The sequence below is a fragment of the Silurus aristotelis genome (assembly GCF_946808225.1).
Source record: "Silurus aristotelis genome assembly, chromosome: 1".
NCBI lineage: Eukaryota > Metazoa > Chordata > Actinopteri > Siluriformes > Siluridae > Silurus > Silurus aristotelis.
The window spans coordinates 30,668,283-30,740,371 of NC_139574.1; the positions used below are offsets into that span (position 1 = coordinate 30,668,283).

At 38.0% G+C, this 72,089-nt stretch overlaps 3 protein-coding genes across 3 annotated transcripts; all 3 read left to right on the plus strand.

Annotated features, from left to right (window-relative positions):
• Window positions 1-8,362: 8,362 nt before the first annotated feature.
• adamts16 (ADAM metallopeptidase with thrombospondin type 1 motif, 16) lies at window positions 8,363-34,079 on the plus strand. Its single transcript, XM_083520904.1, has 23 exons — window positions 8,363-8,906; window positions 11,829-11,886; window positions 15,613-15,947; window positions 18,528-18,771; window positions 18,895-19,091; window positions 21,248-21,331; window positions 21,430-21,589; window positions 22,356-22,461; window positions 22,552-22,689; window positions 24,138-24,291; window positions 24,924-25,019; window positions 25,824-25,972; window positions 26,183-26,355; window positions 26,443-26,573; window positions 26,916-27,039; window positions 27,992-28,236; window positions 28,316-28,454; window positions 29,215-29,341; window positions 30,786-30,990; window positions 31,166-31,360; window positions 32,039-32,248; window positions 32,330-32,474; window positions 33,454-34,079. Exons 1-23 carry the CDS (start codon window positions 8,829-8,831, stop codon window positions 33,567-33,569), a joined length of 3,609 nt encoding a protein of 1,202 aa, XP_083377030.1. The 5' UTR covers window positions 8,363-8,828; the 3' UTR covers window positions 33,570-34,079.
• Window positions 34,080-35,968: 1,889 nt separating this feature from the next.
• On the plus strand, window positions 35,969-44,004 carry rprd2b (regulation of nuclear pre-mRNA domain containing 2b; the record flags this gene model as incomplete). Its single annotated transcript, XM_083549323.1, has 8 exons — window positions 35,969-36,215; window positions 41,179-41,308; window positions 41,389-41,516; window positions 41,909-41,955; window positions 42,038-42,164; window positions 42,279-42,454; window positions 42,631-42,890; window positions 43,842-44,004. The coding sequence occupies exons 1-8, from the start codon at window positions 36,011-36,013 to the stop codon at window positions 44,002-44,004; spliced, it is 1,236 nt and encodes a 411-aa protein (XP_083405449.1). The 5' UTR covers window positions 35,969-36,010.
• Window positions 44,005-50,015: 6,011 nt separating this feature from the next.
• tars2 (threonyl-tRNA synthetase 2, mitochondrial) lies at window positions 50,016-60,209 on the plus strand. The gene is made up of 18 exons (XM_083523870.1): window positions 50,016-50,256; window positions 52,246-52,421; window positions 52,505-52,619; window positions 52,749-52,870; window positions 54,749-54,857; window positions 54,946-55,013; window positions 55,370-55,448; window positions 55,546-55,692; window positions 55,800-55,898; window positions 56,456-56,622; window positions 56,726-56,888; window positions 57,563-57,700; window positions 57,848-57,925; window positions 58,159-58,259; window positions 59,010-59,111; window positions 59,215-59,287; window positions 59,418-59,532; window positions 59,691-60,209. The coding sequence occupies exons 1-18, from the start codon at window positions 50,173-50,175 to the stop codon at window positions 59,831-59,833; spliced, it is 2,079 nt and encodes a 692-aa protein (XP_083379996.1). The 5' UTR covers window positions 50,016-50,172; the 3' UTR covers window positions 59,834-60,209.
• The last annotated feature ends 11,880 nt before the right edge of the window (window positions 60,210-72,089 follow it).

The window sequence follows — 72,089 nt, forward strand, 5'->3', positions numbered from 1 at the left end:
GCCAAGTTATATCGAGCTTGGCAACGGCACGCGTTACAACCTCTGTTAGCTCCTCGGCTTCCGTATCGCAAAGCGTAACCACCCACTCCTCAGAGCTGCATGCATTCGTTGCAGGAGGAAGAATCCGCCGTAAGGCGTGCTTCCAAAGCCTGCGAGCGAGCGCTGGACTGAGCAGGTGAGGTTGGAGATAGGGACATGCCCGTCTCGAAACCCTCTGCAAGGCTAGCTGCAAACCCCAGGAGCTAGCACAGCGCTCTGCCTCGGCAAGAGCGGGGCCAGACCCGGAAGGAGCTGCGGCACCCTCCTCGAAGAGTGCCCAGCGGGAGCAGAGCGAGCGCAAAGACATGCAAGCACAGTGATCACAGTCAGCTCCCTCGAGAACCAATTTCACATGCTCCGCTCCGAAAGTTATTTTTTCTTTTCTTTTTCTTTTTTGGCAAACAATCTGACAGACAACACAAACACACAGAGAGCTTTGTGAACTGACAGAAGCTGCCCTCACTCATATGCATTTTATACTCCTGGTCGTGACGTCACCCCACCGGTGACGTCCAGCGTCTAATTTTTGACTGATTACACACATTTTTTCAGAGCGTTTATCACTCGGGCGCGTTCCCAAAGCATTTCAACGCTGCTCAAGTTCCAGAAAAGAAACACTAACATTTACCAAACACTAAAAAGCTCTGCCCTAATATCCTCAATCAAAATACACTCCAAGAAAACCAAATATTTATTCTAAAGCACAATTCTATACTATCACCAGAATGTAACACCAACTCAACGGCATTCATCAGCAAACACCTACTTTTATCAACACACATTTCACTAAATACGTAACACCAACAAACACCAGTATGCTTTTGTCAAACACTGATATTCTTTACTAAACATTAAACACTGCCAATCATTATTCTCCCCACAACATTACTGTACCTCTAACCATTTCCCAAAAACACCAGTTTACCAAACACCACTATTGTCCAACAAAACGCAAAAAAATACTCCATATGAACATTTATAATTAATACAGATATTATGAATGGAACACTACCATCCAGCTAATGACTAAGAAACATTTTTCATTAATCAACAGTAAAACTTTTTTTGCAATAAATACCAGAATTGTCTTTAAAACACTAGCATTATTTACTGAACACCAGCACCAACATACTCCAAATAATAGTGTTTACCATTTAACAAAAATATACTCAATCAAACACTGACGTGCATTATTAAAAGCAATAATTTTTTACATTCTCCACTAAACACTAGCATTCCTATCAAAACCCTAGACACCAACATTTTCAATAAACGGCATCAAATAACCACTTGATTACATTTTCTTTTATCAGACGAACATTTAGTATTAGCCACCAGAATTTTCCAACTATAACCTCAAACTTCTATCAAACACCAAACTTCAATCTTTTAATAAATACAAACCATCTTTATTTATCAATGATATTTAGTTTTTTTGCAAAACACAAATATTTTCCATAAAAAAATAGCATTTAATATGTATTTATTACAAATGCTGATGTATAAACAATCATAAATAAATGCTATTCTAACACAAATATAAAGTGCTATACTGCTAAAATTAATAATAATAATACTGATGTAGAGGGATACATTTTGGAATAAATTTGAACACTGACTGACCTAGGAACTTACCTAGGAACCTAGGAACCTTTTCTATTGCCTTTGTGTCTGAAAAAACACAATTGTCCACAAGAAGAGTGGAGATTTAGTCCCCATTTGATGATATTATAACAAAACATGTAAAATGTGTTTATAAAAACACATTTATTATATGTTCATATGTTGCATATTTTCAAAAGACACATATGTATTTCATGGTTACATTCCCACAAAAGTTTGTTCATAAAGTGTATCTAAATTATTTTTAGTTTGTTTGTTATAATTTGTCACTGTTAAAATAGTCATACTATGCTGGATACTAATAATGATTCAATATCTTCAAGAGATTCTTAATTAAAACACTAGTATTCATTCACTTCATTCTCCATCAATGCTCAACACACTGCAAATTACATTAGTGTGCGAGTTGGGATGTAGCCATAACTGTGACTTTCATTTAAATGGAAAGTGCTGATCGATGATCGTGTTGAACTTTTCTTAATCCCGAAAAACCACACCGTGCACCAAACACCAAGGTGGTAACTTATTCCTCCTGCTGAGAATCATGAGACTGAACTTGCCACGCTCGCTCTTTTAATCTGCCTCTCCAGGAGTGTGCTCTTTCTGCCCTGATGCTCACACAGATGTGAAGGAGGATAATTGGAGCCGTTTCTGCTGCACGGGTCACAGAAAGAGGCCACGATCCAGTATAAAGGTGCTGCTTTAGGAATGCGAGCATGACAAGAGAGTGTGATGTTTGATTCTTGTCTATATATATTTTTTTATGTAAAAGGGTACATTTTGTAAATAAAATAAAAAAAACAGCAGAAGATGAAAAGAGATATATGAGGGTGGGGTGTCTCTACATGGACCATACTACAATTTAAATAGAAATAGCTAACAATTGTTGTAATTAGCTTAATGTATAAAACACTCATAGTGTTGCAGGAAAATAGTTAACAGTGAGTGTGATTTAATGAAGTAGACCACTCTTCTATCCTGAAGGTGAATATTTTCCAATAACAGCATGTCCACAAAGTGTTTTATTCCTCATTATCCCACAAAGTTTTTCCAATGCTAGCAACAGTTATTTAAAGAACACCATATGGGCGTTTTATCATTATGGCAATTATTAACAAATTTTTTGTCTTAATGGAAATTACAATAAATGCCCGCAAAATGTGTCTCTATTCATTTATTTGTGCATCTTTCATTCTAAGAGAGCACCTACCAAGTTTTATGCCAGTGTAGTTTGCATGTGTTATACAGGACAAACCTACACATACTATACACAAACTTCTATGTATGGATGGAAATTGGAAAAGTTCAGCGCCTGTATTTTGGCAGCAAAAAGGATTTTCTCTTGTCTGAAAAGTGAAAAATCCACCTCAGGGATAAGCGTCTCGAATGCACACCATGCTGACTAAATGAAGTTTGTCGATGGTAAATCTAGCAGTAAGGGAGAAACTGGATGTGGACCAAATGTGAAGAGGAAAAAAATTCCCCTTCTATTCACCCGGACAGCACACACACACACACACACACACACACACACACACACACACACACACACACACACACATACACACATACACACACACAGTTACTTATCTTTGGTTCCACTCAGCAAACAGTGTGTGTAGTCTGTGAGAACTGTGAGTCTCTCGTTTCTATTAATGAAGGATGACAGGTGCAGAAATCTCAGACCACTTATTAACTTTTTTGGTAAATCAAAGTTTTTTACTTATATATATATATATATATGTATATACAGTGAGGAAAATAAGTATTTGAACACCCTGCTATTTTGCAAGTTCTCCCACCTAGAAATCATGGAGGGGTCTGAAATTGTCATCGTAGGTGCGTGTCCACTGTAAGACACATAATCTAAAAAAAAAAATCCAGAAATCACAATATATGATTTTTAAACTATTTATTTGTATGATACAGCTGCAAATAAGTATTTGAACACCTGTCTATCAGCTAGAATTCTGACCCTCAAAGACCTGTTAGTCTGCCTTTAAAATGTCCACCTCCACTACATTTATTATCCTAAATTAGATGCACCTGTTTGAGGTTGTTAGCTGCATAAAGACACCTGTCCACCCCATACAATTAGTAAGAATCCAACTACTAACGTGGCCAAGACCAAAGAGCTGTCCAAAGACACTAGAGACAAATTGTACACCTCCACAAGGCTGGAAAGGGCTACGGGGAAATTGCCAAGCAGCTTGGTGAAAAAAGGTCCACTGTTGGAGCAATCATTAGAAAATGGAAGAAGCTAAACATGACTGTCAATCTCCCTTGGACTGGGGCTCCATGCAAGATCTCACCTCGTGGGGTCTCAATTGATCCTAAGGAAGGTGAGAAATCAGCCCAGAACTACACGGGAGGAGCTGGTCAATGACCTGAAAAGAGCTGGGACCACCGTTTCCAAGGTTACTGTTGGTAATACACTAAGACGTCATGGTTTGAAATCATGCATGGCACGGAAGGTTCCCCTGCTTAAACCAGCACATGTCCAGGCACGTCTTATGTTTGCCAATGACCATTTGGATGATCCAGAGGAGTCATGGGAGAAAGTCATGTGGTCAGATGAGACCAAAAATAGAACTTTTGGGTCATAATTCCACTAAACGTGTTTGGAGGAAGAAGAATGATGAGTACCATCCCAAGAACACCATCCCTACTGTGAAGCATGGGGGTGGTAGCATAATGCTTTGGGGGTGTTTTTCTGCACATGGGACAGGGCGACTGCGCTGTATTAAGGAGAGAATGACCGGGGCCATGTATTGCGAGATTTTGGGGACCAAACCTCCTTCCCTCAGTTACAGCATTGAAGATGGGTCGAGGCTGGGTCTTCCAACATGACAATGACCCGAAGCACACAGCCAGGATAACCAAGGAGTGGCTCTGTAAGAAGCATATCAAGGTTCTGGCATGGCCTAGCCAGTCTCCAGACCTAAACCCAATTGAGAATCTTTGGAGGGAACTCAAACTCCGTGTTTCTCAGCGACTGGCCAGAAACCTGACTGATCTAGAGAAGATCTGTGTGGAGGAGTGGGCCAAAATCCCTCCTGCAGTGTGTGCAAACCTGGTGAAAAACTACAGGAAACGTTTGACCTCTGTAATTGCAAACAAAGACTACTGTACCAAATATTAACATTGACTTTCTCAGGTGTTCAAATACTTATTTGCAGCTGTATCATACAAATAAATAGTTTAAAAATCATACATTGTGATTTCTGGATATTTTTTTTAGATTATGTCTCTCACAGTGGACATGCACCTACGATGACAATTTCAGACCCCTCCATGATTTCTAAGTGGGAAAACTTGCAAAATAGCAGGGTGTTCAAATACTTATTTTCCTCACTGTATATATATATATATATATATATATATATATATATATATATATATATATATATATATATATATATATATATATTCTTGATAAGTGCAGAATGCAGATTTGTTAAGACAAGAATCTTTTATTGTCATTTTAGCCATAAATAGCTGACGCAGTACACAGTGAAATGAGAACGTTTCTTCAGAGCCCTGGTGCTACATCACACAACACAGAGCTACATCACACAGCATAGAGCTATATAACAGAACACAGAGCTAAGAATAGAGTAAGTTGTCCCAGTCAAATAAAGTGCATCGTGTGCAACGTCTCCAGGTTATGTATGTTACCTTGGTTCGCTGAAGGAACAAGACGCTGTGTCAAAAAGGCTTTGGGAACGCTTCCGAGTTGTCCACGCTCTACATCACGTGTGCAATCCGTCCAATGGAAAGCGTAGCGTCACCGGCAAGGTGACATCACGACCAGGAAGCTATAAAAAGGGCATTCAGTGAAGCCGGTGGCACTGCAGGGAGGCCGGAAGTGTGGCATGTTACATACGTAACCTGGAGATGTTACCTTTCAGGAATTTGACCTGTGTCAACAACACTTTGTAAACGAGAGTCCAATACCGCCAGACTGACCAATCCCTGCCTAGTGTGTGGGGGCACAGCTAGGCTGAAGGATAGATGGGCCAGGAGTGGCACAGAGGTCAAGGTTATAGAACCTGATGAAGGTCATGCAGATGTCATAGAGTGAGACTCCAAAGGGTCAAGCCTTAGCGGCTGCCACACTCCGGATTTGAATGCGCTCTGATCCAGAAAGGACGAGATGACTCATAAGAGGATGCAATTACATCGATAATCCACCTGCCTAGATTCTGCTTATTAGCAGGAAGGACTCTCCTTGAAAGGCCATAGCAGATGAACAACTGATCTGACTTCCTCCACGGACTCGACATGTGGATGTAAGTGTCCAGCGCTCGCACCGGACACAGCTGGTTGAGCTTTTCCTGGTCTGGGGCCTGAAAAGGAGGAGGATAGGATGCCTGGAAACTGATAGGTCGTGGGACAACCGAGGGCACCTAAGAAATGTAACCTGTTCTAGGGTACAGAAAGGCACTAGCCATGCCTGAAGTGAACTCCAGAAAAGAAGGGGCCACTGAGAGGGCCTGTAAATCCCCTACTCTCTTGAGAGAACAATGCATCACTAAAGGGTCTCTGCCCCATAATATGCCAAATTGTGTATTGTCGTACGAGACCACCGAGGTGTTGTCCAAACGGATCAACACATGGTGACCTCTGAGGTCCAGTAGAAAATGCTTCAATGCTAGAAGCATGGCCAGCATCTTTAGGCAATTGATGTGCCACAGCAGATGGGGCCCTTCCCATAGACCTTGGGCGGAGTGGCCAATAATTACCGCTACCCTTCCCCTGCATGAAAACCCTTGGGTCCTGAGCCACCACTGAAGGGGTCTCATGTGCAGGAGACCAAGTGCAATCACATTGGACACTGCTACCATAAGCCCGAGCAGGGCAAGACCAAAAGGAAGGACCCTATATTGGCACACTTCAGCCCCGAAAGCGAACCTCAGGAACTTCCTGTGAGAGGGGAGGATGGATACATCAAAGTATGCACACTTTATATCTACCGTGACAAATCAGTCATTGGATCTGATTTGAGACACGACCTCCTTGAGGGTCAGCATCTTGAACCTGAGCCTCAAAAGGTAGTGGTTCAGCTGATGTAGATCTAGGATAGGACGCAACCCACCTTACTTTTTGGGAACTTTTGTATGAAGTACTGGCTGTAGAATCCAGACTCTCTGTCTGATGGATAGACAACCTCAATGGTCTCTTTCCTCAGGAGAGTGTCTATTTCTTGTTCCATGACAAGAGCCTGCTCGGGTCCCACCAGGGTGGGACACACACCATCGAACCAGGGCAGACGAGACCCGAACTGAATCGTGTAGCCTTTGTCTACAGTGTGCAGGACCCATTATGACACTTCTGGCAGAGCTTCCCAGGCTACCAGGTAGTCCCTTAAGGGTGCAGATCTCCAAGTCTGTTATGATTCCGGGCGGAAATCAAGGAGTGTGCTCGCTGGAGCTGGCCATGCCCTGAATTACTGATCATGTCAGGGTTAACGGACCAGGTCCCTGGGGGTGCTGGGGCGGGGCGGGCAACGTGGACAACGCGGAAGCGTTTCCAAAGCGTTGTTGACGCAGCTTGAGTTCTTGAAAGGGAACCTAGTGCAAGCAGTGCAAGACAAATGACAGTGCAAACAGACAAAACAAGACAGTGTGGGACAGATACACAAAACTCAGCCCCACCAGTAGTGCCACCAGTAAACCTACTATATAATGATTTGAGCAATTTTTGTAATGATTAAACAATGTGGATAACATAATGTGATCTGTATGTTAAATATTAAACTGTTTTTTAGACTGCAATCTACACAGCTACAATTTTATACATGGTGGCCATTGTTAAATGTTGGAAACGGTAGCCCTGGGAACAGAGCCAGAGTTTAATGTTTACATTAAACCCCCCCAAAAAAGACACCTTTTTTTATACTCAGCATGGCTAATATTTAAATCCCAGTGTAACGCTGAAGGATAAATTCTACACTCTCACAGGCAGCTGAAGATTAGTCACAGCTACTTGTTGCTGAAACATACAGCAAATGGGATCATAAATATTTACATTTCAGCCTACTATAATATCCTAAGCTCCGATCTATCAACCTAAAGCGAATTCATACAACACACTCACAATTCAATCTTTTTACACATTTTTTTTCTTCTATGATTTTATGTGACTCGTATACATAACCTGTTTATTTATTTTCAAATGTGATTTTTGTACATAATTAATTTATTTTCAGAAATTACTTTCACAAAGGCTTGTTTCTTTTCACAGGTGACATTTTTTTAACTACATGTATCATTTATCTTAATAATACTTGAATTTTTTTTTTTATTGTGATTTTCTGTCACAATAATACTAATCCACAGTGTATTTGATTAAATGTACAGTGTATTTCTTTGTTTAATGTAAAAGAGAAATCACACCTGAAAATAAATTAATAGTGTTCAGAAAGCATGTATGCACACATTTGTATGCATACAAACATTTCAATTATGTGACATATTGTTATGAAAATTCATGTTTTAAAGCAACCACGAATAGTGTAAGAAAACCACGTGTGGAAAGCAGATGTAATGTTAGAGCCCTATAGTCTAACATAAACTGAACCTGAATTAAACACACACACACACACACACACACACACACACACACACACACACACAACACACTCAAAACGCTGATGTTGCACATTTTGTTATTAGGGAAACTTATTCTAATTTAGGATGAGTTTATTGTGGGTGCCCCCACCATAGAGAGCAAGAGAGAGAGAGAGAGAGAGAGAGAGAGAGAGAGAGACAGACAGATAATGAAAGCGAGAGAGACAGGCAGACAGAGAAAGAGAGAAAAAGACAAACTGAGAGAGAGAGAGAGAGAGAGAGAGAGAGAGAGAGAGAGAGAGAGAAGAAAGAATGGGATCAGTACCGGGGAAACTCTGAAGCAGGCTCGCGCTCCGGGATGCGTCACGAGCTTTGCACCAAAACGTAGTTTTATGGCATCCACGTGAATTTTGCGATTTGAGGCACTTGCAGTAACTCTGAACCGGTGATCATGCAAGACCGGAAATATCCTGCAGCGGACTTCTGAACCCGGAGTGGTGCCGGTGGTCCTGTTCCCGGTGCGTTCAGGGAGTAAAGCGGATCATAAATCAACTCTCTCTTCATTGACTAGTTTTAGTTTAATCCTTAGAGGAAATGGCTATAAATAATGGAGGGAGCTGGACTGGAAAGCACGTGCTGTTTGTGTTTATTCTCAATTTGCCATGTATACAGGTAAGCAAAAAAAAAAAAAAAAAGTAAACGTTAAAGAATCAATTAATTATGCATTTTGGTATTTATTTGTTTGTATTTATATTTTTCCACATGGACTTTTAAAATACATAGCAAATATAACCTGTTGTGTTACATTAAATGTAGCACATAATGGCATCATAATTTAGATTTTTGTAGCATTAAGTATGTTTTTAAAAGATATTCTGAAATCAAATATTCAACATTTTGACATTCATTACACATTTTTGGTTAAAATATTTAATCACGATTAATCGCAACTTAATCGCACATTTTTATCTGTTCTAAATGTACCTTAAATAAATAGAAAGTTTTAATACTCTAATCAACATGGGCATGAACAATATTTGTAAGATCATACGGACATGAAGACAAAATATCCTTGTAAATGTTTAAAAGTAATTATGGTGTTTTAAATGAGGTAAATCATCAGCACACCAAGTCGGAACTTTTGCTATGTTTCCACATGGACGGTTTTAATTGCTGGATGTGTGCATCATGACAGTCTATGGTACTTGATTTAAGACTTGGGCGCATCAGTAAAACAAATGTGTAGTGATTAAAAATGTGTAGTGATTTTTTAGTGGAGATAATTCTTTTTCTATATCTGAGTAAAGAAAGGATGCAACTTTTATATTTATTTACCTATAATTTTGATAAAATGTTCAAACAGAAATGCATGCTGTCAATATAATATAATAATAGTGTGTGTGTGTGTATATATATTTATATATATATATATATATATATATATATATATATATATATATATATATATGATAGTAGGGTATCTGCAAGAATGAAAGGGAAAGTTTATGTGGTGAGACCTGCGATGTTGTATGGATTAGAGACAGTGGCATTGAGTAAAAGACAGGAGGTGGAGCTGGAGGTAGCAGAGCTGAAGATGTTAAGGTTTTCGTTGGGAGTGACGAGGATGGACAAGATTAGAAATGAGTTTATTAGAGGGACAGCACATGTAGGATGTTTTGGTGACAAGGTGAGGGAGGCGAGATTGAGATGGTTTGGACATGTGCAGAGAAGGGACATGAATTATATTGGTAGAAAAATGCTGAAGATGAAGCCACCAGGTAGGAGGAAAAGAGGAAGGCCATGGAAGGAGGTTCATGGATGTGGTGAGGGAAGACATGCAGGTAGTTGGTGTAAAAGAGGCAGATGTAGAGGACAGGGTGGTATGGAGACGGATGATCCGCTGTGGCGACCCCTAATGGGAGCAGCCGAAAGAAGAAGAAGAAGAAGAAGAAGAAGAAGTGTATATATATATATATATATATATATATATATATATATATATATATATATATATATATATATATATATATATATATATATATATATACAGTGTGTGTATATATATATATATATATATATATATATATATATATATATATATATATATATATATATGTGTGTGTGTGTGTGTGTGTGTGTGTGTGTGTGTGTGTGTGTGTGTGTGTGTGTGTGGTAATGGTAGAAAGGTAAGTGTTTTATAAAACATTTAAAACATTTCAGAGTTCAAAATTATGCTAAACATTTTAGAGTTATACAGAAAGGCTTTTTTTTAGGGAAGAAAGAATAAATTGACAACTTACAGCAGCAATGAAACTAAATTAAGCTTTTAAAGATGATGCTAACATTTTTTACAGGTGTCTCAAACCCTCTTACTCTATAAAAAATGTGTTGGCACAGACTGCGTTTCTCCACCCATTTAAGCAATATTTAGACAGTATTGTACTGTAGGAAGTATACTGTATTATACTGCTCTCATAATTACATGATAACAGCAATTAACATGGGAAGACAGACAATTATAAATGTAGGTCTTTCCTTAAGAGAAATTAGTTATTAAGAGTCAACAGTTTATATGATAGGCAACTCACTGGATAACATCTTTAAGCACAGCTTAATACTGGTTAAAGTAAGCAAGTCTCAGTGTGAAGGGAAAAAAATCAAGCTGTATGTTTGACAGGTTGAGTGGCAGTAAGAAAGCCAATGTTAAGATAGAAAAATAAGGAAAATTGGCTTGCCTTAGGCATGAAGCATCACCAGTGGACTACTGAAGACTAGAAGAAGGCCTTATAGACTGACAAATAAAAATGTGGAATTTTCATCAGAACTTTTGACATGATTTGGTACATTTGCGGTGACGCTGCATTGAGTCTATGAGGTGTTTTAAGTCGCATGCGCACTTCAAGAGCGGAAGAACATCACTGGAAGACGACGAGAGAGCAACCCCTAAAAATGTCAAAACCATTCGGCAACTTGTACATGATGATCTTTGGAGAACAATCCAACTGCTGCCATACTTGAACACGAGATGTGTTACTGCCAAGTTTGTCCCAAGGCTGCTGACCCAAGAGCAGAAGAAACATCACGTCAAAGTCTTTCAAGGAATCCGTCAGTGTACAGTGGATGACCCGTCCTTAATGTCAAGGATTATTAGCGGTGATGACCCTGAGACAAAGCAACAGTCTTCACAGTGGAAGAGTCCATCATCTTCACGACTGAAAAAGGCAAGGCAGGTCCGCAGCTCGACCAAGTGCATGCTCTTCGTCTTTTTTGAAACTTGTGGCATTGTGCATCAAGAATTCCTCCCCAGGAGCCACACCATCAATAGCGAGTTCTATTGGCAGGTTTTAAGGCATCTGACAGAGGTCATTCAGCAAAAGTGACCGGATCTATGGTGCTTAGTAGCGAAACATTTGATCCCATCTCGTACGCATATACACATAACATAGAGAAATTGTTTCTTGTATATGGAATGCAACAATTAATGGATTATAATGTGTTGTTCTGTAATTAACAACAAATTGTACATTTTTACCACTTCATCATACTGCTCATCGATTTCCAACCCTGAATGTTTTATATATGTATTTTTTTAAGAGCACTGAATCCAGATCTCGGTCACTGCTGGAATCTCTCCAGTTACCTTCAAATGCAGGTGAGAACTTTTTGGAATTGTGAGTTTCTGAGCGACAACTATTGTAGTTTGATTTTAATTTTCCACTATAGGAAGTTCAGAAAATTACAGAAAACTTTGTAAAAAGTAAAACTGTAGTGTTTTAAATTATGGTTAAACTCCATCTGTTTAGTCATAGCTAATTTCATCAGCTAGTTTTCATTTATTTCTTTGAAAACTGTGTTCATGTGGAATGTCTGCCGAAAACACACGTTCATAGTGTAAATCTGACATAAAAAAAACAGGTTAAACAGATAAAGTGTGTGAAATATTGTAGTTGTGCTTCTTGGTGCAAGTTTCCATTTTTTTCTCAAGATGTAAAGTACTGTGAAATAATTTTAGGAGCTTGTGAAAAAATCTAAGTAAAGTAAGAATGCTTTGAAAAATAGAAGTGTTAATAGTTTATTTTTCTCAATTAACAAAATGTAAACTAAATTAATAGAAGAAAAATACAAATTAAATCAATATTTTGTATTTCTCAGCATTGGCGACACCATTAATCCTGAATAAATCTCCAACTCCATTTGCAGAAATGCATCCCCATGTTTCCCTGTTGCCTGCAGACACTCATTATTGTCCCGAGCTTGCCTATTTTAAAATATCCAAATATTTTAGATTTTTGCTCATCAGTCCAGAGCACATGCTGCCATTTGAATGCACCACAGTTCCTATGTTTTCGTGCAAAGTTAAGTCATTTAGCCTTGTTTCCACTTTGAAGGTTTGGATTTTTGGCTGCAATTCTTCTATGTAGACCACTTCTAGCCAGATTTCTTCAAACAGTAAATGAGTGTACCTGGGTCCCACTGGTTTCTGCCAGGTCTTTGCTGATGGCACTGCTGGACATCTACTGATGTTGAGGGGGAAGTAAGCGTGATGTGTCTTTAATCCACTACATTAAGTTTCCTTGGCCAACAACTGCACCTACTGTCCTCAACATTGCCTGTTGATTATGGGGTTTATTTCAAAATACAGTAGCTTTAACAGCACATATGAAAAGAACAGTCTGCATTGAACTCTTTGCCTGGAAGAGACCATGCTGATGCAGTATATATACAGTGAGGAAAATAAGTATTTGAACACCCTGCTATTTTGCAAGTTCTCCCACTTAGAAATCATGGAGGGGTCTGAAATTGTCATCGTAGGTGCAGGTCCACTGTGAGAGACATAATCTAAAAAAAAAATCCAGAAATTACAATGTATGATTTTTTAACTATTTATTTGTATGATACAGCTGCAAATAAGTATTTGAACACCTGAGAAAGTCAATGTTAATATTTGGTACGGTAGCCTTTGTTTGCAATTACAGAGGTCAAACGTTTCCTGTAGTTTTTCACCAGGTTTGCACACACTGCAGGAGGGATTTTGGCCCACTCCTCCACACAGATCTTTTCCAGATCAGTCAGGTTTCTGGCCTGACGCTGAGAAACACGGAGTTTGAACTCCCTCCAAAGATTCTCTATTGGGTTTAGGTCTGGAGACTGGCTAGGCCACACAAGAACCTTGATATGCTTCTTACAAAGCCACTCCTTGGTTATCCTGGCTGTGTGCTTCGGGTCATTGTCATGTTGGAAGACCCAGCCTCGACCCATCTTCAATGCTGTAACTGAGGGAAGGAGGTTGTTCCCCAAAATCTCGCAATACATGGCCCCGGTCATCCTCTCCTTAATACAGTGCAGTCGCCCTGTCCCATGTGCAGAAAAACACCCCCAAAGCATGATGCTACCACCCTCATGCTTCACAGTAGGGATGGTGTTCTTGGGATGGTACTCATCATTCTTCTTCCTCCAAACACGTTTAGTGGAATTATGACCCAAAAGTTCTATTTTGGTCTCAGCTGACCACATGACTTTCTCCCATGACTCCTCTGGATCATCCAAATGGTCATTGGCAAACTTAAGACGTGCCTGGACATGTGCTGGTTTAAGCAGGGGAACCTTCCTTGCCATGCATGATTTCAAACCATGACGTCTTAGTGTATTACCAACAGTAACCTTGAAAACGGTGGTCCCAGCTCTTTTCAGGTCATTGACCAGCTCCTCCCGTGTAGTTTTGGGCTAATTTCTTACCTTCCTTAGGATCATTGAGACCCCACGATGTGAGATCTTGCATGGAGCCCCAGTCCGAGGGAGATTGACAGTCATGTTTAGCTTCTTCCATTTTCTAATGATTGCTCCAACAGGTGACCTTTTTTCACCAAGCTGCTTGGCAATTTCCCCGTAGCCCTTTCCAGCCTTGTGGAGGTGTACAATTTTGTCTCTAGTGTCTTTGGACAGCTCTTTGGTCTTGGCCATGTTAGTAGTTGGATTCTTACTGATTGTATGGGGTGGACAGGTGTCTTTATGCAGCTAACGACCTCAAACAGGTGCATCTAATTTAGGATAATAAATGTAGTGGAGGTGGACATTTTAAAGGCAGACTAACAGGTCTTTGAGGGTCAGAATTCTAGCTGATAGACAGGTGTTCAAATACTTATTTGCAGCTGTATCATACAAATAAATAGTTTAAAAATCATATATAGTGATTTCTGGATTTATTTTTTTAGATTATGTCTCTCACAGTGGACATGCACCTACGATGACATTTTCAGACCCCTCCATGGTTTCTAAGTGGGAGAACTTGCAAAATAGCAGGGTGTTCAAATACTTATTTTCCTCACTGTATACCTTGTGACTTGTTGTTGTACTCAGTCTTGCCATGGTGTATGGCCTGTGACTTAATACTGTTTTTCACAACCTCACCTTAGTAGCAGAGTTTGTTTGTTCTTTAGCCAGTTTTAAGCCTCCTAAACAGCTGTTTCTGATTTGGTTAATGACTGTGTTTCATCCTACATATGCTCTTACCTGCTTGGTATAATTGGTTAATCATACACATGAGCCTACAAAATTCCTGACTTTATGCAAGTGTACAAACTGTGCAAAATTAGGAATTCAATGCCAAAGCGTAGTCACACAAAATGTATTGATTGGATCATGGATCAACCTATTCCTCTTACCATCTTTTTATCTCCTCACTCCTTCTTTTCCCACACATTCTTCTTTCTTTTCTCTTAATAAACACATATTCATAATCTTCGAATCTGTCAATCCAATCCTATGTATTCAATTCAATTCATTTTTATTTGTATAGCGCTTTAAACAATGAACATTGTCTCAAAACAGCTTTACACAGATAATGTGGTGATAAAAAAATGAATATGTTCTTTATAAGTAAGTTTGTCCTTCAAGGAAAACTTGTAAGTATTTCCCTTCCATCAGTACTCACACACACAGACCCAGACACAAACACCGGTAGGATGTTTACTCCTATTGGTGTAAGGTGGCTGTGCAGCTGAAAGCATGCAGAGGACAGAAAAGTGTTAACTTTCCTAAAGCATTTTCCTCTCACTCACGCTCTGACTGATTTGGCAACGAAGTAGTGAAACATGAAACTCATAACTGTTGCGTATATGTGAGATGAAAGGCCCGTGTCTCTTTGATTGACAGCGGGGACAGTAAGGAGGCCCCACCCATCTATATTCCGGGACCACCATCTTAATATTTTTAGGGTTTAGTGCACTCCTTCTGAACAGACTTCTTAAGTGTCCTTATAAAATAAAGAATAAAGTGGGATTGGAGTCTCACGTAAGTAGATTCTGTTCATATTTCACCACATAAACACTTGATTCATCTTTAAAGTAAATCTTTGACATGATGTCCATTCTGTTTACAGAGTATGAGATTGTGGCCCCATACGAGGTGGACCGTCATGGGCGATATGTTTCCCATGCCATTGCTCATCATCATCGCAGGAGGCGCTCACTGGAGGACCATGGGATAGACATTACCTCCACTGCGTATTTCCGGCTCCATGGTCTCGGACAAAACTTTCACATGGAGCTGCATCCCTCTGTTGGTCTTGTCGCTCCAGGATTTACCATCCAAACTCTGGGGGAAAATGGCACAGAGAAGCTGGAGACATTCCCTGGAGAGGACTTCTGCTTCTATCAGGGGTCACTAAGGTCAAAGTTGAACTCGACAGTTGCATTGTCTACGTGCACTGGGATGGTGAGTTATATATAAATATATATTTGTAAATAATTAGCTTTTTGCACAGCATTTTATTTTTTGGCTATTGATGCAGATGAGGGATCGACATCTGCTAGTTGCACAATATTAATTGTGGCTATAAACAGATAAACGTGTCAGCCTGTAATAAATAAGATCACAAGAAAAGATGATTATAGACAAATTGCTACAATATAAAGGAACAATAAGCACTTTGGCATGTGGTGGTGATGAAATATGTTTACTGTTGCCATGAAAATGTTGTTTTGTTTATTGAAACAGCACATAGTGGGTAATTCATACATTGTGTACTATCACAGTCTCTATTTCTTTGTATGAAGAGATGTAAAGCAACATACAAAGAGAAAAAGAAAAGAAACTATTAATGGACTAAGAGAGTGACAAAAATGTGCCATTGCATTTCTCATGACTTTTTCCTCAAATTCCTTTTAACCACACAAATTTAGGGTCAGCGAGTATTTACTGGAGGACAGAGAATCTTCTGTGAGTCCCAAAAGACACTGACTTTCCCTGACATTTTTTTTTCTTAGTCCTCAGCATGGAAATTTATCATTTTTTACACAGCAAAGAGTTTATCATGATGTCAGTCATTGAATTCTTTTAATCTTCAAGAATACCGTTTTAAGGTTGCAGTTTAGCATTTTCCTGTCACATGGATCTGTTACACGTATTATTATTTTTGTCATAATAATAATAATGTAATTGTCAAAACAAGTGTTTTACCTTGCTAGCGTTCCTTTTTTCAAAGATAGCATAAAAACCTGGACAGTTAAAAAAGGAAGTCATCATTTGTCACTACAAACTGACTTCATAAAATTTAGCAGGAAAAAAAATATATGGCATATATGGCCAAACGTTCTTCTAAAACCATAACTTGAGTAATTCCTCTCTGCATGCACTGATGTAGCTACAGTGTGAGCTAACCACAGGTTCTTATAAATGACATAGTAGTGTGTGGTTTATGACACAGCCACGTGAAGATTTGAACATTCATTCATTAATTTCCAACACATTTTCTTGTTATCTGTTGTAGCTGCTTCATTTTGCGTTCACGCTGATGTCAGGTGGAAGTGAATAAAAGTACAGTTGTTTAATTTCTGCAGATAAAATCATGCTGAATGAATGTAGGCATACCTTAAAATCACATAACAGACAATTTATATGCAGTATAAATCTATTTGTTTTTAGAAAAACAGGTGCTGCATTTGCTTCTCAACCTGTCAGTTGCACTGAAGGCGTTGTCACCTTAGTGTCTCAGCCTAAGCTTACATTTGATTGGTCAGAAAAGGCAGAACCTTGAACCTCTTTGTTTATTACATGCATACATTTAAAAAGGTGAGGGAAACTATATGGATGTCTCTATGTTTGTGTTTGGCTAACAATAGGCTAATCAGCTACCTTGATGACTGAGATTTTTTGGTATAAACGCTCTATTATAAATCTGTAGCCCTGAAGTATAAATTCTTTAGTTCTAGTGTCAAAACTTTAGAATAGCCAGTGTGTGTGTGTGTGTGTGTGTGTGTGTGTGTGAGAGAGAGAGAGAGAGAGAGAGAGAGAGAGAGAGTGTGCGCAATAAAACACCTCCCGACTAGCAAACGGCTTCACTGGAATGTTAATTGGGATTGTCATTGTGGATCCACTTTACACTCAAAAGCCCCCTGTGAAGTTTCTGCATTTCAGCCAACCTGTCTTCAATGTCACATGTTTTTGTGTCACATGAGAGAAATAGTAAAAAATTGTCACTGCCAAAAACAAAAAAATACACAGGGTATTGGCTTTGAGTGTGAAGAAAGCACATAAAGGTCTGAGAGGACACCAGACAATTACAGTAGGAAAATAAAAGAGCATAGGACAAAGACACACACATTCACAGAGGGATGGAGATACTAACAGACAGACTAAAAGTCGAGCGATATGAAATGAAATGTGATGTGATAACATTCTCACCCTTTATTTATTTTTTATTTTTTAAATAATAATAATAATAAGGAAAGCACAGTCAGAGTAAGCGGATATTGCTAATATTCACTGAGTTAATTCTGTGAAAACAGAAACATTGTCAATAATCATTGAAGTAGCATTTAACACACACAATGAACTGATATTCAACCTGAGACGAGTTATGCGGTTTTGTTCTTACGCATATTAGGCATTACCGTAGCAGTGTGTGGGGGTAACTTGAGAGAAAGTAGCATGAGAAGTTTGTTTGGAGCGGCCTGTGACAGAAGCTGCATGTGGGGCAGCACTGAGACGTGCTGTGTGTGTGTGTAGCATCCAGAGCTGTATTTACAACTACTATTTACACCAGTCTGTGTAATCTGATGATGGGTATGTATACACACACACACACACACACACACACACACACACACACACACACACAGATCATTATGCTGTGAATTGTATTAGCTAATGCTAACAATTTAAAATGATTTAATGATTGAATATTAATGATAAAAAGATTTTTTTTATTATTTTGACTGAAAATGCTGTGTGTGTGTGTGTGTGTGTGTGTGTGTGTGTGTGTGTGTGTGTGTGTGTGTGTGTGTGTGTGTGTAGTCGGGTTTGATTCGAACCCAGGAGGTTGATTACTTCCTGAAGCCGCTCCTCCTTCATCAGTTAAAGAATGAAAACTACACCACAGCACCTGAACACCATCCACACATCCTCTACAGGATACACACACACATGCTGGAACACTCGGGCAGGGCCAAACACCGTCATCGGCGTCACAGTCACAGTGACGATGACTATACACATGGAGTACATCAGAAACAACATTACTGCGGAAAAAAGAAAAAATGTATGTAAGAACATTATGTAGCATGTTATGTTGATCTGTATGGTAAAGAGAAATGCTTGGAAATGATTGGATGGCTGGTGTGCATATTTTATTGTTTCTGATTCGGTTTTTCCTGTCTCTCAGATATGCCACAGCCTCCTGCTGAAGATCTTTACGTTTTTCCTGACGAGTATAAATCAACATTTAGAGGAAGACGAGCTGTGAGGCCAAACACTAATCCCAGACTTAACGTAGAGACATTGGTGGTCGTGGATCAGAAGATGATGGAGAATCATGGACGAGAGAACATCACCACATTCGTTCTCACCATCCTCAACATGGTGATTAAGTCTTTCCACCTATTCACCCATCCAGCCATCAACCTATTCATCTAATTATTCAATTCATTTTTTTCAATTCATTTTTATTTGTATAGCGCTTTTAACAATGAACATTGTCTCAAAACAGCTTTACACAGATAATGTGGTGATTAAAAGTAAATATGTTCTTTGTAAGTATGTTTGTCCCTGATGAGCAACTGTGGCAAGGAAAAACTCCCCGAGATGGCATAAGGAAGAAACCTTGAGAGGAACCAGACTCAAGAGGGAACCCATCCTCATCTGGGTTGCACCGAATGTCAATTTGAAGCAGATATACAATGTTGCGGGGTACAGTGATGACGATCAGAGGCAAACTGTATCCTGAGTCAGTGTAGCAGACTGTTGACATTAACTACAGTCCAATCCATCTTCAAACCGCCCGTTCTACTCCGTAATTTCATGGAACCACCCAAGGTGTTGATGAGAAACCGTCCCAAGCTGCACAGAGTGGCCTCCAGTCGAAGAGAACACTATCCAGAGGCAGACCTGGACGAAGTGGGAAGATCCACGGAGGGGAGAGGGGCAGGAACAGTGGTCACTGGAGCCTCAGGAGCATGTTTAACTCGACCGAGAGAGAGAGAGAGAGAGAGAGAGAGAGAGAGAGAGAGAGAGAGAGAGAAGAGGGTGACTGGAAGAGAAGGATATGGATTATTAAGTGTCCTTATTGTTGTATGAAAGTTAATATCACTGTGCAGTTTGGACTCTGGCAAGACTTGCTATGGCAGCATAACTAAAAGTGAGAACCAGAAGGTAACACAGACATGAGGGATCTCTGAGATAAGAGACGACCCACCACACCCCCGTCAACAAACCTGAGTGAACGTGTGAATGTGAGGGGACGACAGCATACAAATATACCAGTTCACCAAACACTCTATATCCATGTTCCCTCCAGATCTGAGCCTTTACCTAAGAAAAAAATCTACTGATCAAAGGTTTGACTAAATAAATAAGTTTTCAACCTCGACTTGAACACTGAGACTGTGTCTGAGTCCCGAACACTGGTTGGAAGGCTGTTCCATAACTGTGGGGCTTTATAAGAGAAAGATCTGCCCCCTGCTGTAGTCTTCATTATTTGAATTGGAGGATCATACTGGTACAGAAGTTCACTCAGATACTGCGGTGCAAAACCGTTAAGTGCTTTATACGTCAGTAGTAGTATTTTATAATCAATGCGAGATTTAATTGGGAGCCAGTGTAGACTGATTAAAACAGGGGTGATGTGGTCATATTTCCTAGATCTAGTGAGGACTCTTGCTGCTGCATTCTGAACTAACTAAAGCTTATCCACCGATTTTATCCATTCATTCAACTTATCCATTCACCTATTCATCTTTCCAAGTTTCCTTTTCATGCTTCCATTATTTCTTTTATCACCACATAAAACCTTACCATTCACAACATGCTGAAACTGTTTGTCTAGTATACCTAACAATGTCAATTTTCTCACTATTCATCACCATCCGTCACGTTTCTGTTTGTTTTTTCTATTAATACTTTTCTGAATTTTACCACTACATTTTGTTCAGCTACCCACCCATGTACTGTATATTTCCATTGCTTACATTCTGTATTTGCTACACACATCTTCATCTTCACACTTGCTGATATTGTCTCTTTCTTTTCCTTGGTCTAATTTATCTCACTCTAAACTAGCCCATCCATCCAACATCCTTGTATCCATCCATCCATCCATCCATCTATCCATCTATCCATCAATCTGATGGCCAGTTACTCAGTTCACTTTTTATTCGTTCCTATGGTAGCTAAGTGGTTAGGGCACTGGAATACTGACCAGAAGGTCGGTGGTTCGAGCCGAAGTATCGCCACTCTTGGGGCCCTTGAGCAAGGCTCCAGGGGCACTTTAAAATGGCTGACCTGCGCTCTGACCCCAGCTGGCTTACATTGCTGGGATATGCGAAAAAATTATTTCACTGTGTTATAAAGTACATGTGACAAGTAAAAAGCACATTTAATTTTCTGTTTTTTTCTTCATATACAGTCTTATACTCTCACTGTCAATTTTCCTTTCTTTCAGTCTTTTCCATCTTTTCTGTTTCATCTGTCTATTGCTAGCCTGATTTTCCCTTACTCTTTTTTTCTCTTTTGTGGTGCAGGTCTCCACCCTGTTCAAGGACAGAACGATAGGAGGAAACATTAATGTAGTGATTGTGGGACTGATTCTGCTGAGCGGAGAACAGGTAAGAAAAACATTTAACATTTTTATTTAAACTTTTTTACTTTCACTTTAACTCTGTATCTCCTTCTCTCTCTCTTTTATTCTTTCACCCGTGTTCAGGAGGGGTTGGTGATTAGTCATCACGCTGATCACACTCTCAGCAGTTTTTGTCAGTGGCAGTCAGCTCTGGCTGGTCGTGAAGGTCGCCGCCATGATCACGCCATCCTGCTCACAGGATTGGACATCTGCTCATGGAAGAATGAGCCATGTGACACTCTGGGTACAAACACGCAAACACAAACAGGCAATCACATAAACACAAACTCACAAACACAAAGTTTCACCAAACTTACCAAAACAGAATCACACACGCATACAATCACACAAACCTTTCTTTATTGTTTTTAGTTTATTTATTTCTCTTTCTCTCTTTTTTCTTTCTTTCTTTTTGGTTCTTTTCTAATTTTCTTGTTTCTTGTTTATTATTCTTTATTCTACCCTTTACTACTTTTTGATTACTTCTTTTGTTTATGTCTTTGCTTAGTTATATACATAAAATCAATATCTCTGTTGTTTTTAATTGTTTTGTGTTATCCTCCTATCCTTTTAGCTGTGCTCTTTAGCCATCAGGCAATGGTTCAAAGATACCTTGGAACGGGGTGATTGGGGGCCGTGGGCTGTGATTAAAACCTCTTTAAAGTCTGTAGTGCATGAGAGGAGAGAGCTAGTGAAGATCTCACGCCTTTGCCAGGTCAAAGAAGAGAAGATTAAAGACTAGTGTCACGCTTCATTTAGCTTCTAGCGAAAAATCACACATTTAATGCTTGTGAAACTGTGATCATTATTCCAGCAAAAAAACACAGTATGAGCAGAGAAAGTTACAAATACATAATGACTTTTGTGGTTCTCTTTTCATTCAAATTCACTGTCAGTACTTTGGAGCTGAAAAGTAAGCGATAATGCAGACTGACCTGCCTCAGGGATGCTCTACAACATGTAACCAGTCAAATATTGTTTTAATGAAATCGATCCTGATCTCCCAACAGGTTTTGCTCCAATTAGTGGGATGTGCAGTAAATACCGGAGCTGCACCATTAATGAGGACACTGGACTCGGACTTGCCTTCACCATCGCTCATGAGTCCGGACACAAGTAAGAAATATAATTCCTTCATTTAGTTATTAATTCAACGCAATTTATAAATTATTTTACAATGTGATTTTTTTTATTTGATGCTCCCAGTTTTGGAATGGTCCATGATGGTGACGGAAATGTGTGTAAAAAGTCCATTGGGAATATCATGTCCCCTACACTCGCAGGAGACAATGGACTTTTCTCCTGGTCATCCTGCAGCCGCCAGTATCTCACACGGTTTCTCAGGTGTGGATTTTTTAGTTTTCAAAACCGTTTTTTAACTTACAATTTTATGAGTGGTATATTTCATTAGTTGGCCATGAATTCCACGATATATATATATAATATATATATAGTAATATAGAGTCTAATACAAGGCAATTTATCCAACAGCTAAAGCTTGGCTGACATTGGGTTATGCAACAGGACAATCTACAATACTGTAGAATTGCTGAAAAAGAACAGAGTCAAAGTGTTGTAATAACCAAGTTATACCTCAAAGTCCAGGCCTTAACCTTGACAGAAATGCTGTGGATGGACCTTAAGAGAGCTGTGATTTACAAATCTCCACAAACCTCAATGAACTGAAGATTGAACAATATGCGAGAGACTAAAATAATATATAAATAATATGATATAAAATATAATCATTAATATAATATAAGTTTACAAGTTATTGAATCATAAGGTGTATTTAGTTTTTACTTAATGATAGCATTCGCTTTACTGACTCAGGACTACAGCATTTTCAAGGTTTCTTCCTTATTCCTTTTACTTTACCTCAATAGGGACAAACTTACACTTATCAAGACCAATATTATTTAATCTTTTTAATTCTTTCTTACAACATTATCTGTGTAAAGCTGCTTTGAGACAATGTCCATTGTTAAAAGCGCTATACAAATAAACATTATTGAAGTTTTTTACACATAATTTCTTTATTCCAGCTTGCTTTTATTTGTATTGTGCCTTTAACAATGTACATTGTCCCAAAGCAGCTTTACAGGATTATACATTTTTTATTTATATGCTAGTGCCTATAAGTTTAATGGCAATAAGTTTATCCCTAATGAGAAAGCCAGAGGTGCGATTGTCAAAGAAAAATTCCCTGAGGTGGCATAAGGAAGAAACCTTGAGAGCAACCACATTTAAAGGGAAATCATCCTCATCTGTTTGGGTATGTCATGTAAATAAAAAAATAGAATGCAAAAAGGGTATACTTTCTTTTTCACATGACTATATATAATGAATACCTACACATAAAGCATTTTCAGTTTTCCTAAGTTTGTTTATATAGATAGCAAAACCATCTATATGTTTTAAAATTGATATATTTAACATTTTAGGATGAAATTATAAATAAAACATTACAGCATATTACTATAAGATCTAAAGAGATACCTCAGGCTAAACAGAGAACACTCATTCTGTCTCCGGTGTCTAGACGTAGCGTCATCTTTCTAAAGCCACTATTTACAGAGATGTTGCACTGAAATGGAGCCAAGATGGCCACCATGCTGATACGATGATATAATTTAACACACCAGTGAAGTGTGAAATATCAGGTTCCTCACAGACAGGACTGAGTTTAGTGAGCTATTTCATTAGGGCCAGTCTTGATGGTTTGTGTGTGTGTGTGTGTGTGTGTGTGTGTGTGTGTGTGTGTGTGTGTGTGTGTGTGTGTGTGTGTTCAGCACTTCACAAGCTATGTGTCTTTCGGATGAACCAAAGGCGATTGAGGAATACAAATATCCAGAGAAGCTTCCCGGTGAGCTGTATGACACCGACACACAGTGCAAGTGGCAATTCGGAGAAAAGGCCAAACTCTGCACACTGAACTTCAAAAAGGCAAGAAAGCATACTGTCTGCTTCATACTGATCATACTGATTTTGAGACCCCCTGTTGCAAATCCTGCCTTCATAAACTCAATGAACCCAAAGATTTTGCCCTAAACAGTGCACTAAAATAAGACAAGGCCCACCGGGATGTATGATAAAAGTGCAAAAAGTGCAGATTTCTGAAAATAAAGCTAAATTTACACTGGATCATTGCCAATGAGAAAGTCTGTACATCGGCTTAAGATAAAGATGAGAATGAGGACTGTGGAAGGCACTTCAACTACAATCTGTTTTTATTTAATTATTGTTATGACTAGAGGAGTGCCACAAGTCATCCTGGGATTATGATCATTAAAAATGTATGACTTTGTTGGGGTTTTTTATGTGTCTTTAGGCTGATCTAAATATAAAGAACAAGACAAGTTACAGTAGCTAATAACTTATAGCTTAATAACGATTTAGCAAATAAATGCTATTGTAATTGTCCTTTCTTATCTCAGTCAATCAGAATACACCGTGCATTTTTAATAGAGAATAAAAACATGATTATATTATTAAAATGATTAAAGATCTGGTTTCAAAGAAGACCCCCTTTAAATCTCCTGTTTTTACACTTCTTTTTGTTTGCATGTGTGTCTCAGGACATCTGTAAGGCTCTGTGGTGTCATCGCAGCGGGCGAAAATGCGAGACCAAATTCATGCCAGCAGCTGAGGGCTCCAGCTGTGGCCCTGAGATGGTGAAAATCACATTTACACCACAAGAGTCCAGCTAGTTTTCTGATTTAAACCTCCCAAGCCATTAAGCCATTTGATTTAATTTCTATAAGCACACTTTCTTCAAAAGAACTGGGACACAGCATGCTAGCTCTTCAAATTGACTCCAAAGAAAATTGATACTAGGCATAAGCTAGCTAAGGACTGCTAAAGACTGAGGATTACAATTTGGCTAATTTAAACATAGCAATTAAATCACATACAGTACATGGAAAACTTAAGTTCATACGTGTTTGTAAATTGGTACAATTGTTCTAAATACTACATACCTGGTTTTGGTATTCACATTTTTTTTTTTTTATGAAATCCTTGGAGTTGATGATGCAGCATTTTAAATTTTCTAGACCACTTTTACTAGGCAATAAGGAAAACAAAATGCTAAAGAAAATCTGTGAAGCTCACTTGAGCCAGCTAGCACAAAACCACTAAGATTTATGTACTATGGGCAATGTAAATGTACAGTGACCTTGGAAACAGGAAGGAACAATCTGGAATAGCAAAATTTCAGATATCTTGGTAAATTTATGAGAAAAAGGTTTAAAAGTTACACTGGAATTACACTTCCTAACAAATGACTCAGCAGATGGTTCATGTTCATTAAATCTACGAACATTAATGGGACATTAAGAGATTTAAAAACAAAAAAAAGAATTTATTACTTACACTCTCTTGAAATAAAATTTAGAGCATGATAATTTAGCATGTGGGAAAAAAAATAAATGTGATACATTTTAGATTTTGGGCTTATGTATGGCGTGTTTTCTCAGTGGTGCCATCGTGGAGCGTGTGTAAAAAGGGGTGATGAAGGTGCTCAGCCTGTTCATAGTCACTGGTCTGAGTGGACTGACTGGTCAAGTTGCTCCAGGACGTGTGAGAGTGGTGTGATGTACCGAGAGCGACAGTGCAACCACGAAGAGTGTGTATTCTTACACACACACACACACACACACACACACACACACACACACACACACACACACACACACACACACACAAAAACACACATTTGACAACTATTGTATTTGACAATTAGTCTGGCTTCTTTTATAACGCAATTACTCTTTTCCTCTTTTGTACTCATCCTCTATGTGTTCATCTCTTTCTTTTTCTCTCTTTTACTCTGCAGGGATGTGAATGGAGGGAATGTTTGTAAGGGTGTGTCTCGTATTTATAAACTGTGTAACACTTTTGACTGTCCTTTGAGTGCAATGGACTTCAGAGCGACTCAGTGTTCAGAGTTTGACACAAAGCCCTTCCGTGGCCTTTATTACAGATGGAAGCCTTACATGAAATTTAAAGGTGTGTGTTTGAGTCCACACACACACACACACACACACTCAGTAAAATTGTATGTGTATTTCTATTGAATCATGTGTGCTTTTTAAGATTATGATGCGTGCAAACTCTACTGCTATGCTGAGGGCTATGACTTCTTCTTTGCACTTTCCAACAAAGTCCGCGATGGAACACGGTGTACAGTGGGCAGCAACAATGTGTGTATTGACGGACTATGTGAGGTAATGTGTTTTTATTAAAAGTTGTGTTTGCATCAACTATAGAGATATTTCATATTGTAATGCATAGACAATAACCAGATGGTGTATAAAAACACACTTCTGACCCATTAATAACACTTTATTTAGCAGTGTTATTAGCTAGCTATGCATTTATCATTCTGTAGTTCTCATGTTAAAGTATTTTTAACAAACTATATACACTAGTTTAGCATAACTGTATATAGTATAGTATAACTGGAAAAACTGGAAAAAGAAATATTATTATTTTTTATTTCAATAGCAACTGTGGTGTTTCTGTTTGTTTGTTATGTTGGATTAAAAATGTAGCACTGTCCCCTACAGAAAGTGGGTTGTGACCAAAAGCTGGGTTCGACAGCAGTACTGGATATGTGTGGTGTCTGCAATGGCAAAAATTCTACCTGCAAACTCTATAAAGGCCGATATACCAAGCAACACTATTCCAACCGTAAGACCAATTCACCAAACAGCAATAAAACAGTACAGTGGTCCCCCAAAAAAAAATAATTTCAGAAAATCCGCAAATATTGGACGCACCTCCGCAACCCCTAGGGTACCATTGTGAATTCATCTAGACATTATATTACTTTATAAACGTAATAGTGTACAGTATTTGACCAAATACATAGTTTAAAATGTTATTCCTTCTGTTCCTGAACATATGGTCCAGCTGCGGATTCCAGAACTTGCTGTTAGTTAGGTTCCAAATGAGAAGCCGCAAATTTTCCGAGCCGCGAGTTTCTAACAGCAAATTATCGGGGGTTGACTGTATATACCACAGCATACTACATAGCATTTCACCAAATGTTTGCATAAAGGCAATACCCAACCACTATACACAACCAAGTATTACACCAAATGTAAGCCAATACACCACACAGCATCTCAACGAATGTAAAGCTAATACACCAAACAGCATTACACCAAATGTAAAGACAATACACCACACAGCATCTCAACGATTTTAAAGCTAATACATCAAACAGCATTACATCAAATGTAAAGACAATACACCACACAGCATCTCAACGATTTTAAAGCTAATACACCAAACAGCATTACATCAAATGTAAAGATAATACACCACACAGCATCTCGAGGATTTTAAAGCTAATACACCAAACAGCATTACACCAAATGTAAAAACAATACAACACAGCGCATTTCAATGATTGTAAAGCTAATACACCAAACAGCATTACACCAAATGTAAAGCCAATACACCAACCAGCATTAAACAAATTTTAAACCAATACAAAAGAAAATGTCTTACACCAAATGTAAAGTCAATACAACAAACATAATCACACACAAGCAACTTAAACTATCTTATATAGTTCAAGTCCATGAGTATATAATCACTTATCTTTGCTTCTTTTGTGTTACTCTCTGTGTGTTAGAGTACTACGGAGTGGTCACTATCCCACCAGGTGCGCGTAGTATTCGTGTGGTGGAGTCGAACTCCTCGAGATCTTTCCTTGCCCTGAGAAATACGCACAGGAAATACTATCTAAATGGTCATTGGAAAGTGGACTGGCCTGGACATTACTCTGTTGCGGGGTCAGTGTTTGACTACAAACGGCCCTATAATGGTCTTGAGAGTCTGACTTCGACAGGGCCCACCAGTGAAACTCTAGTGGTAGAGGTAGGGTCTTTGTTTCTGTTTGTTTGCTAGTTTTTAGCTGCTAAAAATTTTACTTATTTTTCGTATGTCCTGTTTTCAGATCCTGCTGCAGGGTTCGAACCCAGGGGTGCGGTGGGAATACACACTAACTAAAGCCAAAGCAGAGAAGGTAACCAAGCCCAAACACAAATATACATGGGCTGTGATTCGCTCCGAGTGCTCTGCTACTTGTGCCGGAGGTACACGCACACAAACACTTAGAAGTGTCCTTTCTAGTAACAGTGTCTATAAGCATTTTAATGTCACCTTTTATTAAGGTATTGTTTAGTCAATGACCTAGTAATGATCTCCATGGTCTTTAGATGTGCCTTAATTAGGGTTATTTCCTGCACACTTTACTCCATTCCAATCCCGTCAGTGGAAATCAGAAGGGTGGGATTTTGTCGCCTCCTACCTGACCCTATAATTACTCAGTACCTTGCAGTTAGAGCAAGATTAGTACCTACAGAATAGTGAACTTCAAATATAAGTGTAAAAAGACCACAGACAACCAAAGAAAAACTTAAAATAAGAAAATAAAGTTCAATAATAAAAAAACCATTAAAATGCCATTTTAGCCAATTATTAAAAAACATAGTTCTACTTGTTCACCTTGAATTATCATCACTATGCCTAGGTCTCATTCAGATCAGGCTCATATTAGCATTTTCACAAATACATTATTGCTTTTGTTGTGATTATGTGCTAGCATCATAATCTATGATAAAATGTCAAGATGACTGTTCTGGGTTTGTTTTGGGATTGTCTTGTCACTGATTTATTAACATGAATGTGGTTTCTTCACCTGTTTTTTGTGACACTTGTTTAGCTTTTGTAATGTTAGAAATAATTAATATATACTAATAAATTAGCGCATAATTAGTAATATACAGCAATTTGTATGCTTATTAGTGAGTAATGATGTTTGAACGGTAAAGCGTCTCCTTCTCCGTCATTTAGGTGATATGAAAACGAAGGCAGCATGTTATAAGGATCAGAGAGTCCAAGTGAACACATCCTATTGTAACTCCAAATCTAGACCCAAAACTGGCACTGTTTCCTGTAACACCCAACCCTGCCCAACCAGGTAATGCCATTGTTATACACCTTTAAAATATCAAATTTAAAAAACCTACTGTAAAAGCAAGTACCAGCTCAAATGAGAGGCAAAATAATTTAGGATTCAAGACATTGAAAATATACTAAAATGATTGCCAATATATGGGTGGAGCTAAAACTTTACAGTATTCTGATTGGTTATCCACGTTCACATAATAAAATTGTGTTCATGTCTTTGGCCTTTTCATATGTTTTATTTTTCTCAGATATTTAGCCTATTTTTGTATTTCTTACAAGTGTTTTCAATACCAAAATGAAAGCCCTAAATAGGATATACAGTGTAAAACAGCATGTATTTGCTCTATGCCAATGTCTGATAAAAACAATTAAGATTTGTGTCACTTACGGCAATTTAAATAAATTGCAATGTCTTAGGCTTCAAATTTTCTTTTATATTTGTCAAAATATGACATATGCCTGTTTTCTAGTACACTTTTTAAACAACCATGCCTATCGTGCCCACCTTAGAACTTTGCTTGTCTTAATTTCACAGGTAAATAATATGTGACCTGGGAATAAACAGCTTCCAGAATGGATCTCTCTCTCTCTCTCTCTCTCTCTCTCTCTCTCTCTCTCTCTCACACACACACACACACACACACACACACACACACACACACACACACACACACACACTCTCTCTCTCTTTTACACACTCTCTCTCTCTCTCTCTCTCTCTCTCTCTCTCTCTCTCTCATACACACACACACACACACACACACACACACACACACACACATATTCCCCACGACCAAAGTCTCAGCAGGTCCTTTATTTTTACACATTACATCATGGAAATAAGAACATGATCACATTTAAGACCTGACATCAGCATGAGTTCAACTTACAGTGCAACACACACACACACACACACACACACACACACACACACACACACATACAGGGCACATGAGCATAGATCGTCTCAGATCCTTCTGTACTCGAGTGTTTGAGGTGTAAATCCTGGACACACACTGTGTACAGTCAAAGGTCACAAGTTTTTCTTTAGTGCTCTCAGTCTCCTTTTAATAAAAAAAAAATGTTACTGTAGATGGATGGATAGATAAATAGACTGGGAGGCAGGCAGATGACCAGACATACAGATTAATAAATGGATAAAGAGACAGACAGGTAGACAGACAAAGAGATAAAAATGTGGACAGACCGACTGATGAATAGACAGTTAGAGAGCTATATAGATGGTGAGACAGGCAGACATAAAGACATGTAGACTCATAAAAATAGAGAGACAGACAAATTGACAGACAGACAGATTAACAGAGAGGCAAATGAATTTACAGGCAAACAGCTTGATAGACAAAGACATCTAAAATTAGATATATTAGAAGAACCGTCTTTCTTGCGTGCTTATAATAATTTCAAGCACTTTGTTTGTGTGTGTAATGGTGCAGATGGAGTGTAGGAGACTGGCATGTGTGTAGTCGTACATGTGGTTCAGGGGAACAGAGTCGGCAGGTGCAGTGTGTTCAGACAGCCAGTCACACTCGGGTGAAGGTGGTGAGTGATAAGCAGTGTGTCCAGCCTCCACCTGCACGCACACAGACGTGTAACACACACTCGTGCCCACCTGCATGGAACGTCGGCACCTGGACTCAGGTGAGGACACACACATGCGCATACACAATTTAATATTGCACTCTTCATTCACATACCTCAGATCATAGGTCATATATGGCCTGAAAGACTAATTTGTGACCTCAACCCTCACTCATGATGATGATGAGGTGTGTGTGTGTGTGTGTGTGTGTGTGTGTGTGTGTGTGTGTGTCAGTGTTCACGCAAGTGTGGTATTGGTGTGCAGAGGAGGGCAGTTGTGTGTGTGCTCAAATCTCCGGGATCGCGTGACCTTGTTCTCCCAGACAGCGAGTGTGTGCTCGAGCCCAAACCACACAGCCTGGAGGACTGTGTCCTAAAACCCTGCCCAAGAACACACGCCACACACTGGAGCTTCACTCATTGGCAACAGGTATGAGAGATAGGCAAATAGACAGGCATACAGGGAGGTTGGTAGTTAAGTAATTAGACAGTTGGCACACTGACATACACATGACAGAGAGACACATATAGATAAGTGGACAGACAGTTACAGATCGAGAGAAGTAAAGACAAACCTAGCCAAGTTGCAGACAAGCACATTGACATTGAAATACAGAAAGAAAATTCGACAAATGAAACTGGACTGGACTGAGTGACAAGACAGTAAGACAATTAGACATTTAGGACAAGCAGCAAATTAATGACAGACAATCAATCTGCCAGACATGTAGACAGACAGAAAGTAAGACCAACAAGATAATAATGTAGAATGAAATTGCTAGACATGAAGACAGACAGGCAAATGCATTGAAAGTTAGAAAGACTGAAAATAGAACAGACAGGCAGTCATTTAAAACAGGCTTATGCAGACTGTTGCACAGACAGACAGACAGACAGACAGACAGACAGACAGACAGAGAGAGAAAGACAGCACCACTGATAATAAAAGTAGAATAATAAAAACATATGAAAGCCATGAGAATGTGATTCAAATCAATAATTATTTAATTTTTTACTTTAGAGGTGCAGCTATTTAATGTTAGTCGATGTGTGTCTGTGTGCGTGTGTGTGTGTGTGCGCGCGCATGCGTGCTTGTGTGTGTCTGCAGTGTTCAGTGACATGTGGTGAAGGTGTACAGCTTCGTTCTCTGCAGTGTATAGAGAAGGACATGATGGGAAAACAAAGAACACTAACGGAAAAGCAGTGCCAACACATTCCCAAACCATCAGCTGAGCTGCAGAGAGTGTGTGTCCAACCTGACTGCATCAACACACACCGCTCTCACTCACCACAGTGGTATACATCAACCTGGTCTCAGGTACACACACACACACACACACACACGTTAACTGTACATAAGTTACACGGTTACTGTACATAAAACTCTTGGTGTATGTAGTGTACAGTGTCATGTGGTGGTGGTGTCCAGCACCGCTCTGTTCAGTGTCTCCTCCACAGACGCCCCTTGTCCACCTGTTCCCTTCATCTGAAACCGGCCACGTCTCAAATCTGCAACACCAACTTCTGCCCTCAGCAGCACAGTGGTACACACATATATCTTTCTGTCACTCTCTGTCTGTCCATCTGACTGCCTTTTATTTCTATCTATCTATCTATCTATCTATCTATCTATCTATCTATCTATCTATCTATCTATCTATCTATCTATCTATCTATCTATCTATCTATCTATCTATCTATCTATCTATCTATCTATCTATCTATCTATCTATCTATCTATCTATCTGCACTGATCAGGCATAACATTATGAGCAGCGAAGCGAATAACACCGATTATCTCTTCATAATGGCACCTGTTATTGGGTGGGATATATCAGGCAGCAATTGAACATTTTCTTCTTTAAGTTAATGTGTAAGAAGCAGCAAAAATAAGCAAACTTAAGCATTTGAGCGAGTTTGACGAGGGCCAAATTGTGATGGCTAGACGACTGGGTCAAAGCATCTCCAAAACTGCAGCTCATGTGTGGTGATCCTGTTCTGCACTGGTCAATATCTATCAAAAGTGGTCCATGAAAGGAACAGTGGTGAAAAGGCGACAGGGTAATGGGCAGCCAAGGCTCATTGATGCACATGGGGAGCAAAGGCTAGGCCCTGTGGTTCGATCAAACAGATGAGCTTCTGTAGCTCAAACTGCTGAAGAAGTTAATGCTGTTAGTAGTGTACAGGTCAGAACTGGAGCAAAAGGGTGACCAACAAAATATTAGGCAGGTTGTCATAATGCTATGCCTGATCACTCGGTCTATCTATCTGTCTGTCTGTCTGTCTGTCTGTCTGTCTCCCAATTTCTATTGTTGCATATGCCTATCTGTTGATTTGTTTTATATGTCTGTGTTATTACCTGCTTATCTGCTATTTAACAGTATATGGTCTGGTTTGCCTGTCTGTCCCTTTGTGACACTTTTTTGTACATGTTTATGTATTTATTTATTTATCAGATATGTTACAGAATCTTAAACCATGTGTGAGGTTGAAACTGTGTGTGTGATTGTGTGTGTGTTACAGACATGGAATGTAAGGACACATATAGTTGGTGTAATCTGGTGCTGCAGCACAGAGTGTGTAATCATCACCTGTACAGGACACAGTGCTGTCTCTCATGCTCAAACACCAACTTCTGATCTGCAGCAGCAAATCGAATTATGGATTAGCATGTTAGAATTCAAGACACAAACACATCCACATCCACCATGTGTGTCTTAATGTGTGGAGCAGCTCACATTAGAGAGAAATGCAGGAATGTGTGGACTTGTGTTGAAGATGGACACTGAGGAGAGAGAGAGAGATCTCTGCAGTCCCTTATGTAAAGGGTGCAGCATTTAGGAAACACGCATTACCAGAGATGGCTGTGAGTTGGTTCTGCAAATGTGTGTTGTGATGACTTCTTTTGCATTTGCACATAAAATAGAAATGTGACTGCTTTTGAAAAAAAAAATATTTTAGGAGAATGTTGTGCCATGGACTGACTGAAGAATCATTTTTTATAATGTACACTGTTTGTATTAAAAATTAAAGTCAATTTAAAGAATGTATGAAATAAATAGCATGATTTCTGTTTTTGTTAAAGGTTAAATAAAAAAGTGTGGTGTTTTAGTCAGACTTTTCCCACTGACAATAGTACGAAAATATAATCGTACAGTTTTACCATTATTGTGCATTTGGGTCAGTCTCACCTCAAGGCCTCTTGACAGACCAGATCAGATTTACAAAGTGCAAATTTCAGGCTTGTATGTGAAAAAGCCTTAAGACATACAGGTGTGGAGAGATCTATGGCTCAAGGAGGAGGGAATAAGAGGCAGTGTGGCAGTGTGTTTGTCTCTGGCTGTATCTGAAACCGCAGCCTATATTCTTTATACTGTACCATGTTGTAGTGGTGTCTGAAATCTGAGTTAACAACTTCATTCCCTACTTTCACTTACTTGTTGATTTTAAATGTACATCTGATGTACACTCGCTAACAGAGTATTTTCCAACACATCTCATAAAAAAAATAAGTTTAGCCAAAACCGAAATTACCAAATTATCGTGACTGACAAGATTTGATGGCATTTAAGTCTGAAATCTGCACAAGTACACGGACAGGAAACCCAATGTTTTGTACATAATGTATGTTCATATACTGATTAATTCTCGTTGGTTTTTATTTTATGTTATAATAGGTATAATGCTGAAAAAAACATGACAAAAAGAATCTACTGTTTTACAATACGCAACAGATGTTAAAGCAGGTGTAACGTTTATAACTAGTTTGCCTGCGACAAAAAGCCTCTCCTTCCTGACGCAATATTTACATCAGTGTCTGAATTCACTCCCTCATTTTCATTTCCATCTTTCTATACATCGAGCTTAACTGCCATACACTAAATAGGGATTAAAAAATGACAAAATAGGTGAGTGGTTTCAGAAGCTGCATCTCTCTCGAGGCTATACGATCCACAGGTGCATATTTTTGTGCATACGTACATATCAAACCTTTCAAACTGTCATAAATAATTAATTTTTATTGTGAAAAGGAATAAATGAAATGACATGTCCTAATTTCCCAATAGTATCTGTTCCACTTGATATAACATTTAAGGATGTGTACATGATATAAAGTTTGTACCCTGGAATCAATTTCTACAGAAAGAAATGCCAAACACAGAAGCGTACTGCTTATGATGGATTTGGAATGGATTTACCCACATTTGTTCATACAGTCATTGCAGCTTCACAATAAACATCTTTTTTTTTTTGTCTTATGCGGGCGATGTCTCTGCTCTTTAAATTTTGTCTAGTGATTATTTTAATTGCAGTTCTGTGTTTTTAATCTTCATTTTTATTCTTTTTGCATGGCACATGATCCAAACAGAATAGAAACTACATACAATTGTCAATTGTCACACTTCATACAGTGTGTAGAAGTGATTCAACAAACTTCACATGATAATATACACTGGTAATATTTATTTATGTTTATAATATTTACAAATATTTGCTTCGATTCTTATGTTTGATTTTTTTTGTTTGTTTGTTTTAACAATATCAACCCTAACACTATGCCTTAAAAACGCCAAAAAACACTTAATCTGAATAAGAATCAGGGCTGATTAGTTTGTAAAATGTCTTATAAGGCTAAACTGTCATGAATACTAAATTTATACCTAAATCCATTTGAATCCAGCTAGAAAAATAAGGCCTGAAATGAATGTAGGGATTAAAATGGAGCTTATGCTTATGAAAATTTTATTTGAAATTAAAAACTTGGAACTACTAAAACCCATTTGGTAAACATGTAATACATACAACTTATTCATTGTATCTAGGTTTTATCTGTGATTTGCTGCAGTGTGACGCACAAGGCCAGTTTTAAGATTTTTGGTTGTTTGTTTGTTTTTGTAGCAATAATAAAAAATAAAATAAAGAAACACCGGTACAGGATGAAGAGTTCAAATACTTTCACAAAGCAGTGATACATTTCTACAAGTTTTTCGATAGATTTTTGTGGACCTGTGCGCCCCCTAGCGGTTTGTTCTGTAAATGAAGCTTCGTTTCGGCCCAGGAGGAGGAGAGGGAAGGAAAGATGGCGGCCGGAGCCGAAGCGGCCAGTAGTGGCGGCCGCAGCAGCAGCAGTAGCTCTTCGACGGCTTTGGAAGCGAGTCTGGACCGTCGGTTTCAGGGAGTTACGAACACGATGGAGTCCATACAGAATTTGTCCTCGTGGTGCCTCGAGAATAAGAAACACCACGGGGCTGTAGTGCGCTCCTGGTTGAAGTGGCTCAAAAAATGTGAGTCGCCTCGGCTTGTACACAAACACTAAGCAGGTCGCTCGCGCGTTTATGTGTGTGGTGTTTCTGTTATGTGTTTTCATTTTTCATGCAAAATGCCGCTTGTCCTTCGTTTTTCGACTGTGGACTTTTAATTTTGATTGTTGCTCGTCGGGGGAATATTCCAGCGCCGTACACACCATGAGAACTGCTAGCATGCTATACAGCTGGGCTTTGGCTTACAGGCCAGGCTTGTAAAGCAGGACACTTTAGCAACGTTGCCTTAATTTGATTTAGTTTTGCATCAAAATTGCAACCTTTCGTATCAACCCTTAATGTTATTTCGATATTTTATTTTAATGATTCCATGTCGCAGAGCGCGCATGCGCACACACGCACACAACGGCACGCGCGCACAAGGAGATACAAATCCGTTTTATATAATCATTTCTGAAACTGCAAAGTTTTTGAGGTGAAGAAACCACACAAGCAACTGTCAAAATTTCATTTTCCTGAAGGTATTATTGTTTTGTTAAACTCGGAACTAGAGTGACACTGAGCTAACGTCCCAGAATGCACCTGTAAACACGTTTCTTAGACCACAGGGTCTGGAAAAGGTCGCGAGGTCAAATTGTACATCCCTGTTTTATAATGAACTGACATGTCTGTATGTTTACACCGTTGTGCATTGTGGGATACAGAATCTGTAGGGAAAACCCACTTTGTGTCTCTTTGCACAGTGTTCACTGTGTATTGCATGTTTTTATAGTGGTGATCACAGTCGAGTTCATACAGTGTGCATTAATGTTGTAACTGCTTTGGTATTTTAAGTAGTAGCATGATAAAAGGTGACTGGATCAACAGTTGTTATTGGTGGAGTGTTATGAATGTGACTGGATGGTGATCAGTGGAGCGTAGTGATGAACTGTATGATGTGATTGGCTGAGATCAGCTGAGCGATGTGACCTGTTGAGTATTGATATGATTGAGCTTTGTGATGTGATTGTGGTGTAACTGGTTAAATTAGGTCTAATTTATAATATTTAATTTAATTTTTTATTTTGGTCTTTGTAAACATTTTACAGGTGTGAAAAATGTAGAGTTTTCCACTGAACCAAATGGAAAGCAAATGGGAACAGAAGGGAAATCTAAATCAATATTTGGTGCGACTACCCTTTGGCTCTCCATTTTGACTTTTGAACACTTTCACAAAGTCAGGGATTTTGTACTATCAGAGTCGGGTGTATGATTTACCAGTTATACTAAGCAGGTGCTGATGAACATCCATTTCTTAGGTAGGTTGATATCCAGTCATTAAGATGTGTTGGAGGCTTTAAACTGGGCGAGGAACAGCCAAATTCTGCTGCTTAGGTGAGGTTGTGGAACAGGCCATACTCAATATCAAGACTGAGCACAGCATCAAAACTCAAGGTAGTTATACTGCATCTGCAAGGTCTCTCCCAGGCAAAGCAGACTGGGGTTTCCAGATGTGCTGTTCAGGCTATTTTGAAGAAGCAGAAAGTAGTAGAAGAGTAGAGACAGCATTCAGCCACCTAAACTTAATGCAGCAGATGAAATGTACACCATGATTACTTCCCTTAAACATCAGCAAAGAATTGTTGGAAACCAGTGGGACCCAGTTACACCTATTTACTAGGAGAAATCTGGCCAGAAGTGGACTTCAGGGACAATTTGTGTGTAAATAGCCATACATGTGACATGGAAACAAGGCTAAGGGACACAAATAGGCACCAAAACAGCAGGTGCTCTGGACCGATGAGATAAAATCTGAAGTATCTGGTTGTAGCAGGAGGAAAGTTGTCTCTCGTAGGGCTGAAGAGTGTTACAATAATGAGTGTTTGAGGCAACAGGGAAACATGGTGGAGGTTTCCTGCAAGTTTGGGGCTGCATTTCTGCAAATGGAGTTGGAGATTTGTTCAGGATTAATTGTGTCCTAAATGCTGAGCAACACAGTCAGATACTTAACCAACGTTTATTCTGCAGCAGGACAACTTCAAACTCTGTGTGCAAGTGTATCTCAAACAGCAGGAATTAGTTTTGCAGGCAAATGCAGCAAATATTGATTTGATTTGGATTTTTGTTCTGTTCATTCACTTTGCATTTTGATAATTAATAAGAAAATAAGCTACCACTTATTTTACTCCATAGCATTTTTCAAACTTTTACACAATACTGTATACATACACACTCTTACTTACTCTAACCTATTAAATATCATCAAACTTGCCTTTTAGATAAATCTGACAAGTGTCTGGGCACTGTTTGTGTACATGAGTGGATGATTACTGTGTGGGTGAGATGAGTGAGGAATTTTAAGGGTAAAGCTTGTGAAAACTTTGCCCTAAGATTAGTACCACCTACATAACATCCAGCAGAAAACAATGACTGATCATTTGGTGAAGCGTATCACAAGATCCTAACACAAGTTTTAACCCAGTTTCAAAGTCGAACTTCACTAGTATCTTGTGTATATTTAGCTTTCTAGATATGTTTGCCCCCTAGGATCCAGTCACACGGCTAGCAGAAGATGAATATTAAACTCTTGTAAGAAATAAGGCTTCAGTAATTCAAACCTTTCTTCAAGCAACGAACCTGGTCACATAACAAGCAGAGGCTACTGAACCCAATCGTAATTTTATACTGGATTTAGTGGTGTTTTTAAATAACAGCACGTTGCTTGATGCTCACATGATTAGCTAGCTGTAAACATGTCGGGATCCTGCAGGAAACCCATCCTCTTTAGCAGGCTGATGTAACCTGCTCTCTTCTTAATACTTCTTTCTTTATTTAAGATATTTACAGAGCCATACTTCTAGGTCTGCCATTAGGAATATCTTGTTACAATCCAATACACAGCTGCGAAATATTAAGTCAGTTTTGCACTGTCTCCATGCTGTTATAGCCACACCAAACAATCAGACACCAGAAATCGCAAAATGTTACAAACTGTGCATTTTGGGTGACCTTTGTTTCTGTTAACAGGAACTGCTGACACGAAACTGCCTGGGAGTAGGTGTTAAAAAAATGTTATAGGCATAAAACAGAGGGAAATAAATTATTAGACAAACTCAGCATGATATAACAAAAGCCCACAGCACTGTAATGATGTAGTGTCGACTCGATTTACTTTACTCTGTGAATTATTGTTTGGAATACTCTGCTATATGTTGCCATAGTAACTAAAATCACGTGATTTAACAAGATTGACAAAATAAGATCTTAACTTATTTCCCAATTCTAACTTATTTTTATCATTTTACAGAATGTAAAAAATCTTATGGCCTGTGACAGCTGTAACAGTTACAGAGATAATATTAAAATAAAACGGACAGCGTTAGAATGTATTTCTCAGGCAGTATGTGCTGGACTGCTGGAAGTTAATATTTTAGTGTGCACTATTTTTTGGTTACTTGAGGTAATAAAGGAATATCTGTGAAGCAAAACAGAAGTTTTTTCCAGCATGAATATATTATTGTCTATATGTTGGGTGTGCAGACTATAGTATAAAATTATTATATTTTTTTTGTATGGTGCAGTGCAATCTAGCGATTATATAGTTTGCTTTATTGTCGCAAATACGAAATAATGAAAGAGGGCTAAAATGAAAGAACTCGCATTACTGAGGACATTCTGGAGCTTAAAGCTTTATGCCCCCAAAAGTGCAAATTGGGAGGTTAAACCTACTGCACAAATGTAATGGAAGGCCTTGCTGCTCTGCAGTAGAGGGTCTGGCTGCTCCGGAAGCAGAGGGTCTTACTGTATGCTGCTTTTGCTTGGCAAAAAGGTTCTTGTATACTAGAAGGACTTGCTGCATCATACTGAGTGTTCTTGCTTAAAAGATTAACTGTTTTAATGTATCTTCATTGCACAGGGTCTGAATTGTTTCATTGCATAATAGAGACCAGTTTTACTTTGGGTTTAACTGTGTGCAAAAGAGACTAAACTGCATACCAGAGGGTCTCGCTTTGTGGCAGAGGGGCTTGCAGTTAACTGTAAACATCACCTTCATTTAAACCATTGATTGAACGTTTTGAAGCCTTCCATCCCTTTGAGAAATACAAAACAAGATATCCAATGATATACACTGTATTCGTCATCTGTCATAGACTTGCATAAAAACCGTTCTAACAGCACTTTATCGGTAGAAAATCTCATTGCTTGTGCATCGTGGTAGAATTTTTTATTTTTGCAAGATTGAGATGTTCTTGACGGAGTTCTTTTCACATGTTTTTGTTGTGTGTTGGTCCATGTGGTGTTAGGGCCTTGCTTTTTTTTTTTTTTTATGGTTGCGGTCAATGCCTAATGATGCTTGTTGTTTGGTAGAGGCCCTTTGTGTTTGCTAGACTCAAATGATGAAGAGCTTTACCATGTTGTAGCGCTTAGTGTTAAAGGGTCTTGCTATATTTAGAGGGTCTTGCTATGCAGTAGAGGCATATTGCTGGAGTTTTGAGTCAAGAGTAGAGCATTTTAAAACTTATTTTGGAAGAATGTTTGTTCTTTTCTGGCTTCTTGAGTTGTGGTAAAATAGATTTCACAGCTTGTAGTTTCTTTGGCAGCACATTGCACATAATGGTATCCTTTATTTATTTTACTCTGGGGGCAGTACAGAGCCTTGTAACTTGTTTGACATAAATGGTACTGTGATGTTCAAAATGAATTCCTTATTCCTTTCACTATTAAATTTAGACATTTTTACAGTATGTGAAATATCAATTTTTTTACAAATGGAAATTTGATTTAGAAGTTTTGATTTATTTTAATTACTAAAATGTTATAGTTATGATTTGATTTCATTTAGTCAGAATTTTTTAAACACAAGTTCAATTAGACAATAAGCCAACGTTTAATTAATAAATACAATTGTTCTAAATATACCAATTCCAAATCTACTGTGAAATATTTAATGACTGTTTTTAACTATTTGAATGTTTGATGCTAACATGGTTGGTTTCTGTCTCTTTAGCGAATGCCAATCACAGGCTAAATCTCTTCTACCTTGCTAATGATGTCATTCAGAACTGCAAGAGGAAAAACGCCATCGTTTACCGCAGCACATTCGCTGAAATCCTGCCTAATGCTGCTCTGCTGGTCAGGTGTGTGTGTAATAGAGGAAATTTTCATTTAATTATTTTGTTGTAGTTCAAAACTAAATTTCTGTATTGTTTGGCTGTAGGGATGCTAAAGTGCGTCGGTCAGTGGAGAGAATCTTCAATATTTGGCAGGAGCGGAGCGTTTACCCAGAGGAGCTAATCACGGAACTGAAGACAAATCTTCAGAAAAAAGAAACAGCACCCCCTTCAGGTGAAGTAAAATGAGTTTAAAGTACAGTTTAAAGGAACATTCGCAGGTTTTCATTTGGAATCTAACTAACAGCAAATTATCTTGAAATTCGTGGGAATCCGAGTTCAGGAACATTAGGAATAACATTTTTAAATTATGTTTTCACTACATTTTTTAAAACACGTTACTGTATTAACGTGACATAATGTCTTGATGAATTCACTAAAGTATTATGAAGGCTGTGGGGGTGCGCCCAAAATTCATGGATTTTCAGAATTTATGGAAGGGTCTTAGAACGTAACCCCCTCGAGTTCCAGGGGACAACTGTATATAATAAGTTAATGCTAATCTATAGCAATGTGCTATTGTTACTCATTTTCTTCTTCATATTTTTGCTCTTCTTGCATCTCCAGTTACCCCTAAAGCTGCCCTCAAGTCCAAGATCGTAGCAGAGTTTGCAGTAAGTATCTTGAGTTATATTATTTGATTCTTCCCCGCTACCCCCAAAATAAGTCTTTGTTTATGATCTGTTTACACTTCAGCCTCAAGCTTTTATCGAGCGCCTATCGGCGTACAAACGCTCTGTAGAGGAGAGCGAGCTGAAAGAGAAACAACTCGCCGCTCTCAGAATCGACGTCTACAGCACTGAAGCTCTCAAGCATCTCAAAGGTTTTTGATTCTTCTTCTTTTTCTCTGCATGTTACATTATGCTCACACTGGAGGTGCCTTTAATGAATGTTAATTAAATGTTGTGTCACAGAATATTATTATTTTTTGACTCAGATAAAGCAGGAGGAAATAAATTCTCAAAGGATTTTGAGGAAGGCAGCACAAAGCTGCAGGAGGTTGTGAAGTTTCTGGAAGGACAGAAGGAGACAGAACCGGCACTGCTCGAGGCTCTGGGGAACGCTGACGTTTTTTACGAAATGCAGTACAAAGAGGTCAAAATTGTCGCTAATGTAAGTAAAAAAAATAATAAGATAATAAAAAGATAATAAAAAATCTATTGTTTGTGTGAACTCTTGACTAACAAATCACTTGTTAGTTTCAGTGTCAAATGAATGAAAGTCTAGATCTGAATTTTACAATGGAACAATATGTCACTAATTGTTGGACATTGTTGGTTTCTTCTCAGGCATACAAGACCTTTGCAAATCGTGTTTCGAATTTGAAACGCAAATTGGATGCTCTAAAAGCCACACTACCCGATGTCGAGTCTCCAGTTCCCTCACCCTCGGAGGATGCGCCCTCACCCTCTGGCTCTGAATCACCCTTTCATGGATTGGGACGTAACCAACGGACAAAAGATGAAAAAGACAACAGAGATGTGGAGGACATGGACATGTCGGATGAAGAGACTGCACACACCACAAGTATTTTTGGTGAGCATTTTTTGTTTGTTTGGATATTTTTTTCTGTAATTATATTTAGAGCATTTTTTTTTTTCAATTTCAGTTGAAGACAAAAAAGAAAAAGCTGCCCCTCTGTCTGCAGTTTCCAAAGCCACCAATGCAACAGCAGATAAATCCCCTACTTTAGCTCCTCCCACAAAAACAACACCTGAGCCATCAGCAGCTCAGACAACATCCTTGTCTACAGTGACCACACCCACCAGTACTCTCAGCTCCGCCCCTTTAAATTTGGCTAATGTGGATCTTGGGAAGATCAGCTCTATCCTGAATAGCATCACTAATGCCATGAAGAACACTGGTGAGCAAAATGCAATAAAAATGCATCATCTTTAGACTTTAGACCTTTAGTTACTATATATATATATATATATATATATATATATATATATATATATATATATATATATATATATATATATTTTTTTTTTTTTTTTTTTTACTATTTTACAATTTGTATAAATTAAAAAGGACAGGTTAACTGGGTTTACTACTTGCATTAGAAGAAAATATAATCAAATGATTTCATGTCTGTATGGTATTTAAGAACTAAAAAAAGCATTGTATGATAATAGTTTTAATTAAGTGTATTTATTAATCAGTGCATCTATGTATCTGTCTAATCTTTCTGGGGTTTTTTTTGCCTGTTTGTTTATTACTACACAGGTGTCAGTCCAGTGTCCCGCCCCTCTCCAGGAACTCCCACTACACAACCAGGCCACACCCCCATAGTAAAAAGCACACCCACTGTTGGAACTGCAGCACCCAATCCGTTGGCCAGTATTCTGTCAAAAGTGGATATTTCACCAGAGGGAATCCTAAATGCGCTTACAAAGACTCACACACACCCTGGTAACAACACACACTCTAGATCACATATTTACACACACACACACTTAGTGGTTTGTTCATACTCTCTTTTTCCTTTTTCATTCAGGTTTGTCTTCTCTGATTTCGTCAGCCCGGGCTGGTTCTCTCACTTCTCCAAATTCTGCCCCATCTTCTTCCGCTGTCACCACGACACCAGAAACAGCAACTGTAATGACAACCACCACAACTCCAACACCACCATCCACCCCGAAGACTTCAAAAGCTTCTGAAAACAACAGCTTGAACTTTGAGCCAGAGCAAGAGCAAGTGATAGAATGGGAGAGGGATAGAGAGAAAGAGAGGGAGAAGGACAGACAGGAAGTTGTGATGCCGAGCTTAGAGTCAAAAATCAACAACTTCCTGCAAGTGAATCCTGGATTCGCAGGCGTATTCGAAGCGGAAAGTAACAGCCCACTGCTTGTGGGCGGAGATTCCACACCAGTTCGAGATGAACGGGGCGGGACGCCGACACAGGATGAAATAGTTGACAGCCCACCCTGCGTTATTGGCCACAAAACACACATTTCATCATGGGGCACAGAAGACGACCGCAAAGACAGAGACTATCGAACCCTGTCAGGAAAAACTGCGATGAAAAACAAAGAGAAAGAAGTGGGAAAGAGGAGGAGTGAAGCATCCCCTGGCCATATCCCTTCCTCCTCTTCCACTTCCTCTCACTTCTCCTCACAGGAATTAGCCACAAAATCTAAAACAGAGGGAAGAAGAGTTAGTGTAGGAGCTCAACGAGAAAAAGTCAAGGAGGATAAAGGAGGGAAGAAATCATCAAAGAAAAAGGAATTGATAAGTGGAGACAACGAACGCTATCATCGCATTCAAACTGTGGTTACTGCAGCAACCGGCGATGAAGCCACAACCATCGATCAGCTTGGCTACAGCAACCGCATCCAGACAGTGGAGAGCATTCGCGTGATTGGTCGAGGTTCCAGAAGGTCCAGTGGTGCAACCAGGGGCAGTGGGGTGTGGTACGAAGAGGCAGAATTTATGGAAGCCCCACCTATGCCTCACCCTGGAAACCATGGTCCTGATTCTGAAGACCATGCCACATCTGCACCAGCTCATTTGCGACTTCCGCAGGGCCAATACTCCTCACCACCTCCCCCTCACTTTTTCCCTCTTTCTCAAACCCCGGCCCCTCCAGTTGTCCCTCCTCCTCCTCGCATTGCTCCACCCCCTCTTCCTCATTTGGCCCCTTCTAGGGACTTCTCTCAGTCCCCTACTACTTCAGCTGTGATGGTGGGCGGTGTCCTGGTCCCCATTGATCGAGTTTTGCCCCTCCCTCCCACTAATCTACGCCCAGATGTGGTTAAAGCCCATGGGGGTGGGGCTATCACTTCTAACAGTTCTAGGGGTAAATCTAACTCCATGCGCCCCCTTCATCGTCCACTACTTGGTCAAAGCCCGACCTCCCCTTCACCAACCACACCCACAACCCCTACCTCTTCCAGAGAGCCCCGCCCACTTTTGCCCTCCCCACCCCGACCTCTTCTTCGCTTGCCTTCACAGAGGCTTCCATTGCCCCTCCCCCTTTCCCGAGAGCCCTTGTTGCCAAGTGCAAAGCGACCTGGGCCCGCCTACCGTGGTGGATCATTACATGCGCCTAAGCGACCCTTTTTGCCTCCTCGCTATTAAAGATTGCAATGCTGTCTAAATAGACATGTGCATTTGCTTAGGCACTGCTCCTTTGCTTGTAAGGTTAAAGTCACATGATATCAGCATTTTCCCCAGCTTGGTTTCCCTCAAAGCCAATTAGGCAAGATGGTGGGATGAAATAGGAGAGGAAGGAAGATAAACAGGGAGAAAAAAGGTGGTTATTCTGATCATTTCCACTTATCTTTTTGTGTGTGTGTGTGTGTGTGTGTGTGTGTGTGTGTGTGTGTGTGTGAACACAACTAGATTGTTCTAGATCTAGGTCTGTAATTAAGAATGTAAATAGAGGCGCTTCTCTTTTCTGTGTGGCTTCTGCATTCCTGCTCTCAAACTCTGTCACTCAATCTGTAAACTCACTAACTTCTGCTTCACACATGTATAATGATCTGGAATCAACCTGCGTTCACACTAGAAATCGGCAAGTCACTCACAGTCACTCCAGGTTTGAGTGTGGTCTGTACAGCTTCTTTTAATTTGCGAATTGGAAACCGAATGGCCCAAGTCTACTTTCAGAATAATACGTTACTTTTGCTTTAAACTTCAAGTGCTTTTGGAATTGGAGCTAAACGCAAGCAGATACTAGAGAGTTGTGGGCTTGGCTTTGTCACTTGCTATCGTGAACGCAGGCTTATTTTTGCTCAACAGCTAGGACATACAATCACAACATTTTAACTAAAACAATTGATTTAGCGAAAATAACACCACAACTCAATCTTAATGCTTCCATCTTTCTGCTTCCTGTTCTTTAATTCTTAAAATTATCCTTTTTTTTTTTTTTTTAGTCCTGGCATGTATCATTAATAATAAAAGCCCTCTGTTGAGAAATAAGAATGATCAGGGGCTTACAATTCTTTATCAATATAATTGTGGTATTTGGGGTTTTTTTGGTGGTGTTTTTTTTTTTTTTTTGTTTGTTTGTTTTGTTCCAAAGAAATGTGTATAAGAAATGTGCATATTTTTATATATCTAAATCTGTACACAAGCAAGCTACATGTACGATTAATGGAAAAAAACATTACCTATTACAGAGGATATCCGGTTTGCGTATTTGAGCTACACCCCCTTTTTTCTTTTTTTTTTTCTTTTTTTTAATATATATATATTTCTTATTGCATGGGGATGCAGAACTCTGGCAATGTGTATATAAATAATAAGGCTCCACCCCCTCGTTAGAACTATGAAAGACAAAAATGCAAGATTATGGTTTAGAGAAAACCTTTGAAAAAAAAATCGTCTGTGCACTGAGTATTAAAATTTTCAGTATATCCTTTAACAGAGTAACACTAAAAACGAAGTGCCACAATCATGCACGTAGCTTTTTAAATGGTGTATACCGTTTTGTAGGAATATGATTGGATAGGTAAAATAAGAGGAGCTTACACTTTACAATTTGTTTGTTTCTTGTTCCTTTTCCTTTGGAATTTTGATAAGGTCACAATTTTCAAAACACGCCAGCAGAAATATTTTTGGAATACTGTTTCTGATGCTCCCTTGTCTATTTCCTGTGATGAAGCTGCCTTTTCCTCCTGTCTTGGGGGTTTTCTTTGTGTTTTGTTGCATTATTAACATTAAGTAAAGTTGGTAAGGAATTGAGTCAAAATCACTGTAGAAGGTTGTGGCCCAGTGGGCATTGTTGCAATCTGTTATAAAATTCTCAGCTAAATTTAAGTGTTTTTATCAGTATGCAGAAAGCTAGTTGGAATGTTGTGTTGCCATACAACATAACATTATATTGACATTTTCAGATCTACGTTTATTATCCCATAATAGGAGAACTTTACATTCAAATCAGCAAAGTCACTTCCATGTCCTAGTTTGTTGCAATAAAAATTAGTTAGCATAAACTCTTCACTCACTAACCACCATGTTACTACATAGGCTTTGAGGAAACTTTCTACTTTGCTAGTTAGAATGTTCTTTCAGTCTGCTTGATTGCTACCATGGTAGCTAGCTAACATTAAATTTCAACATTTTCAGCAAAGGAGTATTATTTTACTTTGCTAGTCAGTAAACATGGCAGTTAAAAGTAAAAAGGACTGTTGAAATATCATCAAATATAATCAAATGCAGACATTTTTGATTACCACATTTTTAATTGGACAAGGATGTGCTGAAAAAAGTAGTCACACAGGTGTAATTGTGTGTGTGTGTGTATGTGTATATATATATATATATATATATATATATATATATATATATATATATATATATATATATATATATATATATGCGCTGATTATTGCAAAAAAAAAATGTTTTAAAAAAGTTCAGATTTGATTTTTACCTTTTAGATGTGTATAAAATACTTTGGACTTGAGGATCAAGTGTTTGAAAGAAAGTCTTGTTACTGGTTTTCACCCACACACAGAGAAATGAGCTGTAATTAATGTACATACTGCTAATACTGCTTGTACAAGTAGTGATGTGATTTCCCCCCATTTTGGTTCATAACATGTGAGCATTTGAGGAAATCGGTGGTGGTGATATACAGCGTCTTCTTTTTTCCTGAATGCATACACCATTAGACATTCTAAAAGTCTCACTATTCACATTCCAAAAGTTCATGTATAAACACATGAACTAAGATAAGGAAGAAAATAATTTTTTCCCCCCAAACACTAGACTTTGATTTATGGGTATATTCTTTGACCACAGGGCTAGTGCTCCTAGTTGTTAACCATCCATGTGACCCTGTTTAGATGAGTGTATAATTTCATACAGTAAGCCAATAGCATATTCTTTTACATGTAACTAGTCTAACTAGTTTACAAAGGTGAACACACACGTGTATATATGCTTGCTAGTATATAAGCAACTAAGCTCATGTTATCTATTCCACTGTTTAATGTGTTTAACAACCTTCAGTCATTGTGTTCTTTCATTAAGGAGCACAAACCATGCTGTAGCTAGTAACCATGCTAGCTAGTTTGCTATATTCTCTATATCACAGAGCCAGCATTCATGTGGTTTTGTGTCCCAATTTAGTCTTTAGCCAAGTGTGTAGATTTATTTAAGATAAATTATCCTATAAGGAGGCTGTTAGCAAGCCATTGCTCAGGGGTCTTAAGATTGGTTTTCTAGCAATTCTGTGCATTCTGGTTAGCAGAATATAAATAAGCTCGCTAGATGAGTCATACCGTGGAATCAAATTAAGTTTTATTGCTCTGACTAGGTCTGACTATGAACTATTTCACTGCTAAAAACTATTCTAGATCTCTGTGTGTAGGACACAACCATTATTGATAAATACACAAGAAACGTTTGTAAACGGCAATTAGCTTCTTAATTTAGTACTCTTTGTCAAAGCTACATATGAAAGTACACTTTTGTTACAGAATCAAATACTTTACAAATTTGCAAATGAACACAGTCTCCATCCTGCAAAATACCTTTTTTTTTTATTATTATTATTTTTTTTTTTTATTATTTTTTTTTCTTATACAATGTGTTTGAGACATGGCACCGGCTGCTTGGAGCATAAATAGCAAAACTTCATCCACATGGTCTAAACTTCTAAACTTACAGAACTGCTGTTGAGGGTTTCAAGTCAGGACTCCAGTTGTTGGTTTAACGTATTGGGGGATTTTTTTGTTTGGTTTTTATTTATTTATTTTTTTAAAGAGAAGAGCACAGGATCCCTGCTCCAGGAGAACCCTCTGTCTGCACATTTAGTATTTTTTCTGAGGGAATGGGTTTTGTTGAAAACTGAGGACCTTAAGTAGAACCAGTTTTCTAAAAGATTAAAATTTCATTGGTCTCCATCCTTTCGACCCTTGGAGATGTCCGTTAAACATTATTAAATTGAGGACTGACGATGACAAATTACACACCACCAATAGTGTGTCAAGTTCCTTTCCATTGTATTGCTTATCTCAGAACTGAAATGTTCACAGGCTGTTAATTAGATGTATTGATTTATAAGAGGACTCCATTACAACATGGATTCCTGAACATTCTGTGACCATTTCTGTTCCTGTACTCATCTACGTTCCAGACAAACATATGTAAACATTCAACATTGTTGTTTGGCAACAAATAGAAAGACTCAGGGATGTTTATTAGTCTCTCCTATTATTACCAACTACTATTGTTATTCCACTATCTAATACTATTTTGATGCAGTTGTGAAGGTCGCTGTATTGATTTTTAAATATAAATATCTAATTATAGCATTAATTTATTAATGAGTTAAGTATAATGAAAAATTTTAGATATGATCAATGTATTGAATACTGTTACAATGCAGCTCAATTAATATGCTAATTATTAAAAAAATAGAAAAGGGAAAAATAGAAGAAAAGGACTATAGTATAAAACAAATCGATTTTAAATCCTTTATAGTGCAATATTTGTCTCACTTGGTGTTTGTTTTTTTATTTTATTTATTTATTTATTTATGTATTGAGGACCTAAGCTAACAAGCTTAATTATGTCGGGTTGATTTAATTTGTAATTAATTATTATTATTTTTAAAAGGCTACTGTATGCGCATTGTTGGTGCGTGGTTGACTCGTTCGAATGCCCCCACGCAGTTCTGTCTCACTTTCCTATTGGTCAATCCTCTGGAAAACGTCTGACCAATCAGCTGTCTGCTTCCCGTTTTATTCCGGTAACATGGCGGCGCACAGAGCACGAAAGGGAACGACGTTGTAGGAGTAAATAAAAGAAAGATATGGTGTATTTATTTTTTTTTTTATTATAGATTTTGATCTTGTAAACATTTAGGAGGGATGATGGTGGCATTGTGTTTGCGGCGAGCTGTGTGGCATGAGACTCTGAGGTCGGCGTTAAGGAGCCACAGAAGCTACAGCAAGGTTATATTCAATATTGAATTAATTTTGACTTAACTAAATCAAAAAACCCATTCAAGAACTGTTTAGTAGGCTCTAATTGTTCTGCCCTGCGCTTATTAGGCGGCTCTGTGAAATTGTTATCGACATGATTCACGTGATGGATGTTTTGAGATGCTGAAGAGGAAACGTTCAGATATAAAGGAATGTGGACTTTAGTTACAGGACTCTTAAGTGATTCCCCCCCCCCCCCCCCTGACCACTAACACACAAAATGTTGGCATCTTCTTTAAAGCCTCTTTTTAGTCATGGACAGAAGTGGTTCTCCTTTCTTCATGCACATGTTTTAAGAGTGCAGTCTGCTGCAGGTTTGAATTCTTTTTTTAATGTGGTTAGGATTTAAGAAGCCATTTAACATTTATTTATGTTAACATTATTTATGTTAACATTTAACATTTATATCATGAATTTAATTCGATTCACTTGCAGTACACTTCATTTCTATCCAAAAGAATTGCTTGTATACACTGCTGACCTGCAGCTGGCACAGATACTGATCATTGATACTGAAGTGTAGGTTCATGTCTCCTGATTGAATTTCAAGAGCAGTTCAGCAATGACTTGTCTTCTGTTCTGTGTTTGGTTGTACAGCTGGTCCTTGTTGTGTCCCTGCTTCATTGGGAGGTTACCAGGATGACCCTTTAAGCATACATCCAAAATTGTTTGCTGTTTTAATTACATCTGACAATTTCATTTCTCCTTTTTTTGTTTGTTTGTCTTCCCCCCTCCATTTTATGGTTGATTTGAGCTTTGATTTGGAATGTTTTGCTTTTGAGAATATGTGAATAGATTTTTTTCTCTTCTAGATTTCTCACTTCTGTAGATGGGTTTTATATTTCTTACATTTTATTTTTAATTAAACAAATATGTTGTCCAACCCCAAAACTACATGTAACATTCAGAAGTATCAGCCAACCCAGTATCAGCAAAATAGACTAGATATTTAATTATGCACGTATTTACATTATATATTTTCTGTCATTTTCCAACAACTAAAAAATCTAATTAACAATTACACACACACACACACTCCTGCCAAGACCACAGAGTGTACAAACTTATCCACTTTACCATGCTCATGTATTTTAGTGTTGTCTTGTTGCACAGCCTCATATGATTACGCTCAAATCGTGGTTGCACACGTCACCATGTCAATGCGCTACATCATGTGACCATCCAGAGAAGCACAATAGAGCATCACCAGTGTATAAACACACCGCAGTTAGAAAACTCATTGCACCCTCTCTGTTCCAATTCTATATTCTCACTTCTGTACGCATTTTAGTGTCACCTTTCACTCCCTTGCAGACATACTTATCAAATACATGTTTAGCAAATAGTTTAAATTCTGGATTCTGATTGGTCAGTAAATGTGTAAAAAGAATTAAAAAAAAGTGCAACATTATAAAAAGTCTGTAATTGTTAGAAAACCTCTCTGCGGCTAGAGGAAAAGGAACCAAAATTAAATGGCAATATTGTATCCTGTTCCTGATCAATTCTAATGCTGAAATGCGCACACACACACACACACACTCATTACCTTTTGTACAGAGAGCTAAATGAATACGGTTAACGGCTGCTGATCAAATGATGAATGTCGTCGTCTTAAAAAAGAAAAAAGAAGTGCAAAACAAGCAATTTTGTGATATTCACTACACACTGCAGTAGAAAGGCTTTTAAGTACTTGAGTACTTTGGGGTATTAGGACACAGCCCAAAGTTTTAATTAGTTTGTTTTGTTTTGGTTTTGTTTTTCAGCTTGTGTATTTCAGACATTTAGTATTTAAACTTGGGTTTAAAAATGGACATCAATATTGTATTTATCGTCAAAATCTACAGAATGATTGAAATCTACAGAAAAGTAATTGATACATGTTAAATACGTGACTTGAAATACTACATGGTATCAAGTAATTGCTTGTGTCTGGGGGGGGTTTGCTTGTGTGTCTTACAGCTTCAGCCTTCAGCCAGCCAGTTACAGCGACTGCAACTGTTTGATGCTTTCTCACAAAGGTCAGATCAAAAACGGGCAGAACCTGGACGAGAGCTGAGTATCCGCTTGGCTAATGGCAGAACAACGAAAGGGGTGCCGGGTGTTACGACCCCATTGCATATAGCTCAGGATACCCGGTGAGTCCACACACTGATTTTACTTATTGGCAGCTACCTCTTAGTCAAACAGAGGTGGGTCTTAATTGTCTCCATTTCTGCAGTGTTAAAAGGGCTGTAGTGAGCAGGGTGAGTGGCACGTTGTGGGATTTATCTCGCCCCCTAGAGGCTGACTGTGAGTTGCAGCTACTCTGTTTCGACTCTTCAGAGGGAAAGCAGGTGTGTGTGTGTGTGTGTGTGAGAGAGAGAAACATTTAAAAAATAAATCCCTTACATTTTACAGTTTGTGTGTGTGTGTGTGTGTGTGTGTGTGTGTGTGTGTGTGTGTGTGTGTGTGTGTATGTGTAGGTGGTGTGGAGGACAGCGGCGTGTGTGTTGGCGAGTGTGATTGAAACACAGTTTGGTGCTCAGGTGTGCCGTGAAGGCGTTTCAGACATTGGACTGTTCTGCGACTACAGACTGGACCACAGGTATACACACACACACACAATACAAGTCTCCTAATACAATTATTGTTTTGGTTTTTTCTCCCCTATAATATTTACTGCAACATGCCTTTCATGGTTACATAAGTTTTTAATACTACATACACTTCATTTTATTTATATTATAGTTTTTTTATGTATTTATTACATATGCATTTAGTACAGTGCTTTTTTTTATGTTTCTGAAATATTTAAGAAACAATTTCCATTTTTATTGCTGTATATTTATTTATTACCTATTTATTACAGTGTATCCAAAAAGTATTCACAGTGCTTCACTTTTTCCACATTTTATGTTGGAGCCTTATTCCAAAATGGATTAAATTGACTTTTTCCTTAATTTCCTAATTTTCCTCAATTCACATTTTCCTCAAAATTCTACAAACAATACCCCGTGTACATAAGTATTCACAGCCTTTGCTTAATACTTTGTTGGAGCATCTTTGGCACCAATTATAACCTTGTCTTTTTGAATTTGATGCTACAAGCTTGGCACACCTATTTTTGGGCAGTTTCTCCCATTCTTCTTTCACCCAGTTGAAGGTCCAGCAGGTTTTCAGCAAAGATGTCTCTGTACATGCTGCGTTCATCTTTCCCTCGATCCTGATTAGTCTCCCAGTTTGTGCTGCTGAAAAACATCCCCACAGCATGATGCTGCCACCACCATGCTTCACTGTAGAGATGGTATTGGCCAGGTGATGAGCAGTGCCTCGTTTCCTCCAGACATGACACTTGGCATTCAGGCCAAAGAGTTCAAACTTTGTTATATCAAACCAGAGAATGTTGTTTCTCATGGTCTGAGAGTCCTTCAGGTGCCTTTTGGCAAACTCCAGGCAGGCTGTCATGTGCCTTTTACTAATGAGATGGTTGTTCTTCTGGAAGGTTCTCCTCTCTCCACAGAGAAACGCTGGAGCTCTTTCAGAGTGACCATCAGGTTCTTGGTCACCTACCTGACTATGGCCCATATCCCCTGATTGTTTAGTTTGGCTGGGTGGCCCACTTTAGGAAGAGTCCTGGTGGTTCCAAACCTCTTTTATTTACGGATAATGGTGGCCACTGTGCTGACTGAGACCTTAAATGTTGCAAAAATGTTTGTTCCCTTCCCCAGATCTGTGCCTCAATACAATCCTGTCTCAAAGGTCTACAGACAATTTCTTGGACTTCATGGCTTGGTTTGTGCTCTGACATGCACTGCTAATTGTGTGACCTCATATAGACAGGTGTGTGTCTTTCCAAATCATGTCCAATCAACTGAATTTACCACAGGTGGACTCCAATTTAGTTGTAGAAACATCTCAAGGATGATCAGTGAAAACAGGATGCACCTGAGCTCAGTTTTGTGTTGTCAAGGCTGTAAATACTTATGTAAAATAGTTTTATTTATTTATTTATTTATTTTGGAAGTGCTTTGAATACTTATTAGATGCATTATATGCATGTTTGGTCATTTCTTCAGTGGTAGATAGTTTTTAGTTTTTTTTTTAACCATTTCTTTTTATTCAGTTATTTTTTATTAATACATAATTACATACACAAGTGTTTGTTTGACATTTAGAAATATGTAAATAATGTTAAATACTACACATTTACCCTAACAAAATAAACAGTATTTTGTAGCATGTATTTTTAAAATATTTATATATTTTTTCTTATTATAAAGAATTATAAATTTTTTTATTATTGCACAATTTTGTCCCTATAAATAGATCATTTTATATAGTAAAACGTTATCTTGTGAAGTTAGACCTGCATGGCAATCGTAAAAGAGCATGGCTTGGTCTTGAGCTGGTAGTCAGAAGAGTTTGACTTTTAACAGCTTCAAATTCCCACAATCGTCAGTAATAACAGTAGTGTGTGTCTCAGCTCACTCTGTTTAGAGGAGGTGGAGCGGAGCTGTGTGGAGGCAGCAGTGTTAAAACTGCCCATCACAACAACACAACTGAATGCACACCAACTCCAACAGCTCTTCCAGGTAAGAAACCAGTCAGGATCTTTAACCTAACTCCTGCTGCATGCTATAATGGTCTCGGTGACGTTGTGTAATGAGGTCTTTGTGGTAGGATGATGACGTGAGGCTGCAGTGTGCCGAGGAGTCCCTGATGCTTGGAGACACAGTCAGTGTGTACAGGTGTGTGTATATTCACACACACACACACACAATAACCTTACCCAGACCCCACTTGAAGAATCCACAACACCAAAAGTAACTTTAAGGGAACCTTTTTTTTACCTTTTTAATTATTTCCTGATAAAAGCAATTGACACTATCGCTGTTTTCTCTTAGCTTGCATTAGTAATGTTTTTTTTCCCCTTTTTGTCACACATTCTTGCATCAAAGCAAAAAAGAGATAATAAAGCATATGAGATAATAAATGCTCTGCTGCGATTAAACCACTAGGGGTCATTATTCAACTCCGAGAAAAAAAATCATTGGGCATTTTATAACACAAAAACAAATCCATGTAATTTTGTGTGTGCGTGTAGGTTTGGTGTGTGTATAGGTGTGTGTACCGGTCCTCTCCTCCCTCACACAGGCTTCCTGCGCTTTTTTAAAATGCTACAGGTGAGTCACTGCAATATCCCCAGGGTCCTAAACTTCTCCACTTCTACCTCTTCTTCTTCTTCTTCTTGAAACTAATTTCTCAACACGAATGCTCCAGGTTTCCCCCGTGACTTTATCATCAAATCCCAACACAGTGGGTGTGCAGAGGATTATGGGGGTTTCGTTTCCCAACGAGAAAGAGCGAGAGCGTTGGGAGAACGAACAGGAGGAGGCAAAGAAACGAGACCACCGCCGCATTGGAAAGGTTTAGTGATGTCTAAAAAAAAAAATGCAAATCTTTATTAAATATTAATAGGTAGATGTGTTTTGTTGTTAATGCTGTTGTTGGGTTCTTTTTGTTATTTATTTTAGGAGCAGGAGCTGTTCTTTTTTAATGATGTCAGTCCAGGAAGCTGCTTCTTCCTGCCTAAAGGAGCTCATATTTACAACATGCTCACTGATTTTATAAAGGTAACAGCTTTCACTTAGATGTCTTTTTATTTATTTAAAAATATACATATATTATATATAAATAAAAATACAAATGTAAAAAAAAAGATTTATTATGAAAGTATATTATTTATTTTATAAATATTTTATTAACATTTGAGCTATGCAACTTTCTATTATCTTAATTATTAAATGATTTTATGTAAAATTAAAATACAAATCTTACTTCAGGATTTATAGAAATAAGTAATTTCCGATGTATTGCTTATTATTAAATATATAAAATGAAGTTTATTTTTGTGTAACAAAAGTCTAAGTTACCAGAACACAATATCAATAGAAATAAATATATATTGTTGTTCATATTTATATGTAAGAACTTGATATTATTTAAAGTTTGGTTTTAATTATCTAAATTTCTGAATTATTAATCCAGATATATGCAAATAAATGTTTTACTTAATTTCTATGTTATTTCGTTATAATAGCTCAGGCTGCTCTATTTCATTTATTCATTATATAAGGTGGGCACTTGGGGGTAAAAACACTGGAAAAGTGTCTTGTCCTCTTTCCAATAGAGTGAGTACAGGAAGCGTGGATTCAGTGAGGTTGTGACCCCAACTCTGTACAGCACGTCGTTATGGCAACGCTCAGGTCACTGGGAACACTACAGCGAGAACATGTTCACAGTTACATGTGAGCCACACACTTTTGCCCTCAAGCCTATGAACTGCCCTGCGCACTGGTAAGGACATGCCCCCTTCCATTGTGTAACAAGGGAGAGAGAAGTGCGTTTAAAAGAATGAGCTGTTTTATTGTAATAAAATGTCTGTGTTAATTGACTGCAGTGTGATGTACGAGCAGAGAGTGAGATCTTGGCGTGAGCTGCCGCTCCGTTGGGCCGACTTTGGTGCACTGCACCGTAACGAACACTCGGGGGCACTGGGGGGCCTCACTAGGGTACGACGTTTCTGTCAGGATGATGCACATATCTTCTGCACACCAGAGCAGGTATACACACAAACACACACATGATAATTTGATATAGCCCAAAAATGTGAATTTGTGCTACAGTCACAGAGTTAAATTACAGTTGTCCAAGTCAGGGGGTGTGGTCTCTGTTTCAGTGCCCGTTAGTGAAATGGGTATTAATACTTTGGCTGTTAGTGAAAGGTGAACCAGCTGCGGCTTCTGTTTTTCAGCAAAGGTGAAGAGGGTGTGGCTTTGCCATATTGGTTCCCAGTAAAGAAGACTCTTGTTAGTCAATCTTAGTGAAGTGAGCATGACATCTTAATGAAGGAGATGTGTGTGTTAGTGTCCGTGGCTCCTGTTTTAATTCTATTAGTTTTAATAGGGTTTTATTTGTGTAGCATTTTTAACGTTAGATATTGTTCCAAAGCAGCTTTACAGCTAGAGTAAGGTTATGTTGTTGGAATGTAAACGTTTATCCCTAATGAGTGAGCCAGTGGTGACCGTGCCAAGAAAAACTCCCTAGTATGAGGAAGAAACCTTGAGAGGAGCCAGACTTGAAAGGAAACCTATACTCATCTGGGTGGCACCAAATATCCCTTCATTATAGTTAAATCTTTTTTGAAGTGTGCTGTTCAGTGATTGGTGCTTATATCTGTTTCAGTAAAGTGACGTGGCCTCTGCATCATTATTTACATGTTAATCTCTCTCTGCAGTTAGAAGAAGAGATCACCGGCTGTTTGGACTTTGTAAGGAGTGTGTATCATGTGTTTGGTTTCACATTCCATTGCTTGCTCTCCACTCGCCCTACTCAGTATCTTGGAGACTCTGCCCTCTGGGATACTGCAGAACAGGTAACATCTCGATCATACACGCCAGTCGAGCCATAGGCACACAAGCTACCCTAACCCTGATGCATTCTCTCTCTCTGTCTCTCTCTCTCCCCTGTCGTTCTCACTGTCTGCCTGTCTGTCCCTCCCTCTCACTGCCTGTCAGAGTAGCAGTTAGAGAAGAGTCTGCAGTGTTTTGGTGAGCGCTGGGAGCTAAACCCCGGTGACGGAGCATTTTATGGTCCAAAGGTGCCACATACAACATGTGCATAAACAACCACACATGGTTTCAATCATGATCATCATCAATGTTGGGTGGTGTGCATGTGTGTCCTCGAGGAACACATTCCAGAACACACTGTCGTGTGTAATCTCCTCCATGCTTAGGCTCACACAAACAAACACACAAATACTCGGTGTCACTGAGGCGTCCACAGACTTCGAGGTCTCACCCTTTCTTATGTTTGCGTATGTGTGTTAAGATTGATATCCAAATCCGAGATGCAATTGGTCGACAGCATCAGTGTGCCACCATCCAGCTGGACTTCCAGCTGCCAATTAGATTCAACCTGGAGTATGTAGGGTATGTACACTCGCACTGAAACATTCTTTCTTTGATAACAGTCTCTCCTTTCTCTGTAGACATGTTTTTTTTTTTTTTTGTGTGTGTTTCTCTTTTTGTTTACCCCTCTGTCTGTCTCTCTTACATTTTCTCTTCTTACTCATCCTTTCCTTTTTTTCCTCCTTCCCTCTCTTTCTTCACCTTCTTACCTGTCTTTTTCTGTCTCTTTCTTTCTACCTCTATAAACGTCTCACATTCTCTTTTCCTTTGTCAAACTTTGTCCATTTATCACTTCTTTTTCTCATTAGAGACAGTAGCATTGAGTAAAAGACAGGAGGTGGCACTGGAGGTAGCAGAGCTGACGTTGTTGAGGTTTTCGTTGGGAGTGATGAGGATGGACAAGATTAGGAATGAGTTTATTAGAGGGACAGCGCATGTAGGTCGTTTTGGTGATGAGGTGAGGGAGGCGAGATTGAGATGGTTTGGACATGTGCAGAGGAGGGACATGAGTTATATTGGTAGAAAAATGCTGAGGATGGAGCCAAGAGGAAAACCAAGGAGGAGGTTTATGGATGTGGTGAGGGAAGACATGCAGGTAGTTGGTGTGAAAGAGGCAGATGTAGAGGACAGGGTGGTATGGAGATGGATGATCCTCTGTGGCGACCCCTAATGGGAGCAGCCGAAAGAAGAAGAAGATATTACTTCTTTCTCTCGCATTCTAACATGTCGGTATAACAATATTCTGTTTTGCTTTCATGCTTCCTCTTTCAGAGCGGATGGACAGATGCACAGACCCGTGATGGTGCATCGTGCCGTTCTGGGATCACTGGAGCGAATGATAGCCATTCTAGCTGAAAACTTTGGTGGCAAATGGTGAGAAATATATAGTAAATTATATTGACACTGGTGGGTAAAGTGTGTTGCGATTGGCTGAAAGTGATTGACCATGCAATTGACCTTTATTCATCTCTCTCAGGCCCTTCTGGCTTTCCCCAGCACAGGTCATGGTTTTGCCAGTAGGGGTTGAAAGTGAGCAGTACGGCCTGGACGTGAGTCCACCATTTCTCACTGTTGTTAGAAAATAACGTTATTAGTTTACATGATTAAAATTTGTTTAGTGAATTTAATAAATAACTTACTACCTTAAGTTTATTTTAAATAATTTGTGGAAAATTTAAGGTGGTCCAGAGATTGAAGAAAGAAGGTTTTATGGCTGACCTTGACACTGACCATGGTTCCACCTTAAATAAAAAGATTCGCTCAGCACAGCTTTCCCAATACAACTATATATTTGGTAAGAGACCCACAAATAAGTTGTTTGACTGTGATTGTTTGCTGGGTTTCATTGCTGATGTGTAGTTAATTAAGCTTCATTCGATATATTTATAAAATTTCTCTGTCTCATCATATGTCCTCCTCTCTGTTTTTTTTCCTTGTCTCTGGTTCTCCTAGTGGTTGGAGAGAAGGAGCAGCAGAGCAGGACAGTGAGCGTGAGGATGAGAGGAGGAAAACAACTAGGACAAATGTTACTGGAGGACGTGGTGACATCCCTGATAGAGCACCGAGAGAGACGCAGTAACCAGGACCATTTCTGAAACGCACACAAACCCATGAGGTGTTGAACAGAGGATTGTGTGAGGGCGAGATCTCCAGCTGGGATATATTTATAATAAAATCATGTAATTTGTAAACTTTTCCTTGTGCTTTCTCTTCCAATACATTGTGTTAACCAATGTTCCAGAATATTTTCTGTTTTTAGGAACAATGTACTGTATACACAGGTCCAGCAACACCCACAGAAAAGAGAATGCCATTGTAATTTTAGCTTATTCTTTTGATATATTTACAATTGTGTTGCAACAATGGATAGCATATAAAATATAATAGTTGGCATATAAAGCTTGACCTGAAATACCAAGCTAATTAATACATACACAATTTTGGTATTGAATAAACCTCCCTTGAAACGTATAGCCGCTGTACTAATATGTGAATTTTTGGAAACATAATAATAGAACAATGCAACTTTTCATTATTATTATTATTATTATTATTAATTTCATGATGGGAGGGACTGAGTTTTCACGGGGCCATTCAAGTCATTTGAATGGATTTTGCAAAACAATTGGGCCATTAACATTACATTTAATTAAACAACGAAATTGTATTCCTACTTGCAGATAGAATCCTTTGCAATTATTTTGTATATAGGCTTAATAATCAATAACTTCGATTTGCTGTCATAAAATGTGTACATTGATTTGATTAACAAATGGAACCAGTTTGGTAATTATCGACAGCCAGTGAAAAATTGTTGTAAAACAGATGTTTGGGCAGCAGCAGACAGAGAAGAGAAAGTCAATTTTGTGTAAAATGGGGAAGTACAAATTAAGGCAAATTGGCTGTAAAAGACAGACACTAAATAACTATGGCCTATGTCAAATCTTTGTCATTCAGACTGATAAAATCTGGGGATACAGTTGAAGGAGGTCATGTGTATTCAATGGCAATATGATAGAGATAAATGTTTATTTTTCTCCTTAGTTGTGGTCTGCTTTTTGATTTTACAGCATTAAACATCTAGTTGATTTGTTTTATTAGTAAACCAGTTTGCGTTGCAAGTAAGTTTTGTAAGCTGTCTCCTAAACCATTTCTAATTCAGTTCAGAGCGAAATGATGTAGAGATTTCATAATAATGTCGATTTTTTTGTTTATCATATAATAGGATTATCACAATTACATCGCTGTCAAATTGAATGGTAACAATTACAAACATTTCTAATTTGTGTGTGTGTGTGTGTATGTGTAAGTGTGTAAAATCTGGCACTAAAAGGGCATTCAAATACATTTTATGATACCTGCAGAAACTGTGTGAGATGAGGCTGGTGAGGGAACAACTGTTTATAGCTGCTATAACAAAGATGTAATATTGGAAGAATCAGTTTTACACTGCTTCAAATAATCACCATCACCTGTCATTTGTTGATTATTTACTTATAAGAGCAATTCCATAAGGCTGTATAGCCACTTTGCATATTAAATAAGGCAACTAAACACCAAGCTGCATTCCTCAAGTGGCTGCTACTAGATATAAAAAAAGCTATTAATCAACACTGACAAACGCACGCAGATAAATCCACCGGTAATGGAGCATTTTGTGAAAAGTGTCAAAATTAGTGAAAATTTATTATTTATTTAATAAAATAAATCTCTGCAGCAGCACTGAGATGTTATGTGTTGTGTGTTCGGTTTTCATGTCTGCCCTGTCTGACTCTCTCTCCCTCCAGCTAAAAATAATAGCTGTTGAACTTTAGGCGACCTGGAGCACTAGAGGAAGAATTGCTTCTTTTGTAGGAGTGCAAGGGGGGGGGGGAGAAAGCAGAGATGGCAATCTTGAAACTCTTTCCTGGAATCAGAAGGCGCAAACTGACCAACAAGTTGTTAGAACTTATACTGTGCTGTGTTATTGTGTATCAGGTTAGCAAAAAAAGAAAAGAAAGAAAAACAGAAAAAGTCATAAATTTTTAAGAAAAAAAAGGTTTTGAAAAATGCTATTTCATTATTTTCTGCTACATAAAGTATTTTATAACAACTGTTACGTCTACAGTCGTTGTCTGAGAATGAATGTGTGTGAGAGAGAGCTAGGACAAAATCTTTACTCAATGTGTACACACACTGAATTCCTCCTGTGTGTCCAACTTGCCGTGTAGAACAACCAGACTGTGGACCTTTCTCACTTTTCTGTCAGGACAGTCTCCTTAGCTGTGTGTGAAGTCTGACCATGTTTTGGTTATGTTTGCAGTGAGTAACATCGTGCAGGACTTGGCTTTCTGTTGTGTCCTTGTCCCATTGCTAATGTGTTGTTGTCACATTGCTAATGTGTTGTGTAAAGTGTTTGTGTGTGCCTGTAGTCTAACCATGTTTTTGTTTCATGTTCTCATCCTATTGTGTATGATGTCTGATACAGTGATTCGTGTGTACTTTGGCCCTGTCTGGTGTGTGTGTGTGTGTGTGTGTGTGTGTGTGTGTGTGTGTGTGTGTGTGTCTGGGCATAGACTGACCCTGGCTGAGATGTGAATATTTTGTCCTTGTCTGAGAGCTGTGTGTGTGTGTGTGTGTGTGTGTGTGTGTGTGTGTGTGTGTGTGTGTGTGTGTGTGTGTGTGTGTGTGTTTTTTCCCTGTCCCTGTCTAAAGTGTGTGTGTGAGAGAGAAAAAAAAGGGAGTCACTCTGGGTGACTGTGATTGTTCCAGTCTACTGCTTTCTTCCAATTACAGAAATGTGCGTTCTGATGTTCCGGTTTATATGAACACACCCATCCGCTTTATTCACTTCTTCCAATTTTAGTCATTTCTATTTTTCTCTCTCCTTTACTCCTCTCTGTGTTCCTTTAGAGATAGCTTACCTGTTTTTTTTTTTTTTTTTTTTTTTTTTTTTTTAGCTTTTTCTACTTACATTTCAGGTGATTTGGCTCTGTCCCAATTTATAAAATTGAAAGCTTTTTAGGTACTTACCAACAGTCAGACATATTGGTCTACTTTTTGTTACTGGTCCTACTAAATGTCAAGCCATTTTGGTTCAAACCCAAATTATATTAAAGCAACACGATTACCAGGTATCACTAAAATGCTGCCCATTTCGGTTCATCACCAAATGCTAGGTTCTGTACTAGTGGCTAGTTAGCGGGTTCTGGTCCAAATGTTAAAAGGTTGGGTCTGTTTAGTCTTCTTAGTAAATGTTTTTGGCTTTGTCCCAAACAAATTCATGACGAGTTAGTGTTAGTTGTTATTACACCATCAGCCATTTTAATTCCAACTAATGTATTTAGCTAGTCTTAGAAGGTCAGCCATTTTGGCTCTGTCCTAAATGCTAGAGCGCCCTAGATGGTGTTTTTTTAACTAAATAGTTAACGATTAAATTAAGATCTATTGTGAATGAAGCCACATACTCTGACCAGCCATAATTTTATGGCCACCTGTCTAATATTGTGTTGGTCCCCCTTTTGCTCCAAAACAGTTCTGACAATTAAGCATTAACAGCATTACCTTCTTCAGCATTTTGAGCTACAGGAGCTTGTCTGTTGGATTGGACCAAACAGTCCCACATGCATCAATGAGCCTTGACCGCCCATGCCCATGTCGCCGGTTCACCACTGTACCCTCCTTGGAACACTTTTGATAGACACTAACCACTGCAGAACACTTTTGATAGACACTAACCACTGCAGAACACCCCACAAGATTTGCAGTTTTGGAGATGCTCTAACCGAGTCATCTAGCCACAATTTGGCCCCAAACTTGTTCAAACCCTTACACTTGCCAGTTTTTCCTGCTACTAACACATCAACTTTGAGGACAAAATGTTCACTTGCTGCCTAATATATCCCACCCACTAACAGGTGCCATGATGAAAAGATATTCAGTGTTTTTCACTTCACCACTCAAAATGTTATAATGTCATAATGTTATGCCCGAACGGTGTACAGAATAAATGTGTAAAGTCCCAAGTACAGAGTAAATAGTGTGCAAAAAGGTTTAGGTCATAGGCAAACTGCAGGAGGAGCAAACACTGTGTGTGTGTGTGTGTGTGTGTGTGTGTGTGTGTGTGTGTGTGTGTGTGTGTGTGTGTGTGTGTGTGTGTGTGTGTGTGTGTGTGTGTGTGTGTGTGTGTGTGTGTGTGTGTGTGTGTGAACAATGGGCTTTCCCCCAATCCTGCGCACTACAAAGCTTTACGCCGCGTTGTTAGTAGAGGGAGATAATCAAACACCTTCATGCTCACTGACAGGCCATCAAGGGAACAAGATAAAGTGTCACTGCCCAAATATAGCCCCCTAAGGACACTGCCCTTCCCTTCCTGTCCCCCTCTTTTTTTACCCCTCTGTAAAAATAAACTGACCACGAAGCTAAAATAAGCGGCTGAAACAATAAGTGGAGCTATGTGGCATTCCACACCAGACTGTGACCCCTGTTAGTGCTTGTGTGCTTTTGGGAATTGAGATGCAGCTAATGTTTGTGTGTTTGATGAAAAAGCTAATAAAATAGTGGTTTGTGTGTGTGTGTGTGTTTTATCTTTGACTCAGCTACATTTTAAAAGACATTAATTGTGTCATAAAACCCATTTTTGATCATCAAGGTGTACTGCTAAGTTAAAGACATTTGTAACTTTTAAAAATTTGGAGACATTGATACATGCTTTTATTTCGTCAAGTTGGTTACTGAAATGCGCACTTTCTGGTGGCGTGTAAGTTGTCTGTATCTTGGCTCGAACTTGTTCAAAATTCTGCTGCTAAGTTCTTGCTTCTCCTCACTGGCTCCCAGTGTCATATTAAATCAATTATTTATTTTTGTTTAAAAGCCTACATGGTCTGGTACCTGCCTATCTGCCAGAACTCATCTCCATTCATTTTCCCAGAGAGACTTGGTCCTCAAATAGCTAACAGTTCACTTTCCCCCAGACCTGATTAAAAACAAAGGATGACCGAGCATTCTCAGTTGCTGGACCTTAACTGTGTTTAAGTTTGTGTTCCACATCAAGTCCTCAATTAATCTTGATGATTTTAAGCCACATATTTGTTTTATCTTATGAATCAGTGTCAAGTCTGTTTTATGTTTTAGCTGCTTGCCCGTACCTTTCTTTGATGCGCTGTACAGCACTTTGGTCTACAATTGTTATTTCAAAATGTACTTTATAAATAAATTGTGACTTGACTTGACTTGGGTGTGTGTAAGTGTGTTTTGGCGAGGTTTGGTTTTGAAATGCTCAAGTCTTGATATTGTACAGACTGAGGATTGAGAATTGGATGTGTTTCAATCACCCAGTCAACTATACCCATTCAGGATTTTTTTTTTTATCTGTTTTATCTGAAGTTATGTTTAGTCTGTCTTGCAGAAATTTGACACAACGTTTTTGGCTCACTGAACTTATTTTGATTTCATGGCATTTGTTAACTTTTTCGGGCCACTTGTAGGTTGCATAATGGACTTAAATTAAAGTCTACTTAAAGGAAAATAAACTTTATAAGTGTGGTGTACTCTGAGAAATTGATTGGCTTTGTGCCGGAGAACGGCATGTATACTCTAAAATCATCGCAGGCAACCTGAAATTCCACCCAGTCCATTCTGGGGCCAAGATTATCTAAACAAATCGAAGTGCAGATGAGCTTAGTGTAAAAGAACAGATGGCAATTTGAGATGGTGCACATTTGAAAAAAAATGTGCTGGTTTTTTAAGACGTCTGATAAATATTTACAAACACTAAGCATCAGCCAGGGAATGGCTGAATGACAAGGAGGTTAAATAGACATTTACAAGGAATGTGATGGAAGACAAATTGCAACGTTACTGCATTTGTTCCGCTTTTGACTCTGTCCCAAACATAAGAATTTATCACAAGCTAGGATTTTTAGTATAAGTCAGACATTTTGGCTCTGTCCTGAATGCTAGAATTCAGCACTAATATTTATATAAATGAAACCGTCTGTAGCCTGAATTCTACAAGTCATATTTAGTTGGTTTTGCTAAGGCAGATATTTTAAGGTTTTCCCAAATGGTAGAAATATAGGATTAGTTAGTGTTCATAAAAAGTATATATTTGGATCCTTTCTTACTAGGCAGTAAGTAATTTAGGCTCTGTCGCATTTACAAGAAAAAAAGTACAAATTACTAATATATATTCCATACTTCTCGATATTAAGTCATCAAATTTAATTTGAGCCCCAACTCGTTTAAACAGTTTTCAGCTCTTGTATATTTTGCTGTAAGAGAAAAATTAAGTGCTCTTGAATCTTACTGCATCAGGTGTGCGACCAGCATTGTGTCAGGCTATGTGCTTTATCTTTTACCTAATTCTTTGCATTATTGAGTTCCTCCAGCTGTTCTCTGGAGCCTCAACCTGCTAATTTTACAGCAAGCCTTAATCTTGTGCTTCATATCCTGTGATGTCACTCAGGAACTTCACTTCAGCCAGGCATTTATTTACGCTACTGCTATCATCTAGACCCCTGATAAAGACAAATGATCCGGAATTTTCCAGCTTATTGACTTATCATCAACTTTCAAAGAGCCCATCTCAGCAATTTTAAAATAAGACTTTCTTGCTGACACTGGAGACTCCTTCCATAAATCAATGCTTATGTGTTTAGAAAGAACGTTTGACTGATCTTTTGCACATTCAACAGCCCTGTGCTATAGAGCAATACAAATCTTTCTCTTCTTATTGTCCTTATGCTATAAAAATTATTTTGATTTTTCTGAGCTAAATTCAGCTAACTGAGATAAGATGGAGCTGCTTGTGATTGAGAATGAATGGCATGAATCAGACTGATAGGCTATCTCGATTCTCTAAAGGCCAAAGATCACACAGTGACTCTAGGTCTAGTCATTTTGATGGCATGACTGAAATTCAAGATCAGCAATGTCTGCAAAACAGCTTTCTGAATGTCTTACAAACACGTCATTTGCTTTTCATGGTCGACAGCAAGAGATTTTTTCCCATGATGTTTCAAAAACACTGAAAATGAAAAAAAAAAAAAAAAAAAAAAAAGCCTGAGATTGTATTAAATTTCATTTCATTTCATTTAAGAAAAAATTTAAACATTAAAAAATGCACACTTTATTGAATGTAATGATCATCTTAATTTTAATAATTCAACTATAAAATTAGCATTTAGCAAATACCTTGCATTTTCCATATCCTTCTTATCTACATCTTAGAACTTTCCCACCACCAGCTAAATATTTAACCAGTTTCATCTTTCTGCATTAATAATGTTAATATGTGATCTATAACAGTAGGGAATTCTCATTTATTCATCTGAAAAGGGTTAAGTAAACACTTTTTTAAAGTTGATTGGAAATACCAATTAATATAAAAAAAAAAAATATTAAAACAAAAACAAGACCCTTAGTTTTAAAGGCTAGTATACATGAGAAGAGTGCTATTTACCTCCATGTTAACATGATAGCTCAGACCGCCCTGTGTTAAAAGCACTTAATGTTAGTGTTTATAAACATTTTCATGCTGCTGCGCTTAATGGCAAAAACGCATTATCATTATCATGATTATCATGAATCATACTGTATTAATATAACATGCTACTAATTGGTGATTTATGACATTAATCATAATTTCTTTTGATGTGCTTTTCTCAAATCTACATTTTTTTGCATTTTTGTTTATTTGTATATTTGATTATGTTAAGATGGAGATGATTTTAATGTAAAACAAACAAGCAAACAAACAAACAGATGTCTCTATTTAACCTGTCGTAGTTTAAGAGAGAGGACCATGGCCTTTATTCTGGGATTAATATTTACAGAATCAGATTCACCAGAGATTTTTGCAGGTGACAGACAGACAGACAGACAGACAGACAGACAGACAGACAGACAGACAGACAGACAGACAGAAAGAAAAAGAAAGAAAGAAAGAAAGAAAGAAAGAAAGAAAGAAAGAAAGAAAGAAAGAAAGAAAGAAAGAAAGAAAGAAAGGGGGGTTATGTAAGGACAATTAACAAATAAATACAGAGGAAGAAGGAAAGTAAGGAAAGAATTAACAATCAAAGAAAAAAGTATGAAAGAAAAATCTAAAATGAATCTAAAAATATTGAAAAAGTTTAGAAAAAAGAAAGAATGGCTTAAAATTATTTTTAATGATTTATTATTTTAAAAAGAATTCATTGAAAAGTATGTAAGGTAGCAAAAATAAGGAAAAAAGATATGGAAAGTTGAAAGGAAGCATGGAATAATTAACAATAATGGAAGGGTGTATACAATTGATGGGGGAAACAGACAGGAGAAAACAAAAGAAAACACAGTGCAGTTCTATTAGAAGTAATTAGAAGGAGAAGACTTCTCATTAATCTGAAACATTTATAATGCAAATAGAATCCAAAGTGATTATTGATGATGATGGTTATTAAAGTTTCCCATGCAGATACACAATGTTTAAAATAATATCTAATAGTTATAAAATATTGTATCTACAGTAATACATAATAATATAAAAAGGATTTGTTTTGAATTGTGTTCACAGTCATGCACTTGACCTCTACGCTTCTGAGGTGCAGCATACTTTTTACAGCTGCTGAGGATTTGATGAACACACACTGATCTGAGAGCAGCTGTTGGATCAGGCAGCTGTTGGATCAGGCAGCTGTGCAATACAGAGAGCAAGTGATGAGTTGATCAATGCGATTGAGGAAAAAATTTACAGTGTCCATGGACTGCGTTAATCACATTATCGTGGGACTTTAACGCTTATATACAGTTGCTAAGACTGGGTAAATCACGCACACAGGGACATGGCCGTATTTGTGCTTCATAAAGAATTTTTATATAATTTTTTTGTATTTACAGTAGGCATGCTACTTCAGCATTTGCACTAAATTCCCCAGCAGTTTCTGTACTTCTGGCTGAACTTGCACTAAATCAGGCCTTGTGACTTTTTCTGTATAGATCTGTCAGATGTGGAATCTGTGTGCGTTGCACATTTTCCCCTGAAGCCAACGCAGTTTATCAGCACGGAGACAGCTCAATCAGGAGAGGCAAAAATGTGCAGTGTATAAAAAGTGTAAAGGAAAAACTAGACAACAAAAATCTACTCTTCTGATCACACTGTGTTACTGAGTTGATGCCGTCCCACACATATTTTAATTTTGATCTATTCCAATATACACTTTGTGTATCAGGAAGAATAATATATATATATATATATATATATATATATATATATATATATATATATATATATATATATATATATATAAAAAATAAAAAATAAATGCTTATTTGAAAAGAAAGGGTGGATTATTTCAATAATCAAGGAAGGAAGGAAGGAAGCAAGCAAGCAAGCTGAGATTTTTTATTTTATTTTATTTTCATATTCATTTTTTTTATATAATTTTCTCTCCATTTCATTGTTACTCACTTGTTTTTTTCTTTATTTCTTACCTTATTACTTTTGTCTCTCCGATATTTCTCTCTTGTTTCTTTTTTTGTTTCTTGATCTCTTTTTTTATTTTATTTCTTGGTTTATTTTAAAAATCCCTTTTTCTTGTTTCACAATATTTCTTCATAATTTTTTGTTGTTTGTTTTTTACTTTTTCACATTATGATTTATTTTTTTTTATCTCTTTTTTTTCTACAGTATGAGAAAACACAGTTCCTCTTTCACCCAAAACACTCAACTATCAGAGGAATGAGATAAATATTGACTTCAGCTGACCCTCAGCCATCACTCCACCTCTCCTTTATTCATGTGGAGAATGTAGTGTTGTAATCTAGTGTAAATGTTATGCTGTGTAATGTAATGTAGTCTCATGTACTGCAGTGTAGTGTAGTGTAGAATAATGCTGTGTAGTGTGCTGTGTATTATTATATAATGTAGTTTAATGATGTGTAGTGGAGTATAATGTATAAAGAAGTGTAACGTAACGTAACATAGTATATTCTTAAGTGTTGTAATGTAATGTATTATATAATTTTGTGCACTGTAGTGTAATGTATAAAGTAGTATAGTTTAAATTGTACTATAGTGTTGTGTAGTATTATGTTGGGTAGTATATTCTTATTATGATATTAGTATTATAATACTGTGTATCGTAACATAATGTAATGTGGTGGCATGTAATGTAGAATAATGTGTGGTGTAGTATTCTCTAGTGTAGTATAATAAGTAGTGGATTGCTGTGTTGTGTAGTATAAAGATGTGAAGTCCAGTATTGTGTAGAGTAGTGTTATGTTGTGAAATGCAGTATTCTGTAGTATAGCATAATGTGGAGCAGTGCAGTATAATGTAATGTTATGACGTTGAGTAGTGCAGTATAATGTGGTGTAGTTCAGTGTAATGTAGTGTAGTATAATGTTAGTGTGAGTAGTACAGTGTAGTGTAATGTAGTGTAGTATAATGTTAGTGTGAGTAGTACAGTGTAGTGTAATGTAGTGTAGTATAATGTTAGTGTGAGTAGTACAGTGTAATGTAGTGTAGTATAATGTTAGTGTGAGTAGTACAGTGTAATGTAGTGTAGTATAATGTTAGTGTGAGTAGTACAGTGTAATGTAGTGTAGTATAATGTTAGTGTGAGTAGTACAGTGTAATGTAGTGTAGTATAATGTTAGTGTGAGTAGTACAGTGTAGTGTAATGTAGTGTAGTATAATGTTAGTGTGAGTAGTACAGTGTAGTGTAGTGTAGTATAATGTTAGTGTGAGTAGTACAGTGTAATGTAGTGTAGTATAATGTTAGTGTGAGTAGTACAGTGTAGTGTAATGTAGTGTAGTATAATGTTAGTGTGAGTAGTACAGTGTAATGTAGTGTAGTATAATGTTAGTGTGAGTAGTACAGTGTAGTGTAATGTAGTGTAGTATAATGTTAGTGTGAGTAGTACAGTGTAATGTAGTGTAGTATAATGTTAGTGTGAGTAGTACAGTGTAGTGTAATGTAGTGTAGTATAATGTTAGTGTGAGTAGTACAGTGTAATGTAGTGTAGTATAATGTTAGTGTGAGTAGTACAGTGTAGTGTAATGTAGTATAGTATAATGTTAGTGTGAGTAGTACAGTGTAGTGTAATGTAGTGTAGTATAATGTTAGTGTGAGTAGTACAGTGTAATGTAGTGTGGTATAATGTTAGTGTGAGTAGTACAGTGTAATGTAGTGTAGTATAATGTTAGTGTGAGTAGTACAGTGTAGTGTAATGTAGTGTAGTATAATGTTAGTGTGAGTAGTACAGTGTAGTGTAATGTAGTGTAGTATAATGTTAGTGTGAGTAGTACAGTGTAATGTAGTGTAGTATAATGTTAGTGTGAGTAGTTCAGTGTAATGTAGTGTAGTATAATGTTAGTGTGAGTAGTACAGTGTAATGTAGTGTAGTATAATGTTAGTGTGAGTAGTACAGTGTAATTTAGTGTAGTATAATGTTAGTGTGAGTAGTACAGTGTAGTGTAATGTAGTGTAGTATAATGTTAGAGTGAGTAGTACAGTGTAGTGTAATGTAGTGTAGTATAATGTTGGTGTGAGTAGTACAGTGTAGTGTAATGTAGTGTAGTATAATGTTAGTGTGAGTAGTACAGTGTAGTGTAATGTAGTGTAGTATAATGTTAGTGTGAGTAGTACAGTGTAATGTAGTGTAGTATAATGTTAGTGTGAGTAGTACAGTGTAATGTAGTGTAGTATAATGTTAGTGTGAGTAGTACAGTGTAATGTAGTGTAGTATAATGTTAGTGTGAGTAGTACAGTGTAATGTAGTGTAGTATAATGTTAGAGTGAGTAGTACAGTGTAGTGTAATGTAGTGTAGTATAATGTTGGTGTGAGTAGTACAGTGTAGTGTAATGTAGTGTAGTATAATGTTAGTGTGAGTAGTACAGTGTAGTGTAATGTAGTGTAGTATAATGTTAGTGTGAGTAGTACAGTGTAATGTAGTGTAGTATAATGTTAGTGTGAGTAGTACAGTGTAATGTAGTGTAGTATAATGTTAGTGTGAGTAGTACAGTGTAATGTAGTGTAGTATAATGTTAGTGTGAGTAGTACAGTGTAATGTAGTGTAGTATAATGTTAGAGTGAGTAGTACAGTGTAGTGTAATGTAGTGTAGTATAATGTTGGTGTGAGTAGTACAGTGTAGTGTAATGTAGTGTAGTATAATGTTAGTGTGAGTAGTACAGTGTAGTGTAATGTAGTGTAGTATAATGTTAGTGTGAGTAGTACAGTGTAATGTAGTGTAGTATAATGTTAGTGTGAGTAGTACAGTGTAATGTAGTGTAGTATAATGTTAGTGTGAGTAGTACAGTGTAATGTAGTGTAGTATAATGTTAGTGTGAGTAGTACAGTGTAGTGTAATGTAGTGTAGTATAATGTTAGTG

Bases quoted from the DNA above. Each gene is read 5' to 3' on its own strand.
- tars2 (XM_083523870.1), top strand. From the start codon at position 50,173: ATGATGGTGGCATTGTGTTTGCGGCGAGCTGTGTGGCATGAGACTCTG. The intron at 56,623-56,725 runs GTAAGGACATGC...AATTGACTGCAG, and splicing joins ATGAACTGCCCTGCGCACTG to TGTGATGTACGAGCAGAGAG. The intron at 59,533-59,690 runs GTAAGAGACCCA...TGGTTCTCCTAG, and splicing joins CCAATACAACTATATATTTG to TGGTTGGAGAGAAGGAGCAG.
- adamts16 (XM_083520904.1), top strand. From the start codon at position 8,829: ATGGCTATAAATAATGGAGGGAGCTGGACTGGAAAGCACGTGCTGTTT. The intron at 18,772-18,894 runs GTATGTAAGAAC...CCTGTCTCTCAG, and splicing joins CTGCGGAAAAAAGAAAAAAT to ATATGCCACAGCCTCCTGCT. The intron at 26,574-26,915 runs GTAATGTGTTTT...TGTCCCCTACAG, and splicing joins GTATTGACGGACTATGTGAG to AAAGTGGGTTGTGACCAAAA.